Source organism: Pseudophryne corroboree, chromosome 6 (assembly GCF_028390025.1).
Source record: "Pseudophryne corroboree isolate aPseCor3 chromosome 6, aPseCor3.hap2, whole genome shotgun sequence".
Lineage (NCBI taxonomy): Eukaryota > Metazoa > Chordata > Amphibia > Anura > Myobatrachidae > Pseudophryne > Pseudophryne corroboree.
Genome location: NC_086449.1, coordinates 701,582,524 through 701,654,612, shown reverse-complemented (window position 1 = coordinate 701,654,612; position 72,089 = coordinate 701,582,524). Strand labels below are relative to the sequence as shown.

The window sequence follows — 72,089 nt, the reverse complement described above, 5'->3', positions numbered from 1 at the left end:
ATGGATGTATGAGAGCGGCAGTGTACAGGTATATGGATGTATGAGAGCGGCAGTGTAGGGATGTACAGTATGAGAGACAGAATGAAATAGCGTGTGTGTGGCAGAAATAAAACAAGATAGTATGTGTGTAAAAGAGAGCAAGAATTAGAGAGAAAAAGGAGAGATGTGAGATAATATGAGAGAGACCAGAGAATGTATGAGTGAGAGGTGGCAGTCGGGATGAGAAGGCAGCGGCAGAACCCTACAACCTGGCACCGCACTGCTGCTGCTGTCAGTCGTGAAGAGCCTTCCCGAAACCAGAGAGCCAGCCAGTAGGGGTAAACTATGTAAGAACCAGAGTGTGTGTGTTTAGCTGTGTACGTATTTTGCTATATATATGTGTGTGTGTGTGTGTGTGTGTGTGTGTGTGTGTGTGTGTGTGTGTGTGTGTGTGTGTGTACAATTGTTTTGCTATGTGTGTTTAGCTGTTTGTGTGTTTTGTCATACGTGTGTATGTGTGTTTTGCTATGTGTGTGTCTTTTACTATGTGTGTGTATATACTAGAGATGTGCACCGGACATTTTTCGGGTTTTGTGTTTTGGTTTTGGATTCGGTTCCGCGGCCGTGTTTTGGATTCGGACACGTTTTGGCAAAACCTCCCTGAAAATTTTTTGTCGGATTCGGGTGTGTTTTGGATTCGGGTGTTTTTTTTTCAAAAACCCCTCAACAGCTTAAATCATAGAATTTGGGGGTCATTTTGATCCCATAGTATTACTAACCTCAATAACCATAATTTCCACTCATTTCCAGTCTATTCTGAACACCTCACACCTCACAATATTATTTTTTGTCCTAAAATTTGCACCGAGGTCGCCGGATGACTAAGCTAAATGACCCAAGTGGCCGGCACAAACACATGGCCCATCTAGGAGTGGCACTGCAGTGTCAGACAGGATGGCACTTCAAAAAAATTGTCAGTAATCGTTGGCAGGTCCTTCAGTCCGGACCAGTTGTCAGCACTCGCTCCAGACTGCCCTGCATCACTGCCAGCGGGTGGGCTCGGAATTTTTAGCCTTTTCCTCGCAGCCCCAGTTGCCGGAGAATGTGAAGGAGGAGCTGTTGACGGGTCACGTTCCACTTGACTTGACAAGTGTCTCACCAGCAGGTTTTTGCACCTCTGCAGACTTGTGTCTGCCGGAAAGAGAGATACAACGTAGGCTTTAAACCTAGGATCGAGCACGGTGGATAAAATGTAGTGCTCTGATTTCAACAGATTGACCACCCGTGAATCCTGGTTAAGCGAATTAAGTGCTCCATCCACAAGTCCCATATGCCTAGCGGAATCGCTCCGTTTTAGCTCCTCCTTCAATCTCTCCAGCTTCTTCTGCAAAAGCCTGATAAGGGGAATGACCTGACTCAGGCTGGCAGTGTCTGAACTGACTTCACGTGTGGCAAGATGTATAGGCTTGAATGGCCTTTTGCTGCTCCTCCATCCTCTGAAGCATATAGAGGGTTGAATTCCACCTCGTTACCACCTCTTGCTTCAGATGATGGCGGGGCAGGTTCAGGAGTGTTTGCTGGTGCTCCAGTCTTCGGCACGCAGTGGCTGAATGCCGAAAGTGGCCCGCAATTCTTCGGGCCACCGACAGCATCTCTCGCCCCTGTCGTTTTTTTTTTAATTCTGCACCACCAAATTCAATGTATGTGCAAAACATGGGACGTGATGGAATTTGCCCAGTTGTGATGCACGCACAATATCGGTGGCGTTGTCCGATATCACAAATCCCCAGGAGAGTTTAAGTGGGGTAAGCCAATGCGAGATGATGTCCCTTAGTTTCCGTAAGAGTTTGTCAGCTGTGTGCCTCTTATGGAAAGCGGTGATACAAAGCGTAGCCTGCCTAGGAATGAGTTGGCGTTTGCGAGATGCTGCTACTGGTGCCGCCGCTGCTGTTTTTGCTGCGGGAGGCAATACATCTACCCAGTGGGCTGTCACAGTCATATAGTCCTGAGTCTACCCTGCTCCACTTGTCCATATGTCCGTGGTTAAGTGGACATTGGGTACAACTGCATTTTTTAGGACACTGGTGACTCTTTTTCTGACGTCTGTGTACATTCTCGGTATCGCCTGCCTAGAGAAATGGAACCTAGATGGTATTTGGGAAGGTCAGGCATCGCAACCGACACAATTGGACTCTCCTTGGGGATCTGTGATTTAGAATTTACAGTTCTTTGCTGTGCTTTTGCCAGCTTAAGTCTTTTCATTTTTCTAGTGGGAGGATGAGTGCTTCCATCCTCATGTGAAGCTGAACCACTAGCCATGAACATAGGCCAGGGCCTCAGCCGTTCCTTGCCACTCCGTGTTGTAAATGGCATATTGGCAAGTTTACGCTTCTCATCAGACGCTTTTAATTTTGATTTTTGGGTCATTTTACTGAACTTTTGTTTTTTGGAGTTTACATGCCCTCTACTATGACATTGGGCATCAGCCTTGTCAGACGACGTTGATGGCATTTCATCGTCTCGGCCATGACTAGTGGCAGCAGCTTCAGCATGAGGTGGAAGTGGATCTTGATCTTTCCCTATTTTAGCCTCCACATTTTTGTTCTCCATTTTTTAATGTGTGGAATTATATGCCAGTAATATATCAATAGCAATGGCCTACTGTACCGTACTGCTATATAAATATATATATATATATATATATATATATATATATATATATACTGGTGGTTAGCAAAATTCTGCACTGTCCTCCTACTATATACTGCGCACAACTACAATGCAGCACAGATATGGATAGTATACTTGACGACACAGAGGTAGAGCAATGGACTACTGTACCGTACTGCTATATATATACTGGTGGTCAGCAAAATTCTGCACTGTCCTCCTACTATATACTGCGCACAACTACAATGCAGCACAGATATGGATAGTATACTTGACAACACAGAGGTAGAGCAATGGACTACTGTACCGTACTGCTATATATATACTGGTGGTCAGCAAAATTCTGCACTTTCCTCCTACTATATACTGCGCACAAATACAATGCGGCACAGATATGGATGGTATACTTCACGACATAGAGGTAGAGCAATGGACTACTGTACCGTACTGCTATATATATATATATATATATATATATATATACCGATGGTCAGCAAAATTCTGCACTGTCCTCCTACTATATACTGCGCACATCTACAATGCAGTACAGATATGGATAGTATACTTGACGACACAGAGGTAGAGCAATGGACTACTGTACCATACTGCTATATATATACTGGTGGTCAGCAAAATTCTGCACTGTCCTCCTACTATATACTGCGCACAACTACAATGCAGCACAGATATGGATAGTATACTTGACGACGAATAGGTAGAGCAATGGACTACTGTACCGTACTGCTTTATATATATATATATATATATACTGGTGGTCAGCAAAATTCTGCACTGTCCTCCTACTATATACTGCGCACAACTACAATGCAGCACAGATATGGATCGTATACTTGACGACACAGAGGTAGAGCAATGGACTACTGTACCGTACTGCTATATATATACTGGTGGTCAGCAAAATTCTGCACTGTCTTCCTACTATATACTGCGCATAACTACAATGCAGCACAGATATGGATAGTATACTTGACAACACAGAGGTAGAACAATGGACTACTGTACCGTACTGCTATATATATACTGGTGGTCAGCAAAATTCTGCACTGTCCTCCTACTATATACTGCGCACAACTACAATGCAGCACAGATATGGATAGTATACTTGACGACACAGAGGTAGAGCAATGGACTACTGTACCATACTGCTATATATATATATATATATATATATAGTGGTGGTCAGCAAAATTCTGCACTGTCCTACTATATACTGCGCACAACTACAATGCAGCACAGGTATGGACAGTATACTTGACGACACAAAGGTAGAGCAATGGACTACTGTACCGTACTGCTATATTTATACTGGTGGTCAGCAAAATTCTGCACTGTCTTCCTACTATATACTGTGCACCACTACAATGCAGCACAGATATGGATGGATAGTATACTTGATGACACAGAGGTAGATCAATGGACTACTGTACCATACTGCTATATATATACTGGTGGTCAGCAAAATTCTGCACTTTCCTCCTACTATATACTGCGCACAACTACAATGCGGCACAGATATGGATGGTATACTTCACGACATAGAGGTAGAGCAATGGACTACTGTACCGTACTGCTATATATATATATATATACTGATGGTCAGCAAAATTCTGCACTGTCCTCCTACTATATACTGCGCACATCTACAATGCAGTACAGATATGGATAGTATACTTGACGACACAGAGGTAGAGCAATGGACTACTGTACCGTACTGCTATATATATACTGGTGGTCAGCAAAATTCTGCACTGTCCTCCTACTATATACTGCGCACAACTACAATGCAGCACAGATATGGAGCGTTTTCAGGCAGAGAATGTAGATATTTGCAGCACACTGAGCACAGATATTTGCAGCACACTGAGCACAGATATTTGCAGCACACTGAACACAGAAACTGAGAGACTGCAGCCACGTCCTCTCGCTATCATCTCTAATGCACGAGTGAAAATGGCGGCAACGCGCGGCTCTTTATATGCAATACGAATCTCGCGAGAATCCGACAGCGTGAGGATGACGTTCGGGCGCATTCGTGTTAACCGAGCAAGGCGGGAAGATCCGAGGCTGCCTCGGACCCGTGTAAAATAGGTGAAGTTCGAGGGGGTTCGGATCTCGAGGAACCGAACCCGCTCATCTCTAGTAAATACAGGGCCGGCCCGACCGTTACGTCGCGGAGAGTACCATATGTGGAGGGTGCTGCCTGCTGCCTTCTCATCTCCTCCCGAGGTGTGCTCGCACCCCTGCTGCACTGCCCCAAGCGAGAGCCTGGATCACAGGGTGAGGTGAGTGGGGAGCCAGGAAGGGAAACCACTGGCACAGGGTCGCACACTGCGGCCGCCATATTTCTGCAAGCACACTTTCTCTCTGTCACCTCTGCCTCAGTCACCCACTCTATACCTGTTACCCACTATCTCCATCTCACCCCTGTCTCAGTCACTCACTATCTCCCTGTCACCTCTACCTCACCAGTCACCCACTATCTCCCTGTCACTCCTACTTCACCAGTCACCCACTATCTCCCTGTCACCCCTGCCTCACCAGTCACCCACTATCTCCCTGTCACCCCTGCCTCACAGTCACCCACTATCTCCCTGTCACCCCTGCCTCACAGTCACCCACTATCTCCCTGTCACCCCTGCCTCAGTCACTCACTATCTCCCAGTCACCCCTGCCTCAGTCAACCACTATCTCCCAGTCACCCCTGCCTCAGTCAACCACTATCTCCCTGTCACCTCTGCCTCAGTCACCCACTATCGCCCTGTCACCCCTGCCTCAGTCACCCACTATATCCCTATTACTCCTGCCTCAGTCACCCACTATCTCCCTGTCACCCCTGCCTCAGTCACCCACTATCTCCCTGTCACCCCTGTCTCATCACTCACCCACTATCTCCCTGTCACCCCTGCCTCAGTCACCCACTTTCAACCGGTCACTCCTGCCTTACTCGCCCACTATCTCCACGTCACCCCTGCTTCAGTCACCCACTTTATCCCTGTCACCCATGCTTCAGTCACCCACTATCTCCCTGTCACCCCTGCTTCAGTCACCCACTCTCTCCCTGTCACCGCTGCCTCAGTCACCCACTCTCTCACCCCTGCTTCAGTCACCAACTCTACCTGTCACCCTGCCTCAGTCACCAACTCTACCTGTCACCCCTGCCTCAGTCATCTACTCTCTACTTGTCACCCCTGCCTCAGTCACCCACTATCTCCCTATTACTCCTGCCTCAGTCACCCACTATCTCACTGTCACCCGTGCTTCAGGACACCCACTATCTCCCTGTCACCCCTGCCTCACAGTCACCCACTATCTCCCTGTCACCCCTGCTTCAGTCGGGATCCGGTCTGAAGATCGACAGTGTCTAGGTCGACAATGTTTAGGTCGACCACTATAGGTCGAGTCACTAGGTTGACAGGGTCTCTAGGTTGACATGTTCTAGATCGACAGATCAAAAGGTCGACCTGAGTTTTTCACTTTTTTTTTCTCTTTTGGAACTTTTTCATTCTTGATGATCCACACGGACTACGATTGGGAATAGAAACCTGTGCCGAGTGCAGCGAGGCACCTTGCCCGAAGCATGACGAGCGAAGCGGTACATTAATTGGGCTTCCCGGTCACTGTACGGAGAAAACGACACCAAAAAAACATGAAAAACTCATGTCGACCTAGAAACCCTGTTGACCTTCAAACCCTGTCGACCTAGTGACTGTCGACCTATAGTGGTCGACCTAAACATTGTCGACCTATACACTGTCGATCTAATGATCCACACCCCTGCTGACATCCACTATCTCCCTCTCACCCCTGCTTCAGTCACCCACTATCTCCCTGTCACCCTGCCTCAGTCACCAACTCTACCTGTCACCCTGCCTCAGTCATCTACTCTCTACTTGTCACCCATGCCTCAGTCACCCACTATGTCCATGTCACCCCTTGCCTCAGTCACCCACTATATCCCTGTCACTCCTGCCTCACCAGTCACCCACTATCTCCCTGTCACCCCTACTTCGGTCGCCCACTATCTACCTGTCATTCCTGCCTTACTCACCCACTATTTCCCTGTCACCCCTACTTCAGTCACCCACTATCTCCCTGTAACCCCTGCTTCAGTCACCCACTATCTCCCTGTCATCCCTGCTTCAGTCACCCACTATTTCCCTGTCACCCATGCTTCAGTCACCCACTATCTCCCTGTTACCCCTGCCTCATTCACCCACTCTCTGTCACCCTGCCTCAGTCACCAACTCTACCTGTCACCCTGCCTCAGTCACCAACTCTACCTGTCACCCTGTCATCTACTCTCTACTTGTCACCTATGTCTCAGTCACCCACTATGTCCATGTCACCCCTGCCTCAGTCACCCACTATCTCCCTGTCACTCCTGCCTCACCAGTCACCCACTATCTCCCTCTCACCCCTACTTCGGTCGCCCACTATCTACCTGTCATCCCTGCCTCAATCACCCACTTACAGGTTTTTTTTGTGGCGCGTGCTATCCCTATTTTTAATAAGGGAGAGGGGCCCAATGCAAATTGTTGCACCTGGGCCCACCATTCTCTAGTTCCGCCACTGCCCTTGTCTGTCTCTGTCTCTCTCACTGCCCCTGGTACCTTTGTCTCTCTCGCTGCCCCTGGTATCTCTGTCTCTCTCGCTGCTCCTGGTCTGTCTGTCTGTCTGTCTGTCTCTCTCTTGCTGCCCCTGGTCTGTCTGTCTCTCTCTCTCTTGCTGCCCCTGGTCTCTCTCTCTCGCGCGCTGCCCCCGGTCTCTCTCTCACGCTGCCCCTGATCTTTCTCTCTCGCGCTGCCCCTGGTCTCTCTCTCTCTCGTGCGCTGCCCCTGGTCTCTCTCTCTCTCGCTGCCCCTGGTCTCTCTCTCTCGCGCTGCCCCTGGTCTCTCTCTCTCGCTGCCCCTGGTCTCTCTCTCTCTCTCTTTTGCGCTGCCCCTGGTCTCTCCCTCTCTCGCTGCCCCTGGTATCTCTCTCTCGCGCTGCCCCTGGTCTCTCTCTCTCTTGAGCGTTTGCCTGGTCTCTCTCTCTCGCGCGTTGCCCCTGGTCTCTCTCTCTCGCGCTGCCCCTGGTCTGTCATTCTCTCTCTCTCACGCGCTGCCCCTGGTCTGTCTCTCTTACTGCACCTGGTCTGTGTGTGTGTGTGTGTGTGTGTGTGTCTCTCTGTCCCTGGTCTTTCTGTCTTCTCTCTCTCTTCCCCCATGTCTCCCAGTATCTCTCTGGCCCTGGTCTCTCTCTGTCTCCCCATCTCTTTGTCTCCTATGTCTCCCAGTCTCTGTCTGGCCCTAGTCTGTCTCCCTCTCTCTACCTCTAGTCTGTCTCTGTCTCCTCCACCTCTCTCTCTCCCATGTCTTCCAGTGGCCTTCTCTCTGGCCCTCTTTCTGCCCATTATCTCTCACTGTCTCTGCCCCTTGTCTCTCCCCCATGTCTCCCTCTCGCTGTCTGGCCCAGGGCTCTGTCTCTCTCTCATGTCTCCTCTCACTGCCCCTGGTCTCTCTCTCTCTGCTCCTGATCTCTCTATCTCATGTCTCCATCTCTCTCTGCCCCTGGTCTGTCTCTTGCTGCCCCTGGTGTCTCTCTCTGTCTCTCTCTTTGTAACGGCCCCTGGTCTCTCTCTGTTTCCCCATCTCTCTCCCCATCTATCTCTGGCTCTAGTCTCTCTCTCTCTCTCTCTGCCCCTGGCCTCTGTCTGTCTCTCCTCCCCTGGTCTCTATCTGTCTCTCCCCATGTCTCCTGGTCTCTTTGCCCCTGGTCTCTCTCTGTCTCCCCGTCTCTCTCTACCCCCAGGTCTCCCAGTGTCTCCCTGGCCCTGGTCTCTCTCTGTCTCCTCCACCTCTCTCTCTCTCTTCCATGACTTCCAGTCTGTCTCTGCCCGTGGTCTCTCTCTCTCTGTCTCTGCCCCTGGTCTCTCTCTGTCTCTGCCCCTGGTCTCTCTCTGTCTCTGCCCCTGGTCTCTCTCTGTCTCTGCCCCTGGTCCCTCTCTGTCTCTCTCTTCCCCATATCTCCCTCTCTCTGTCTGGCCCTGGTCTCTATTTCCCTCTCTCCCATGTGTCCCTCTCACTGCCCCTGGTCTCTCTCTCTCTCTCTCTGCTCCTGATCCCTCCCTCTCTCTCTCTCTCTCTCTCTCTCTCTCTCTCTCTCTTTCTCTCTATCGCTCTCTGCCCCTGGTTTCTCATTCTCTTTCCAGTGTCTCCCTCTATCTCTCTGCCCCATGTGTCTCCCTCTCTCTGCCCCATGTGTCTCTTTCAGTTACTCACCAAAACAGTGATAATGCCCATCCCCAGCTGACCATGTCCGTTTTTCGGAAGTGCGCAATTTTATTTATTTTTGGGTGGGGGGGAGGGGGGCATTCTTCAACTTGCCCTGGGCACCAAAGACCCTAGTTACTCCCTTGTCTTGGCGTATATATATGATGGATGCACATGTCCGATTTCAGAAAACTACCGAATATCACTTAAATCAGTACACTGTACTGCTGCTGGAAGTCAATCTTCCAGCTTCCGCCCACCTTAGAGGAACCTCCTGGTCCCTCTGCACCCATGGCTTCTCTCCCAGTGTGTCCCTGATCTCAGTAATCGGGTAGCCCAGTGGAGCTGGAGACACCCCCTCCACCCTCCACCCAGCACTCTGCTGCTGTTGAAAAGAGAAGCAGCCACCTGGGAAATGGAAATACACAATGAGCTGCCCCCAGTGTATTCCCATCGGCTGTTCCTCTTAGCAGCCATTGGGGAAATGTAAAAGCTGCAGAATGCTCTGCCCCAGGCAAGGGGCGTGGTCTCGTTAAAATGAGCGTGGCCTCGCCGGAAAAGACTACCTTACACCCCAGTTTTTGGCCCTGCACCAACAGACCTTGGCCACCACAGGGGGAAAAAAATGTCACCATATTAAGCCCCATACAGTAATGTCCCCTGCACAATATGCCCCACACTGCAATGCCCGTGATACATTATGTCCTACAGTAAAGCTTCTACATGCTGGGTGTCATGCTCGTTACCAGGGGTGTCATGGGCTGGGTGTCTTGCTCGTTGCCAGGGGTTTAATGCTCTGGGACGGGTGTCATACTCGTTGCCAGGTGTTTGCAATGCTTGTGGCCAGGGGTGTGTTATCGTTAAACATTTTAAAAAATCAAATGTTTATTCTTACAGTGAAATTTTACATTTCTGAATTAAAAAAAATAAATTGAAAAAAAGCTATGAAATTCCATAGACAAAAAACCTTACGGTTTCACATGTCCCATTAAGGCTGCTTACACATGATCTGGCATTTCAGAAACCTGTTGTAACTCTTCCACTCAAACTACAAAAAGCAATGAAATTCCGATCATTAAGGCTGACGCCTTAATGGACGTGTTCCTTGCACAATACAGATATGGTATGCCATCACAGCCTGTGGGTAAGTGCAGATTCAGCACTCTCACAGAGTGAGATTGCTGTCACTCACACAATGGTGGAGCTGCTAATTCACAGACTTGTGTGCTCATTGGAATACACACATGCAGTCTATGCAACTGAAGGTCTGAGCGGAAGACAAAGCTGCTCAGATGAGGTAAGAGTGTTGATTGGAGGGAGGAGACAGAGCGGTGTGGATGAGGGAACAGAAGTGTGTGGATAGAGGGAACACTAAGCAGCACTGTTGGGGGGGACAAAGAAACACAGGGGGTAATTCAGACAGCAGCAGCAGCGATTGCAGTCTGAATTAGTTTGTGGGGTGCGCACGCGCAATGGCCGCACTGCGCATGCGTACCCCGGGAGACCAAAGAGATGCTATCAGCATCTCACTGGCTGCGATCGCGCTGCCTGATTGACAGGCAGAGGCGGTTGCGGGGAAGGAGGGGGGCATGCCAACGGCATTAGAACGCCATTGGCGGGGCATGGTCAGCACAACGGAGGCATTTCCAGACCATTGGGGGGGCGGGCTGCGGCGGTTATCCCCCTGCTAAAAGCACAGGAGCTGCGCTGCCAGGGAGCTACTTTTCAGGTACAAAAGCATCGCCGCCGTGCAATGCTTTTATACCTGTGGAGGGGGGGGTAGGGCCTGACATGCGGAGTGGACTATCCCTGTGCGTCCCCCCCACGTGTCAGAGTAAATGATCGTAGATGTGCTAAATTTACCACATCTACGATCAACTCTGAATTACCCCCACAGTTGGGGGGACGTAAGACAGAGTGCAACAGATGGGGAAAGACAGTGGCACAGATGGTGGGGAGACAGAGCTGTGTGGATGGGTGGACACTGCCGTGTGGATGAGGGGGAAAGAGCAGCACAGATGTGGGAGGGGTAAGAGCAGTACAGATGGAAAGAAACGGCGCGGATGAGGAAGGCAGAGCAGCATGGATGAGGGGAATACAGTCCCAACATCGGAGGGGATAAGTATTTTTACCTTTCCTTGGGTGGCAGCTAGGCCTAATCCTTGGGTGGGTTAGATAGGGCAAACCCTCCCCCCCCCCCCAATAGTGGCCCACGAAACTTACCTTCAGGATGTCAGCTACATGAATAGGGTAAGAGTGGTGGGAATAGGGGGTAGATTAAGCAGCAAGTATGTGAAGGGAGATAGAGTGGTGCGGATGGGGGCAAAGATGCAGATGGGTTGAAAACACTTGCACGGATGGGTAGAAAACTGGTGCAGATGGGAGAGAAGACAGTGTGCCATGTATTGGAGGAGGCAGAATGACGCTGAAGAGGGAAACACTGAGCAGCACAAAGAGAAGGAAACGGTACAGACAAGGCACAGGTGCGGAAAGACAGATGGTGCAGATAAATTAGTACAGACTAGCACAGATGGGAGAACACAGCAGTAGGGATTGGGGAAAACAGAGCAGCATGGGGGTGTATAGGGGAAGTAAGTGTAGATGCATAGACCGTAGATGGGGTATTAAAGTTTTAGCAATTAACCAAGATGTTTGAGGGAGCTAAATGTGTATACTAAGTGAGATGGATGTATGGAGTGAGAAGGCTGTTGTCACAAGGTGGGATTGTTGTGGTGACCGAATGGGATGGTTGTGGGCACTGTGTGGGATAAGGGCACCACAAAACTGCTCAGACCTACAGTATGTACATACCGCCAGATGTGTATACCAATGAACACACAAATCTGTGAATTAGCAGCTCCACCATTGTGTGAGTGACAGCAATCTCACTGTGTGAGAGTGCTGAATCTGCACTTACCCACAGGCTGTGATGGCATACCATATCTGTATTGCGCAAGGAACACGTCCATTAAGGCGTCAGCCTTAATGATCGGAATTTCATTGCTTTTTGTAGTTTGAGTGGAAGAGTTACAACAGGTTTCTGAAATGCCAGATCATGTGTAAGAAGCCTTAATGGGACATGTGAAACCGTAAGGTTTTTTGTCTATGGATATATATATGGGTGTGGTTCATCAAATCGACAGTATCTAGGTCGACAATGTTTAGGTCGACCACTATAGGTCGACAGTCACTAGGTCGACAAGGATGGAAGGTCGACAGGGTTTCTAGGTCGACATGTGCTAGGTCGACAGGTCTAAAGGTCGACATGATGATTTTTTTTTGTGTGTCATTTTCTTCATAGAGTGACCGGGATCCCAAATTAGTGCACCGCTTCGCTCGCCATGCTTCGGGCATGGTGCCTTCGCCCTGCTACAGCTTCGCTCGGCACAGATTACCGTTCCAATCGTAGTCCACGTGGATCGTTAAGTATGAAAAAATAAAAAAAAAAAAAAAAAATTGAAAAACTCATGTCGACCTTTAGACCTGTCGACCTAGCACATGTCGACCTAGAAACCCTGTCAACCTTCCATCCATGTCGACCTAGTGACTGTCAACCTATAGTGGTCGACCTAAACATTGTCGACCTAGATACTGTCGATCTTCAGACCGGATCCCATATATATATATATATATATATATATATATATACAGTATATATATATATATATATACATACATACAAAAAGTGAAGAAAAAATGTGCCAAGGTGTTATCGTAACCAAAAACAAAATGTAAGACTAGAAAAAAATATGCAATAGTGATCGATTAAAAGGCACTCCTCATCTATTTCATGAGTGGCAGCCTGGAACAAAATAGCAATGTGGCTGGCTGTGAGCTACATACAAAGTGAGATTATGATCAAAGTGAATACTCCCATGCGCCTAGACAGTGCAGTATTTCAAGTGATGATTTCAGAGTAAAAGAAATAGTTATATAGTGAGGCAATAATGGTGACTTAGACTTAACTTCAGTAAGTTGTCTTCGGTCATAGGACAATCATGAATTGCATGATACATGAAAAATAAAAGCAAGGCACTTTGTCTTTGCCATGATATATTTATTCACTTTGATTTTACATATATATATATATATATATATATATATATATACAGGTTGAGTATCCCTTATCCAAAATGCTTGGGACCAGAGGTATTTTGGATATGGGATTTTTCCGTATTTTGGAATAATTGCATACTATAATGAGATATCATGGTGATGGGACCTAAATCTAAGCACAGAATACATTTATGTTACATATACACATTATACACACAACTTGAAGGTCATTTTAGCCAATATTTTTTATAACTTTGTGTATTAAACAAAGTGTGTGTACATTCACAGAATTCACTTATGTTTCATATACACCTTATACACACAGCCTGAAGGTCATTTAATACAATATTTTTAATAACTTTGTGTATTAAACAAAGTTTGTGTACATTGAGCCATCAGAAAACAAAGGTTTCACTATCTCACTCTGACTCAAAAAAGTCCGTATTTCGGAATATTCCATATTTCGGAATATTTGGATATGGGATACTCAACCTGTATATGCAAAAGCCCTCACTCATTGACTCATCACTAATACTCTTACTTTCCTATATGTTAGGAAGCTGAATTTTAACAAAGGTATTCTGCAGGTAGGAAATAGAGCAAACTACATAATTAGAATTTTAATAAACCTCCCCTAAGGGGATGAAAAGGGGGTTGACATAATGACATCATTACTGATGTGTGACGCTCAAACAGACAATCGGTCAAAGTCCACACTCTCGTCCAGGGTCCCGGTGTCCAATCTTGCTGGTGTGACTACTCAAGGGAGCATATTCACTGCAAATGTATACAGTCAAAGACCCAACATGTACTTAGGAAAGGTCCATCTTGTGACTGAAACGTTGATGTAATATCAAAAGTCTGGTAAGTTCTCCCCGTGTACAGTATATACATATAAATGTACCTATATACCTCAGGAGAAACCAACAACAGAGACTGAGCTCATTCATCCTGGGAAGAGAGAATGCCAGATGCAGGTGCTGCTCAAAGACAGTGGGAGGGTAAGCATGGAGCAGTAAAAGGCAAATCACATATTGAACCAGCTATACAGGAAGATCCCCAATCCAGCGGTCCCTGTGGCCAGGCACCAGAATATGCCTTTAACAACCTCATGAGTTTGGCCTAGGGGTGTTCTTTTTTTGCTCCAGGGGTGTTCTTATATTTGTTCAAAATACTAAATTTTTGGTTTTAACAACTTGTTCAATGTCTCCGATATATGTCCATGCTCCCTGCCGCTGCATCCATCTAGGCCTAGGGGTGTTCTTTTTTTTGTTAATCAAAATACTATATTCTTGTTTTTAATAACTTGTCTCCAATTTATGTCATCTTGCACTTGCACATTATCGATGCGACCCAGGACCCGTTTACTGGTTAGGGAGAGGCGGCACGGAGATGAGCTCATCTCCCAGTGCCACCTCCACCTCTGCTCCTGCGGCTGGCTCCACCGCCCGCCGCTATGGCAACCGACCCGGCATATTGCCGGGTCTGGAAGCTAGCGAGAGGGGTAGGAGAGTCTCCAATGCCGGATCCCACCCGGGAAGGACCCGTTTCCAATTTCCAGGTGGGATCCGGCATTGGAGATGTGAAAGGGGTATAAATCTTATAGCTTGTTGTGTGCAGTAGTGAAGTTATCAATGTGAGAATAATGATACTATCTATTGACGTAGTCTACAGTTGTAAAGGACCCTTGATGTTTCTTATTTTGGTGGTCATTCCGAGTTGATCGCTTGCTAGCTACTTTTAGCAGCAATGCAAACGCAAAGCCGCCGCCCTCTGGGAGTGTATCTTAGCATAGCAGAATTGCTAACGAAAGATTAGCAATTCTGCTATTAAGTATTTCCTTGCAGTTTCTGAGTAGCTCCAGACCTACTCCTAGATTGCGATCACCTCAGTCCGTTTAGTTCCTGGTTTGACGTCACAAACACGCCCTGCGTTCGGCCAGCCACTCCTGCATTTTCTGCTGGCACGCATGCGTTTTTTAGCACACTCCCGGAAAACGCTCAGTTACCACCCAGAAACATCCACTTCCTGTCAATCATTCTCCGATCAACAGAGCGACTGAAAAGCTTTGTTCGCCCGTGAGTAAAATAGCAAAGTTTTGTGTAAAATTGCTTAGCGCGTGCGCCCTGCGGTGCATACGCATGCACAGAACTGCCGGATTTTAGCCTATTAGCAATTCTGCTAAAATTAGCAGCGAGCGAACAACCCAGAATTAGAGATGAGCGCCTGAAATTTTTCGGGTTTTGTGTTTTGGTTTTGGGTTCGGTTCCGCGGCCGTGTTTTGGGTTCGAACGCGTTTTGGCAAAACCTCTCCGAATTTTTTTTGTCGGATTCGGGTGTGTTTTGGATTCGGGTGTTTTTTTCAAAAAACACTAAAAAACAGCTTAAATCATAGAATTTGGGGGTCATTTTGATCCCAAAGTATTATTAACCTCAAAAACCATAATTTACACTCATTTTCAGTCTATTCTGAATACCTCACACCTCACAATATTATTTTTAGTCCTAAAATTTGCACCGAGGTCGCTGTGTGAGTAAGATAAGCGACCCTAGTGGCCGACACAAACACCGGGCCCATCTAGGAGTGGCACTGCAGTGTCACGCAGGATGTCCCTTCCAAAAAACCCTCCCCAAACAGCACATGACGCAAAGAAAAAAAGAGGCGCAATGAGGTAGCTGTGTGAGTAAGATTAGCGACCCTAGTGGCCGACACAAACACCGGGCCCATCTAGGAGTGGCACTGCAGTGTCACGCAGGATGGCCCTTCCAAAAAACCCTCCCCAAACAGCACATGACGCAAAGAAAAAAAGAGGCGCAATGAGGTAGCTGTGTGAGTAAGATTAGCGACCCTAGTGGCCGACACAAACACCGGGCCCATCTAGGAGTGGCACTGCAGTGTCACGCAGGATGTCCCTTCCAAAAAACCCTCCCCAAACAGCACATGACGCAAAGAAAAAAAGAGGCGCAATGAGGTAGCTGACTGTGTGAGTAAGATTAGCGACCCTAGTGGCCGACACAAACACCGGGCCCATCTAGGAGTGGCACTGCAGTGTCGCGCAGGATGTCCCTTCCAAAAAACCCTCCCCAATCAGCACATGATGCAAAGAAAAAGAAAAGAAAAAAGAGGTGCAAGATGGAATTGTCCTTGGGCCCTCCCACCCACCCTTATGTTGTATAAACAAAACAGGACATGCACACTTTAACCAACCCATCATTTCAGTGACAGGGTCTGCCACACGACTGTGACTGATATGACGGGTTGGTTTGGACCCCCCCCAAAAAAGAAGCAATTAATCTCTCCTTGCACAAACTGGCTCTACAGAGGCAAGATGTCCACCTCATCTTCACCCTCCGATATATCACCGTGTACATCCCCCTCCTCACAGATTATCAATTCGTCCCCACTGGAATCCACCATCTCAGCTCCCTGTGTACTTTGTGGAGGCAATTGCTGCTGGTCAATGTCTCCGCGGAGGAATTGATTATAATTCATTTTAATGAACATCATCTTCTCCACATTTTCTGGATGTAACCTCGTACGCCGATTGCTGACAAGGTGAGCGGCGGCACTAAACACTCTTTCGGAGTACACACTTGTGGGAGGGCAACTTAGGTAGAATAAAGCCAGTTTGTGCAAGGGCCTCCAAATTGCCTCTTTTTCCTGCCAGTATAAGTACGGACTGTGTGACGTGCCTACTTGGATGCGGTCACTCATATAATCCTCCACCATTCTATCAATGTTGAGAGAATCATATGCAGTGACAGTAGACGACATGTCCGTAATCGTTGTCAGGTCCTTCAGTCCGGACCAGATGTCAGCATCAGCAGTCGCTCCAGACTGCCCTGCATCACCGCCAGCGGGTGGGCTCGGAATTCTGAGCCTTTTCCTCGCACCCCCAGTTGCGGGAGAATGTGAAGGAGGAGATGTTGACAGGTCGCGTTCCGCTTGACTTGACAATTTTGTCACCAGCAGGTCTTTCAACCCCAGCAGACTTGTGTCTGCCGGAAAGAGAGATCCAAGGTAGGCTTTAAATCTAGGATCGAGCACGGTGGCCAAAATGTAGTGCTCTGATTTCAACAGATTGACCACCCGTGAATCCTTGTTAAGCGAATTAAGGGCTCCATCCACAAGTCCCACATGCCTAGCGGAATCGCTCCGTGTTAGCTCCTCCTTCAATGTCTCCAGCTTCTTCTGCAAAAGCCTGATGAGGGGAATGACCTGACTCAGGCTGGCAGTGTCTGAACTGACTTCACGTGTGGCAAGTTCAAAGGGCATCAGAACCTTGCACAACGTTGAAATCATTCTCCACTGCGCTTGAGACAGGTGCATTCCACCTACTATATCGTGCTCAATTGTATAGGCTTGAATGGCCTTTTGCTGCTCCTCCAACCTCTGAAGCATATAGAGGGTTGAATTCCACCTCGTTACCACTTCTTGCTTCAGATGATGGCAGGGCAGGTTCAGTAGTTTTTGGTGGTGCTCCAGTCTTCTGTACGTGGTGCCTGTACGCCGAAAGTGTCCCGCAATTCTTCTGGCCACCGACAGCATCTCTTGCACGCCCCTGTCGTTTTTTTAAAAATTCTGCACCACCAAATTCAAGGTATGTGCAAAACATGGGACGTGCTGGAATTTGCCCATATTTAATGCACACACAATATTGCTGGTGTTGTCCGATGCCACAAATCCACAGGAGAGTCCAATTGGGGTAAGCCATTCCGCGATGATCTTCCTCAGTGGCCGTAAGAGGTTTTCAGCTGTGTGCGTATTCTGGAAAGCGGTGATACAAAGCGTAGCCTGCCTAGGAAAGAGTTGGCGTTTGCGAGATGCTGCTACTGGTGCCGCCGCTGCTGTTCTTGCGGCGGGAGTCCATACATCTACCCAGTGGGCTGTCACAGTCATATAGTCCTGACCCTGCCCTGCTCCACTTGTCCACATGTCCGTGGTTAAGTGGACATTGGGTACAACTGCATTTTTTAGGACACTGGTGAGTCTTTTTCTGACGTCCGTGTACATTCTCGGTATCGCCTGCCTAGAGAAGTGGAACCTAGATGGTATTTGGTAACGGGGGCACACTGCCTCAATAAATTGTCTAGTTCCCTGTGAACTAACGGCGGATACCGGACGCACGTCTAACACCAACATAGTTGTCAAGGCCTCAGTTATCCGCTTTGCAGTAGGATGACTGCTGTGATATTTCATCTTCCTCGCAAAGGACTGTTGAACAGTCAATTGCTTACTGGAAGTAGTACAAGTGGGCTTACGACTTCCCCTCTGGGATGACCATCGACTCCCAGCGGCAACAACAGCAGCGCCAGCAGCAGTAGGCGTTACACGCAAGGATGCATCGGAGGAATCCCAGGCAGGAGAGGACTCGTCAGAATTGCCAGTGACATGGCCTGCAGGACTATTGGCATTCCTGGGGAAGGAGGAAATTGACACTGAGGGAGTTGGTGGGGTGGTTTGCGTGAGCTTGGTTACAAGAGGAAGGGATTTACTGGTCAGTGGACTGCTTCCGCTGTCACCCAAAGTTTTTGAACTTGTCACTGACTTATTATGAATGCGCTGCAGGTGACGTATAAGGGAGGATGTTCCGAGGTGGTTAACGTCCTTACCCCTACTTATTACAGCTTGACAAAGGGAACACACGGCTTGACACCTGTTGTCCGCATTTCTGGTGAAATACCTCCACACCGAAGAGCTGATTTTTTTGGTATTTTCACCTGGCATGTCAACAGCCATATTCCTCCCACGGACAACAGGTGTCTCCCCGGGTGCCTGACTTAAACAAACCACCTCACCATCAGAATCCTCCTGGTCAATTTCCTCCCCAGCGCCAGCAACACCCATATCCTCCTCATCCTGGTGTACTTCAACACTGACATCTTCAATCTGACTATCAGGAACTGGACTGCGGGTGCTCCTTCCAGCACTTGCAGGGGGCGTGCAAATGGTGGAAGGCGCATGCTCTTCACGTCCAGTGTTGGGAAGGTCAGGCATCGCAACCGACACAATTGGACTCTCCTTGTGGATTTGGGATTTCGAAGAATGCACAGTTCTTTGCTGTGCTGCTTTTGCCAGCTTGAGTCTTTTAATTTTTCTAGCGAGAGGCTGAGTGCTTCCATCCTCATGTGAAGCTGAACCACTAGCCATGAACATAGGCCAGGGCCTCAGCCGTTCCTTGCCACTCCGTGTGGTAAATGGCATATTGGCAAGTTTACGCTTCTCCTCCGACAATTTTATTTTAGGTTTTGGAGTCCTTTTTTTTCTGATATTTGGTGTTTTGGATTTGACATGCTCTGTACTATGACATTGGGCATCGGCCTTGGCAGACGACGTTGCTGGCATTTCATCGTCTCGGCCATGACTAGTGGCAGCAGCTTCAGCACGAGGTGGAAGTGGATCTTGATCTTTCCCTAATTTTGGAACCTCAACATTTTTGTTCTCCATATTTTAATAGGCACAACTAAAAGGCACCTCAGGTAAACAATGGAGATGGATACTAGTATACAATTATGGACTGCCTGCCGACTGCAGACACAGAGGTAGCCACAGCCGTGAACTACCGTACTGTACTGTGTCTGCAGCTAATATAGACTGGTTGATAAAGAGAAGATGTCTATGTAACTATGTATGTATAAAGAAGACTGAAAAAAATCCACGGTTAGGTGGTATACAATTATGGATGGACTGCCTGCCGAGTGCAGACACAGAGGTAGCCACAGCCGTGAACTACCGTACTGTACTGTGTCTGCAGCTAATATAGACTGGTTGATAAAGAGAAGATGTCTATGTAACTATGTATGTATAAAGAAGAATGAAAAAAAACCACGGTTAGGTGGTATACAATTATGGACGGACTGCCTGCCGAGTGCAGACACAGAGGTAGCCACAGCCGTGAACTACCGTACTGTACTGTGTCTGCAGCTAATATAGACTGGTTGATAAAGAGAAGATGTCTATGTAACTATGTATGTATAAAGAAGAATGAAAAAAATCCACGGTTAGGTGGTATTACAATTATGGACGGACTGCCTGCCGAGTGCAGAGACACAGAGGTAGCCACAGCCGTGAACTACCGTACTGTGTCTGCTGCGACTGGATGATAAATGATATAAAAAATATATATATATCACTACTGCAGCCGGACAGGTATATATTATATATTATATAATGACGGACCTGCTGGACACTGTCTGTCAGCAGAATGAGTTTTATTTTTATAGAATAAAAAAAACAAAAACACACAAGTGAAGTCACACGACGAGTGTTTAACTTTTTCAGGCAATCACAATATAAGTATACTACTAACTATACTGGTGGTCAGTGTGGTCAGGTCACTGGTCAGTCACACTGGCAGTGGCACTCCTGCAGCAAAAGTGTGCACTGTTTAATTTTAATATAATATGTACTCCTGGCTCCTGCTATAACCTATAACTGGCACTGCAGTAGTGCTCCCCAGTCTCCCCCACAATTATAAGCTGTGTGAGCTGAGCAGTCAGACAGATATATAATATATATAGATGATGCAGCACACTGGCCTGAGCCTGAGCAGTGCACACAGATATGGTATGTGACTGACTGAGTCACTGTGTGTATCGCTTTTTTCAGGCAGAGAACGGATATATTAAATAAACTGCACTGTGTGTCTGGTGGTCACTCACTATATAATATATTATGTACTCCTGGCTCCTGCTATAACCTATAACTGGCACTGCAGTAGTGCTCCCCAGTCTCCCCCACAATTATAAGCTGTGTGAGCTGAGCAGTCAGACAGATATATATAATATTATATATAGATAATAGATGATGCAGCACACTGGCCTGAGCCTGAGCAGTGCACACAGATATGGTATGTGACTGACTGAGTCACTGTGTGTATCGCTTTTTTCAGGCAGAGAACGGATATATTAAATAAACTGCACTGTGTGTCTGGTGGTCACTCACTATATAATATATTATGTACTCCTGGCTCCTGCTATAACCTATAACTGGCACTGCAGTAGTGCTCCCCAGTCTCCCCCACAATTATAAGCTGTGTGAGCTGAGCAGTCAGACAGATATATATAATATTATATATAGATAATAGATGATGCAGCACACTGGCCTGAGCCTGAGCAGTGCACACAGATATGGTATGTGACTGACTGAGTCACTGTGTGTATCGCTTTTTTCAGGCAGAGAACGGATATATTAAATAAACTGCACTGTGTGTCTGGTGGTCACTCACTATATAATATATTATGTACTCCTGGCTCCTGCTATAACCTATAACTGGCACTGCAGTAGTGCTCCCCAGTCTCCCCCACAATTATAAGCTGTGTGAGCTGAGCAGTCAGACAGATATATATAATATTATATATAGATAATAGATGATGCAGCACACTGGCCTGAGCCTGAGCAGTGCACACAGATATGGTATGTGACTGACTGAGTCACTGTGTGTATCGCTTTTTTCAGGCAGAGAACGGATATATTAAATAAACTGCACTGTGTGTCTGGTGGTCACTCACTATATAATATATTATGTACTCCTGGCTCCTGCTATAACCTATAACTGGCACTGCAGTAGTGCTCCCCAGTCTCCCCCACAATTATAAGCTGTGTGAGCTGAGCAGTCAGACAGATATATATAATATTATATATAGATAATAGATGATGCAGCACACTGGCCTGAGCCTGAGCAGTGCACACAGATATGGTATGTGACTTAGTCACTGTGTGCTGTGTATCGCTTTTTTCAGGCAGAGAACGGATTATAAAGTAAACTGCACTGTCCTCACTAGTAAACTCTCTCCACTCAGTCTCTACACTTCTACAGTAACAGTACTCCTCCTAGTCAGCTCCAGTAAATCTCTCTCAGTCTCTTATAATCTAAATGGAGAGGACGCCAGCCACGTCCTCTCCCTATCAATCTCAATGCACGTGTGAAAATGGCGGCGACGCGCGGCTCCTTATATAGAATCCGAGTCTCGCGATAGAATCCGAGCCTCGCGAGAATCCGACAGCGTCATGATGACGTTCGGGCGCGCTCGGGTTAACCGAGCAAGGCGGGAAGATCCGAGTCTGCTCGGACCCGTGAAAAAAACCATGAAGTTCTGGCGGGTTCGGATTCAGAGAAACCGAACCCGCTCATCTCTACCCAGAATGACCACCTTTGTTCTTTCCTTTCTTGTCCTTTCCTTGAGACGATATATAATGGGAAAATATATGTACCGTTTTTGTAAGCTTTCTGCATGCTGAAGCATTAATATATTTTGTATGGTTCTCTATTATTGCCTCTCTAGTGTGTTATGCTCCTGACACAGTCTTGCTATGTTAAGCAATCCAATTAGTATTATGGGGAACATTTCATTCCCATTCATTAAAATCAAGTAGTAATGTGCAGAGCTGTGATCATGCTCCTCTGAATACTAAAGAGCAGCGATGTCTCTTCAAAGAATCTCAGTGATTGCATGGAATGTTGTAGATACCATACTGAGCTGACAAGGCATTTTCACTGGATCAAGTTAGTGTGTGATGGATTAATTCAAGGTCAATTGAATCATTTAAATATTCTGGTATACCCACAATTTGTCATAATGTTTGAGTAGTCTAAAGGGGGTACACACGGAGCGATAATCTAAGCAATCTGACTAGATTGCTTAGATTTTCAGCAAGATTGCTCCGTGTGTAGCCCTAACAGCGATAGTTCATCGCTATCGCTGGTGCTAGATTGGCCTGCATGCAGGCCGATCTAGCGTGTTGCTCACTTCACCCGCTGGGTGAAGTGAGCAGGCCCACCCCCAGTCTCCCCCCCGCACAGATCACGCTGTGCTGAGCGGCGGGAGAGATGTTTGGTGAGCGGTTCGCTCAGCACACATCTCTCCTGCATCGGCCCGTCTATATGGGCCTTTCTTCATTTCTGCATCACCTGGACAATCGAGGACAGCCATCAACAATGGGGTATATCAAATAAGCTTACAGAAGTCATGTGCTGAGAGTTCTTAATTGTAATTGTATTGACATGCACCTAACATGGTCACCAAGCATCAGTGTATATACTGGCAGGCAGAAAATGGTATCCGGTCTTTAGGTCGACAGTCATTAGGTTGACCACACATGAGTTTTTCACATTTCTCTTTTTATTTTTTTGAACTTTTTCATACTTTACGATCCACGTGCACTACGATTGGGAATAGTAACCTTGCCCGAATGCGAGGGGATATGGTGCACTAATTGGGGTTCCTGGCCACTTTACGAAGAAAACGACATAAAAAATATTAAAAACTCATGTCGACCTTTTTCAAAGTTGACATTTTTTATGTCGACCTAATGACCGTGTTGACCTATTTCAGGTGTCGACCTAGTCACTGTCAACCAGTAGTGGTCGACCTAATTACTGTTGACCTAGTTATATTTGACCCTATGATCCACACACGCAGAAAAATATAAGTAAAGTTTTCAATTTCCATCATTGTAAAAAATCTGAAAAACTGATTGTGCTATAACACTTATACCCACAATACTTGTACAATTTTATTGACGCATACTGTGCATACATACATACATACATACATACATACATACATACATACTTACATACATAGGTGAAGAAATACATTGAGAAATTGAATGGGTTTTCTGGCATGGCAATTTGCAAATATTTTATTTGAAATAACCAGAAATAGCAAATGATAAAAACTTCACCTTTAAAATACTGTCATATTAAAAAACTAGAGTAGTACAATTTATATAACATTCCCACACCAATTGTTGCCTCTTTGCTTTGTCTTTGTGCTCCCTTTCCTCTAGTTGGGTGGGCAATACAGAATGAATTTATTATATCTGATGCTGGGCGTACATTATGCTGTGTATGTGTGCGACAGATCCGAAAATATTGATATCTTGGATATTTTGCATCAACAAGCAAGTATGCCCAACCCGATATTTTCAAAGTTGGTCAGCATGGTGCACTAATTGGGGTTCCCAGTCACTTTACGAAGAAAACGACACCCCAAAAAATAAAAAACTCACATCAACATTTTTTCCATGCCAACCTTATCCGTGTTGACCTCATGACCATGTCGACCTATTTCAGGTGTCAACTTACTCACTGTCGACCAATATTGGTCGATCTAATGACTGTTGACCTAGTTAGGGTCGACCCAGTGAACCACACCCCATAAAAACTATGAACACTATATGAAGCTACTGGTAATTTGTAAAACAATAATCAGCATTGGTATTGAGCAGATCTATGTAGCGTGCAGCCACCCATCCAATCTCTTGCGGCCACACACTACTTAGATCTACTCAGCCGCAATGCTGATAATTTTTTTCACAAAGTACAATCTAAACTTCAAATCGTTAGAATGATCTACCTTTCTATGCAAGGGCAGATAGGTCAATGAATAGATTGTCTGACCGCAATACCACAGGCAATGGTTTTAAATCCCGGATATGTCAGCATCTTGAAATGTAATAAAGGACAGTGTGACGGAATAACAAAGAAATCTCATGCTGAGTTCATGAATGTTGTATAGGTATTAGTGACAGAAGGGGTCAGGGTAGGAGATAGGGGCGGTCAGGTGATGCTGGGCTTCAAAAATGGGGGAAGCTGCAAAGTAATTAAAACAGATAACTGACAAGTGCCACCAACAGCTCCTCATACCCTGCAGCCCTATGTGCTGTGTCTTCTCCGCACACACCCTGTTACGGCCCTGCTCTGTTCTGATGCTGTCCTAGCCACCAGGGCACATTCTCTGCTCTACACACCCCCATTAAGCCACTGTGAAGGACATACTGTTTTTAAGGACTTGCACATTTAAGAGACAGTGCAAATATTCCACATTTAATAAATTATAATGTCCTCCCAGGATTGTGCTCTACACCAAAATAATATATTCTTTTTTATTCCGCAAAAATATCCCATCTACTTTGCATCTCTATGCATTGTCTGCAAAACATTGGTACAATGCCACAGCTGTTGATTCATGGCTTTATGTCCTGTGCTGCTGTTTCATAAATCATCCTCAGTGAACACTACCTTTTATACCACCACATCTGTTTCATTTATTCTTAGAAAACTTTATAAGACTTTACTAAATATTTGCAAGCGGAAGTAACCTTAATATTTATAATTGTACAATAGTGATAAGGAAAGAAATAGAATTTATGAATATTGGCCCTCATTCTGAGTTGTTAGCTCAGTAAATTTCATCGCATCGCAGCGTTTTTCTGCTTAGTACGCATGCGCAATGTTCGCACTGCGACTGCGCCAAGTAATTTTGCTATGAAGATAGTTTTTTTACTCACGGCTTTTTCTTCGCTCCGGCGAACGTAATGTGATTGACAGGAAATGGGTGTTACTGGGCGGAAACACGGCGTTTTATGGGCGTGTGGATGAAAACGCTACCGTTTCCGGAAAAAACGCAGGAGTGGCTGGAGAAACGGGGGAGTGTCTGGGCGAACGCTGGGTGTGTTTGTGACGTCAAACCAGGAACGACAAGCACTGAACTGATCGCAGATGCCGAGTAAGTCTGAAGCTACTCTGAAACTGCTAAGTAGTTTGTAATCGCAATATTGCGAATACATCGTTCGCAATTTTAAGAAGCTAAGATTCACTCCCAGTAGGCGGCGGCTTAGCGGCCCTCATTCCGAGTTGTTCGCTCGCAAGGCGATTTTAGCAGAGTTACACACGCTAAGCCTCCGCCTACTGGGAGTGAATCTTAGCTTCTTAAAATTGCGAACGATGTATCCGCAATATTGCGATTACAAACTACTTAGCAGTTTCAGAGTAGCTTCAGACTTACTCAGCATCTGCGATCAGTTCAGTGCTTGTCGTTCCTGGTTTGACGTCATAAACACACCCAGCGTTCGCCCAGATACTCCCCCATTTCTCCAGCCACTCCCGCGTTTTTTCCGGAAACGGTAGCGTTTTTATCCACACGCCCATAAAACGCCGTGTTTCCGCCCAGTAACACCCATTTCCTGTCAATCACATTACGATCGCCGGAGCGAAGAAAAAGCCGTGAGTAAAAAAACTATCTTCATAGCAAAATTACTTGGCGCAGTCGCAGTGCGAACATTGCGCATGCGTACTAAGCAGAAAAACGCTGCGATGCGAAGAAAATTACCGAGCGAACGACTCGGAATGAGGGCCAGCGTGTGTAACTCTGCTAAAATCGCCTTGCGAGCGATCAACTCGGAATGAGGGCCATTGTGTAACAAATAAAAGAGGAGTAAATTAGCATTTGGCTAGGTAATAGTAGCATAATGAGTTTATAGTTATACCATCTTTCAAGACGGTAAAGGGTCTGAGAAGTGATGTAATTGCTGATTAAGACAATAGGAACTACCTATCCAACACTTCTCTGAATGTACTGTGCAGTGTTGTTTGTACATGTTATACGACTATTAATAGTGCTCTAGTCTTATTAATTCTATATACACTGGGGAGCAGGAAACACTAGAGAATTTTCTGTACCTTATAAAATAGCAGAAGAGAATGGAATTCTTACAAAATATATTTGACAAAGAATATTTGATTTACTTTAAATTGGCCTACACAAGCTTAACTAATCTACAGGTAATATATATATATATATATATATATATATATATATATATATAATCAAATATTAAAAAAATCATGTTAAGATGTAACATGGACATAAAATGTAACAGAAATTATACATATAACTCTCCTGTCAGAAATATTGCAGCTTCTTATATTTTGGATAAAACTATGTTTAATTGAGGTGCAAATGTCTGCCAAAGATACTAGGTGGGTAATGTTATAGGCACTCAAGCATGCAAGATATAAAGTATTGTACAAATGGTAAGTCTTGATTAATCTAAAAAATGAGAAAAATAAAATGTTTTTTTCATAGTATAACCCATCCTATTATCTCATGAGATGAATGAATAATGAATGAATATATTAAAAAATATATATCTGTGGTCGGACAGGCGACATACGGCAATTAAATGGTTTTCTTTACCCACTCAACTGAGCAATTTGTCAGGCTGAATCAGCGGAGGAGGAAAGGTGTGACTGGATTATAATTCAGGCCGCTCTTTAAACCAATGTGTTCTCAGCAGCACTGAGTAGTTTAAAGTACTAGCAGCAAATGCTGAGTTTAGTGAGACAATGATACAGAGGGGTATATTTACTAAGGTTCGTATTTGTTTGGTTTTGGTGGGAGATTAAATTTGAATGACATCGGTTGTGTTCTTTTGCAACTTTTTGTTTTTTTACATGGCATTTACTATGCTGTCGTATTTTGGTTTTTCGTATTCTCCGATGTCGATGTTATTCATATTTTTGTCCATCATAATGTGGTCGATTTGGCGTTTTGCGGCCGTATTTTTGTGTTTTAGTTATTACGGATTCGTAGTTTACAATTGCGGCCGTGTTTTCTTTCACTTCCCGGCCGCATTTACTCTGAGTTTCATTTTTGTCACTCAAACGTGATTGGTTGTGTTTGGGATGGAGGAGTGTCTCTGCTCATTAGCATAAAAACTAGAGATGAGCGGGTTCGGTTTCTCTGAATCCGAACCCGCCCGAACTTCATGGTTTTTTTCACGGGTCCGAGCAGACTCGGATCCTCCCGCCTTGCTCGGTTAACCCGAGCGCGCCCGAACGTCATCATGACGCTGTCGGATTCTCGCGAGACTCGGATTCTATATAAGGAGCCGCGCGTCGCCGCCATTTTCACACGTGCATTGAGATTGATAGGGAGAGGACGTGGCTGGCGTCCTCTCCATTTAGATTAGAAGAGAGAGAGAGAGAGAGAGATTGACCTGATTTACTGGAGCTTAGGAGTACTGTAGAAGTGTAGAGAGTGCAGAGTTTACTAGTGACTGACCACAGTGACCACCAGACAGTGCAGTTTTATTTAATATATCCGTTCTCTGCCTGAAAAAAACGATACACACAGTGACTCAGTCACATACCATATCTGTGTGCACTGCTCAGCCCAGTGTGCTGCATCATCTATGTATATATATCTGACTGTGCTCAGCTCACACAGCTTATAATTGTGGGGGAGACTGGGGAGCACTGCAGTGCCAGTTATAGGTTATAGCAGGAGCCAGGAGTACATATTATATTAAAATTAAACAGTGCACACTTTTGCTGCAGGAGTGCCACTGCCAGTGTGACTGACCAGTGACCTGACCACACTGACCACCAGTATAGTTAGTAGTATACTATATTGTGATTGCCTGAAAAAGTTAAACACTCGTCGTGTGACTTCACTTGTGTGGTGTTTTTTTTTTTATTCTATAAAAAACTCATTCTGCTGACAGACAGTGTCCAGCAGGTCCGTCATTATATAATATATACCTGTCCGGCTGCAGTAGTGATATATATATATTTTTTATATCATTATTTATCATCCAGTCGCAGCAGACACAGTACGGTAGTTCACGGCTGTAGCTACCTCTGTGTCGGCACTCGGCAGTCCATCCATAATTGTATACCACCTACCCGTGGTTTTTTTTTCTTTCTTCTTTATACATACATACTACTACATCTCTTTATCAACCAGTCTATATTAGCAGCAGACACAGTACAGTACGGTAGTCCACGGCTGCAGCTACCTCTGTGTCGGCACTCGGCAGTCCGTCCATAATTGTATACCACCTACCCGTGGTTTTTTTTTTCTTTCTTCTTTATACATACATACTACTACATCTCTTTATCAACCAGTCTATATTAGCAGCAGACACAGTACAGTACGGTAGTTCACGGCTGTAGCTACCTCTGTGTCGGCACTCGGCAGTCCGTCCATAATTGTATACCACCTACCCGAGGTTTTTTTTTCATTCTTCTTTATACATACATACTACTACATCTCTTTATCAACCAGTCTATATTAGCAGCAGACACAGTACAGTACGGTAGTTCACGGCTGTAGCTACCTCTGTGTCGGCACTCGGCAGTCCGTCCATAATTGTATACCACCTACCCGAGGTTTTTTTTTCTTTCTTCTTTATACATACATACTACTACATCTCTTTATCAACCAGTCTATATTAGCAGCAGACACAGTACAGTACGGTAGTTCACGGCTGTAGCTACCTCTGTGTCGGCACTCGGCAGTCCGTCCATAATTGTATACCACCTACCCGAGGTTTTTTTTTCTTTCTTCTTTATACATACATACTACTACATCTCTTTATCAACCAGTCTATATTAGCAGCAGACACAGTACAGTACGGTAGTTCATGGCTGTAGCTACCTCTGTGTCGGCACTCGGCAGTCCGTCCATAATTGTATACCACCTACCCGTGGTTTTTTTTTCTTTCTTCTTTATACTTATACATACTACTACATCTCTTTATCAACCAGTCTATATTAGCAGCAGACACAGTACAGTATGGTAGTCCACGGCTGTAGCTACCTCTGTGTCGGCACTCGGCAGTCCGTCCATAATTGTATACCACCTACCCGTGGTTTTTTTTTTCTTTCTTCTTTATACTTATACATACTACTACATCTCTTTATCAACCAGTCTATATTAGCAGCAGACACAGTACAGTACGGTAGTCCACGGCTGTAGCTACCTCTGTGTCGGCACTCGGCAGTCCGTCCATAATTGTATACCACCTACCCGTGGTTTTTTTTTCTTTCTTCTTTATACTTATACATACTACTACATCTCTTTATCAACCAGTCTATATTAGCAGCAGACACAGTACAGTACGGTAGTCCACGGCTGTAGCTACCTCTGTGTCGGCACTCGGCAGTCCGTCCATAATTGTATACCACCTACCCGTGGTTTTTTTTTCTTTCTTCTTTATACTTATACATACTACTACATCTCTTTATCAACCAGTCTATATTAGCAGCAGACACAGTACAGTACGGTAGTCCACGGCTGTAGCTACCTCTGTGTCGGCACTCGGCAGTCCGTCCATATTTGTATACCACCTACCCGTGGTTTTTTTTTCTTTCTTCTTTATACTTATACATACTACTACATCTCTTTATCAACCAGTCTATATTAGCAGCAGACACAGTACAGTACGGTAGTCCACGGCTGTAGCTACCTCTGTGTCGGCACTCGGCAGTCCGTCCATAATTGTATACCACCTACCCGTGTTTTTTTTTTCTTTCTTCTTTATACTTATACATACTACTACATCTCTTTATCAACCAGTCTATATTAGCAGCAGACACAGTACAGTACGGTAGTCCACGGCTGTAGCTACCTCTGTGTCGGCACTCGGCAGTCCGTCCATAATTGTATACCACCTACCCGTGGTTTTTTTTTCTTTCTTCTTTATACTTATACATACCACTACATCTCTTTATCAACCAGTCTATATTAGCAGCAGACACAGTACAGTACGGTAGTCCACGGCTGTAGCTACCTCTGTGTCGGCACTCGGCAGTCCGTCCATAATTGTATACCACCTACCCGTGTTTTTTTTTTCTTTCTTCTTTATACTTATACATACTACTACATCTCTTTATCAACCAGTCTATATTAGCAGCAGACACAGTACAGTACGGTAGTCCACGGCTGTAGCTACCTCTGTGTCGGCACTCGGCAGTCCGTCCATAATTGTATACCACCTACCCGTGGTTTTTTTTTTCTTTCTTCTTTATACTTATACATACTACTACATCTCTTTATCAACCAGTCTATATTAGCAGCAGACACAGTACAGTACGGTAGTTCACGGCTGTAGCTACCTCTGTGTCGGCACTCGGCAGTCCGTCCATAATTGTATACTAGTATCCATCCATCTCCATTGTTTACCTGAGGTGCCTTTTAGTTGTGCCTATTAAAATATGGAGAACAAAAATGTTGAGGTTCCAAAATTAGGGAAAGATCAAGATCCACTTCCACCTCGTGCTGAAGCTGCTGCCACTAGTCATGGCAGAGACGATGAAATGCCAGCAACGTCGTCTGCCAAGGCCGATGCCCAGTGTCATAGTACAGAGCATGTCAAATCCAAAACACCAAATATCAGTAAAAAAAGGACTCCAAAACCTAAAATAAAATTGTCGGAGGAGAAGCGTAAACTTGCCAATATGCCATTTACCACACGGAGTGGCAAGGAACGGCTGAGGCCCTGGCCTATGTTCATGGCTAGTGGTTCAGCTTCACATGAGGATGGAGGCACTCAGCCTCTCGCTAGAAAAATGAAAAGACTCAAGCTGGCAAAAGCAGTAGCACCGCAAAGAACTGTGCGTTCTTCGAAATCCCAAATCCACAAGGAGAGTCCAATTGTGTCGGTTGCGATGCCTGACCTTCCCAACACTGGACGTGAAGAGCATGCGCCTTCCACCATTTGCACGCCCCCTGCAAGTGCTGGAAGGAGCACCCGCAGTCCAGTTCCTGATAGTCAGATTGAAGATGTCAGTGTTGAAGTACACCAGGATGAGGAGGATATGGGTGTTGCTGGCGCTGGGGAGGAAATTGACCAGGAGGATTCTGATGGTGAGGTGGTTTGTTTAAGTCAGGCACCCGGGGAGACACCTGTTGTCCGTGGGAGGAATATGGCCGTTGACATGCCTGGTGAAAATACCAAAAAAATCAGCTCTTCGGTGTGGAGGTATTTCAACAGAAATGCGGACAACAGGTGTCAAGCCGTGTGTTCCCTTTGTCAAGCTGTAATAAGTAGGGGTAAGGACGTTAACCACCTCGGAACATCCTCCCTTATACGTCACCTGCAGCGCATTCATAATAAGTCAGTGACAAGTTCAAAAACTTTGGGTGACAGCGGAAGCAGTCCACTGACCAGTAAATCCCTTCCTCTTGTAACCAAGCTCACGCAAACCACCCCACCAACTCCCTCAGTGTCAATTTCCTCCTTCCCCAGGAATGCCAATAGTCCTGCAGGCCATGTCACTGGCAATTCTGACGAGTCCTCTCCTGCCTGGGATTCCTCCGATGCATCCTTGCGTGTAACGCCTACTGCTGCTGGCGCTGCTGTTGTTGCTGCTGGGAGTCGATGGTCATCCCAGAGGGGAAGTCGTAAGACCACTTTTACTACTTCCACCAAGCAATTGACTGTCCAACAGTCCTTTGCGAGGAAGATGAAATATCACAGCAGTCATCCTACTGCAAAGCGGATAACTGAGGCCTTGGCATCCTGGGTGGTGAGAAACGTGGTTCCGGTATCCATCATTACTGCAGAGCCAACTAGAGACTTGTTGGAGGTACTGTGTCCCCGGTACCAAATACCATCTAGGTTCCATTTCTCTAGGCAGGCGATACCGAAAATTTACACAGACCTCAGAAAAAGAGTCACCAGTGTCCTAAAAAATGCAGCTGTACCCAATGTCCACTTAACCACGGACATGTGGACAAGTGGAGCAGGGCAGGGTCAGGACTATATGACTGTGACAGCCCACTGGGTAGATGTATGGACTCCCGCCGCAAGAACAGCAGCGGCGGCACCAGTAGCAGCATCTCGCAAACGCCAACTCTTTCCTAGGCAGGCTACGCTTTGTATCACCGCCTTCCAGAATACGCACACAGCTGAAAACCTCTTACGGCAACTGAGGAAGATCATCGCGGAATGGCTTACCCCAATTGGACTCTCCTGTGGATTTGTGGCATCGGACAACGCCAGCAATATTGTGTGTGCATTAAATATGGGCAAATTCCAGCACGTCCCATGTTTTGCACATACCTTGAATTTGGTGGTGCAGAATTATTTAAAAAACGACAGGGGCGTGCAAGAGATGCTGTCGGTGGCCAGAAGAATTGTGGGACACTTTCGGCGTACAGGCACCACGTACAGAAGACTGGAGCACCACCAAAAACTACTGAACCTGCCCTGCCATCATCTGAAGCAAGAAGTGGTAACGAGGTGGAATTCAACCCTCTATATGCTTCAGAGGTTGGAGGAGCAGCAAAAGGCCATTCAAGCCTATACAATTGAGCACGATATAGTAGGTGGAATGCACCTGTCTCAAGCGCAGTGGAGAATGATTTCAACGTTGTGCAAGGTTCTGCTGCCCTTTGAACTTGCCACACGTGAAGTCAGTTCAGACACTGCCAGCCTGAGTCAGGTCATTCCCCTCATCAGGCTTTTGCAGAAGAAGCTGGAGACATTGAAGGAGGAGCTAACACGGAGCGATTCCGCTAGGCATGTGGGACTTGTGGATGGAGCCCTTAATTCGCTTAACAAGGATTCACGGGTGGTCAATCTGTTGAAATCAGAGCACTACATTTTGGCCACCATGCTTGATCCTAGATTTAAAGCCTACCTTGGATCTCTCTTTCCGGCAGACACAAGTCTGCTGGGGTTGAAAGACCTGCTGGTGAGAAAATTGTCAAGTCAAGCGGAACGCGACCTGTCAACATCTCCTCCTTCACATTCTCCCGCAACTGGGGGTGCGAGGAAAAGGCTCAGAATTCCGAGCCCACCCGCTGGCGGTGATGCAGGGCAGTCTGGAGCGACTGCTGATGCTGACATCTGGTCCGGACTGAAGGACCTGACAACGATTACGGACATGTCGTCTACTGTCACTGCATATGATTCTCTCACCATTGAAAGAGTGGGTGGGAGGGCCCAAGGACAATTCCATCTTGCACCTCTTTTTCTTTTATTTTTCTTTGCGTCATGTGCTGTTTGGGGAGGGTTTTTTGGAAGGGACATCCTGCGTGACACTGCAGTGCCACTCCTAAATGGGCCCGGTGTTTGTGTCGGCCACTAGGGTCGCTAATCTTACTCACACAGCTACCTCATTGCGCCTCTTTTTTTCTTTGCGTCATGTGCTGTTTGGGGAGGGTTTTTTGGAAGGGACATCCTGCGTGACACTGCAGTGCCACTCCTAAATGGGCCCGGTGTTTGTGTCGGCCACTACGGTCGCTAATCTTACTCACACAGCTACCTCATTGCGCCTCTTTTTTTCTTTGCGTCATGTGCTGTTTGGGGAGGGTTTTTTGGAAGGGACATCCTGCGTGACACTGCAGTGCCACTCCTAAATGGGCCCGGTGTTTGTGTCGGCCACTAGGGTCGCTTATCTTACTCACACAGTCAGCTACCTCATTGCGCCTCTTTTTTTCTTTGCGTCATGTGCTGTTTGGGGAGTGTTTTTTGGAAGGGCCATCCTGCGTGACACTGCAGTGCCACTCCTAGATGGGCCCGGTGTTTGTGTCGGCCACTAGGGTCGCTAATCTTACTCACACAGCTACCTCATTGCGCCTCTTTTTTTCTTTGCGTCATGTGCTGTTTGGGGAGGGTTTTTTGGAAGGGACATCCTGCGTGACACTGCAGTGCCACTCCTAAATGGGCCCGGTGTTTGTGTCGGCCACTACGGTCGCTAATCTTACTCACACAGCTACCTCATTGCGCCTCTTTTTTTCTTTGCGTCATGTGCTGTTTGGGGAGGGTTTTTTGGAAGGGACATCCTGCGTGACACTGCAGTGCCACTCCTAAATGGGCCCGGTGTTTGTGTCGGCCACTAGGGTCGCTTATCTTACTCACACAGTCAGCTACCTCATTGCGCCTCTTTTTTTCTTTGCGTCATGTGCTGTTTGGGGAGTGTTTTTTGGAAGGGCCATCCTGCGTGACACTGCAGTGCCACTCCTAGATGGGCCCGGTGTTTGTGTCGGCCACTAGGGTCGCTAATCTTACTCACACAGCTACCTCATTGCGCCTCTTTTTTTCTTTGCGTCATGTGCTGTTTGGGGAGGGTTTTTTGGAAGGGACATCCTGCGTGACACTGCAGTGCCACTCCTAAATGGGCCCGGTGTTTGTGTCGGCCACTACGGTCGCTAATCTTACTCACACAGCTACCTCATTGCGCCTCTTTTTTTCTTTGCGTCATGTGCTGTTTGGGGAGGGTTTTTTGGAAGGGACATCCTGCGTGACACTGCAGTGCCACTCCTAAATGGGCCCGGTGTTTGTGTCGGCCACTAGGGTCGCTTATCTTACTCACACAGTCAGCTACCTCATTGCGCCTCTTTTTTTCTTTGCGTCATGTGCTGTTTGGGGAGTGTTTTTTGGAAGGGCCATCCTGCGTGACACTGCAGTGCCACTCCTAGATGGGCCCGGTGTTTGTGTCGGCCACTAGGGTCGCTAATCTTACTCACACAGCTACCTCATTGCGCCTCTTTTTTTCTTTGCGTCATGTGCTGTTTGGGGAGGGTTTTTTGGAAGGGACATCCTGCGTGACACTGCAGTGCCACTCCTAAATGGGCCCGGTGTTTGTGTCGGCCACTACGGTCGCTAATCTTACTCACACAGCTACCTCATTGCGCCTCTTTTTTTCTTTGCGTCATGTGCTGTTTGGGGAGGGTTTTTTGGAAGGGACATCCTGCGTGACACTGCAGTGCCACTCCTAAATGGGCCCGGTGTTTGTGTCGGCCACTAGGGTCGCTTATCTTACTCACACAGTCAGCTACCTCATTGCGCCTCTTTTTTTCTTTGCGTCATGTGCTGTTTGGGGAGTGTTTTTTGGAAGGGCCATCCTGCGTGACACTGCAGTGCCACTCCTAGATGGGCCTGGTGTTTGTGTCGGCCACTAGGGTCGCTAATCTTACTCACACAGCTACCTCATTGCGCCTCTTTTTTTCTTTGCGTCATGTGCTGTTTGGGGAGGGTTTTTTGGAAGGGACATCCTGCGTGACACTGCAGTGCCACTCCTAAATGGGCCCGGTGTTTGTGTCGGCCACTACGGTCGCTAATCTTACTCACACAGCTACCTCATTGCGCCTCTTTTTTTCTTTGCGTCATGTGCTGTTTGGGGAGGGTTTTTTGGAAGGGACATCCTGCGTGACACTGCAGTGCCACTCCTAAATGGGCCCGGTGTTTGTGTCGGCCACTAGGGTCGCTTATCTTACTCACACAGTCAGCTACCTCATTGCGCCTCTTTTTTTCTTTGCGTCATGTGCTGTTTGGGGAGTGTTTTTTGGAAGGGCCATCCTGCGTGACACTGCAGTGCCACTCCTAGATGGGCCCGGTGTTTGTGTCGGCCACTAGGGTCGCTAATCTTACTCACACAGCTACCTCATTGCGCCTCTTTTTTTCTTTGCGTCATGTGCTGTTTGGGGAGGGTTTTTTGGAAGGGACATCCTGCGTGACACTGCAGTGCCACTCCTAAATGGGCCCGGTGTTTGTGTCGGCCACTAGGGTCGCTAATCTTACTCACACAGCTACCTCATTGCGCCTCTTTTTTTCTTTGCGTCATGTGCTGTTTGGGGAGGGTTTTTTGGAAGGGACATCCTGCGTGACACTGCAGTGCCACTCCTAGATGGGCCAGGTGTTTGTGTCGGCCACTAGGGTCGCTTAGCTTAGTCATCCAGTGACCTCGGTGCAAATTTTAGGACTAAAAATAATATTGTGAGGTGTGAGGTATTCAGAATAGACTGAAAATGAGTGGAAATTATGGTTTTTGAGGTTAATAATAATATGGGATCAAAATGACCCCCAAATTCTATGATTTAAGCTGTTTTTTAGGGTTTTTTGAAAAAAACACCCGAATCCAAAACACACCCGAATCCGACAAAAAAAATTCGGTGAGGTTTTGCCAAAACGCGGTCGAACCCAAAACACGGCCGCGGAACCGAACCCAAAACACAAAACCCGAAAAATTTCAGGCGCTCATAACTAATAAAAACGCCCAAAAGCGGCCGCACCTCGTGGGTTTGGCTAGTGGAGAGGTGAGAGTTAGTGGTCTGTGGTGTTGGAGAGTTGTTTGGTGTTTTTGGAGTGTTTAATCGATTGCTGAGTGCTGTATTGTGTGTGTAATGTGTAAGTAGTCTTGTGATACTTGGTGTGTAGTTTGTTTAAAGTTTGTTAACTTTATAGTGTTTGTCTTTTTTTTTAAAGTCTATTGTCATTGTTTGTGTGTGTGTGTGTGTGTGTGTGTGTGTGTGTGTGTGTGTGTGTGTGTGTGTGTGGTTGGTGAGTGGTGTGTAGTGGTAGTGGAGGAGTGTGTTTTGTGTTATATTCTTTCTCAGTGTTCTTTGTTGTTTGTCAGTAATATGTCCCAGTCAGAGGTAAGTGAGGTGGAGGAGGTGAGTGAGGTGGAGGAGGTGAGTGCGAGGGAGGAGGTTAGTGAGGTGGAGGAGGAGGGTGTGGTTGCTGCTGCGGCCTTGAGTGATAGTGACAGTGATGGTACTGCTGCTACCACTACAAAGACGGGCCGCAATGTCAAATTCATTTATGCAGAGAATGTGGCTTTGGTGTGTGAGCTCATGCGCCCTCATCGCCAGCTGTTTGGGCGTGATGCAGCCAAGGTCCCATCTTGCAGGAAAAGTGTACTGTGGGGGAAAGTTGTAGCGGCAGTGAACAGTGAGAGTGTGGTGAAGAAGACCGAGGACACGTGTCGCAAGAGGTTCTACGACATCAAACGCTGTGTCAAGGCTAAGATGGCGAAGCAGGCAAAGTCTGCCAGACAAACCGGGGGAGGACATCACTTTATTGCGTCCTATCGGGAGTGGGAGGAGCCTGTGCGGAGCCTTATTCCACCAGAAGTTGTTGGGGCAACTAATGTCCGGGATTCAGATCAGCCTAGGCAGGATGGTGAGTTAATATTTGTAATTGTATTTTGCCTTTACATATGTACTTTTGCCTTAGTATCCTCAAAAAGGTTATTAAGAATTTTTTTGATGTGTCCTGGATTTCCACAGATGTTTGCGTGGTAATTATTTTGTATTGTTGTACCTACCCCTATAGTTGTTTTTAAAGTATTGGTGTGTTTTGGAAGTGGGAATAACATTACTGCCTTTGCTTGTTTATGTTGAATGTTATTTTTTCTCTCTCTTACGTCCTAGAGGATACTGGGGTCCACATTAGTACCATGGGGTATAGACGGGTCCACCAGGAGCCATTGGCACTTTAAGAGTTTGAGAGTGTGGGCTGGCTCCTCCCTCTATGCCCCTCCCACCAGATTCAGTTTAGAAAATGTGCCCGGAGGAGCCGGTCACAGCTAGGGGAGCTCTACAGAGCTTTTCTAGTTAAAGTTATTTTTAGAGTTTATTTTTTTACAGGAGGCTGTTGGCAACAGCATGCCTGCAACGAGGGACTAAGGGTGGGAGCAGTGTCCGCCCTGCGGGGTCTGAGCCACTGTCTCCACTGACTGGACACTGAGCTCTAGAGGGGTCTGATCGTTCTCCGCCACAGGGGACCGCTCGCCCCAGCAGCATGCCGCCAACCCCTTACAGTGCTGAAGAGTGGTGAGTGAGACACCGACCCCCCTAGCAAGCGGAGGGCTGGTGTGAAAATGGCAGCAATGGGGAGGGAGAGCAGTATTAACTGCGCTCCTGTGAAGGTTCAGAGGCACATGGTGCGGCGCTGTGAGGGGCGCCCTTAGCCAGCGCTTACCCCCACACTGGTCCACAAGTTTGTCGGGGTCCGCGGATCTCAGCCAGCAAGTTTTACCTCAGGCCAGTGTAATCTATGAAGAGCGGGAAGACAGCACCATTAAGGGGGCGGAGCTTCTCCTCAGAGCGGACCCAGCAGCGTTCCAGCGCCATTTTCCTGCCTGCACAGCGCTGGATGGAAGAACAGGTCCCTCCACAGCAGCTCCAACTGTCAGTTCCAACTGTCAGTACATGGTACCAGGGGGCTGTAGAAGGGGGAGGGGTGGCTGTAAACTGACTGTCTCTCCTATTAAGGGACACAGTCTGCCTTGACAAGGGGTCTCCCTTTGCTGAAAGCGCTGTGTGTGGTTTGGCTGCGATCTCTGTGTCTCTCTTGCCGTTCTTGGGAAACTCTGCCCCCACCTGTGTGTGTGTGTGGAGTGTTTGATGGTCTCCTTTAGATATGTCCAGGGACACTGTCATATGCTGCAGAGGATTTATCCTCCCAGGATGATCCCATTCCATGTAATCAGGATAGCACTGGTTTAGCACAGATACCAGCAAGTGGTTTTCCTCTATCAAATCTTGGATTTATCAGATTTCTGACAGGGTTGCAAGTAATGAATCTGCAACCCAGGTATTTCAGAGCTCTATGGCAGTATGGCCTGGTTCTGGTACCTCAGGACGCCCTGTTATATACCCCCACAAACAGATGGTGATGGGGATGTATTGCGGGGATCCGCATCTCTTGCAAAGGGGGTGCAAAGGGGGTGCAATTGTTGATAGAGGCTTTCAGGGATGTGTTAAATGTTAATGATACCACACCTGAGCAGGTTGAGGAGGCTTTTTTCACTGAAAATACAGCATTCAATTCTTTTGACGCAGGGAAAATTCTTCTTTAGGGGAGGTCAGGTTAAGTCCAAGAAACCTGTCGCTGCAGGTTCCCAGGAACAAAAGCCTGCTTCGGGTACGCCAAAGTCCTCCGCATGATGGTGGACTGCACGCCCCGGTGGTGGGGCCAGTGGGAGCGAGACTCAGACACTTCAGTCATGTCTGGGTATCGTCCGGCCTGGATCCCTGGGTGGTAGATGTTGTGTCTCAGGGATACAGGCTGGAATTTCAAAGTCTCCCTCCTCATCGCTTTTTCAAGTCAGGCTTGCCAACTCTGTTGGAGGACAGCACTGTACTACAAGACGCTGTCCAAAAGCTGGTAGAGGCACAGGTCATTGTGCCAGTACCACCTCACATGCTGAACAATGGTTACAAACCTTTTCGTGGTACCAAAACCGGATGGTTCGGTCAGGTCCATTCTGAACCTAAAATCATTTAACCCCTTTCTAAAGGAGTTCAAGTTCAAGATGGAGTCTCTCAGGGCGGTGATATCAGGTCTGGAAGAGGGGGAATTCCTGGTATCCCTGGATATCAAGGATGCGTACCTCCACATTCCGATCTGGCTGCCGCATCAGACTTATCTCGGCTTTGCATTGCTGGACTGTCATTTCCAGTTACAGGCCCTGCCATTTAGCCTCTCCACAGCACTGAGGGTGTTTACCAAGGTGATGGCGGAAATGATGATTCTCCTCCGCAAGCAGGGTGTGAACATCATTCTATATCTGGACGACCTGCTGATAAAGGCATCGTCCAAGGAGAGGCTGCGGCAGTCCATTGTTCTTACAACGCGACTGCTCCAGAGTCACGGTTGGATTCTGAACCTTCCAAAGTCACATTTGGAACCAACCCAGAGGTTGTCATTTCTGGGAATGATCCTGGATACGGAAGTGCAGAGGGTGTTTCTTCTGCAGGAAAAGGCGTTGGTGATACAAGCCATGGTCCGGGATGTCCTGAAGCCACACCAGGTGTCGGTTCATCAATGCATTCACCTATTGGGAAAGATGGTGGCCTCTTATGAGGTTCTCCAGTACGGGAGGTTCCATTCTCGGACCTTCCAAATGGATCTCCTGGACAAGTGGTCGGGACCTCACCTCCACATGCACCAGAGAATTCATCTGTCGCCAAAGGCCAGGATTTCACTCCTCTGGTGGCTCCAATTGCCTCACCTTCTGGAGGAATGCAGGTTCGGGATTCAGGGCTGGGTCCTTCTAACCACGGATGCGAGCCTTCAGGGCTGGGGAGCAGTCACTCAAGGAGTAACCTTCCAAGTATGGTGGTCAAGCCAGGAAGCCGGCCTGCCCATCAACATCCTGGAACTAAGAGCCGTCTACAACAGTCTTCTTCAGGCGGCCCCTCTTCTGAGAAATCGAGCCATTCAAGTGCAGTCGGACAACGTAACAACAGTGGCTTACATAAACCGACAAGGCGGAACGAAGAGCAGAGCAGCAATGTCAGAGGTGACAAGAATACTCCTCTGTACAGAAAAGCACGCGTTAGCGCTGTCAGCCATCTTCATTCTGGGAGTAGACAACTAGGAAGCAGACTTCCTCAGCAGACACGATCTCCATCCAGGAGAGTGGGGACTCCATCCGGAGGTGTTCAAGGAAATAACAAATCTTTGGGGTTTACCCCAAATAGACATGATGGCCTCTCGTCTCAACAAGAAGCTTCAACGTTTTTGTTCCAGGTTGAGGGACCCATAGGCAGTGGCAGTGAACGCCCTGATGTCTCCGTGGGTGTTCCAGTCAGTGTACGTGTTTCCACCACTCCCACTCATCCCAAGAATCCTAAAGCTCATAAGGAGAACAAGGGTTCAAGTGATCCTCATTGCCCCAGACTGGCCAAGAAGGGCTTGGTATGCGGACCTTCTGAATCTACTGCAAGAAGAGCCGAGGCCTCTTCCTCTTCGGGAGGACCTGCTGCAGCAGGGGCCGTTCGCCTATCAAGACTTACTGCGGCTACGTTTGACGGCATGGAAGTTGAGCGCCTGATTCTTGCTCGGAAGGGCATTCCGAAGAAGGATATTCCTATCCTCATACAGGCTAGGAAAGGGGTAACGTCTAAACAGTACCATCGTATTTGGAAGAAATACGTCTCTTGGTGTGAGTCCAAGATGTTTCCTACGGTGGAGTTTCAACTGGGACGTTTCCTCCTCTTCCTGCAAGCAGGAGTGGATATGGGCCTGAGTTTGGGTTCTGTGAAGGTCCAGATTTCAGCCCTATCCATTTTCTTTCAGAAACAATTGGCTGCCCTCCCTGAGGTTCAGACCTTTTTGAAGGGAGTTCTGCATATCCAACCTCCCTTTGTACAGCCTATGGCGCCTTGGGACCTTAACGTGGTGTTGCAGTTCCTCCAGTCAGATTGGTTTGAACCTCTACAGGAGGTAGAGATCAAATTTCTTACATGGAAGGCGGTCACTTTGTTGGCCTTGGCTTCTGCTAGACGTGTGTCCGAGCTGGGGGCTTTATCCTGTAAAAGCCCTTACTTGATCTTCCACGAAGCTAGAGCTGAGCTCCGGACTCGTCAGCATTTTTTTTCCGAAGGTTGTGTCGGCATTTCATATCAACCAACCTATTGTGGTGCCAGTGGCTACTGACTCCTCAGTTACATCAAAGTCCTTGGATGTCGTAAGGGCTCTGAAGATATATGTGAAGAGAACTTCTCATCACAGAAAGTCGGACTCTCTGTTTGCCCTCTATGATCCCAAGAAAATTTGGTGTCCTGCTTCTAAGTAGACTATTTCTCGCTGGATTAGGTTCACTATCCAGCACGCTTATTCTACGGCAGGGCTGCCATGTCCAAAATCTGTTAAGGCCCACTCTACTCGTAAGGTGGGGTCTTCCTGGGTGGCTGCCCGGGGTGTCTCGGCAGTGCAACTTTGCCGAGCTGCAACTTGGTCTGGGTCGAACACGTTTGCAAAGTTTTAAAAGTTTGATACTTTGGCCTCTGATGATCTGAAGTTCAGTCAATCAGTTCTGCAGGAGCCTCAGCGTTCTCCCTCCCGTTCTGGGAGCTTTGGTACATCCCCATGGTACTAATGTGGACCCCAGCATCCTCTAGGATGTAAGAGAAAATAGGATTTTGGTTACCTACCAGTAAATCCTTTTCTCGTAGTCCATAGAGGATGCTGGGCGCCCGCCCAGCGCTTCGTTCTCCTGCAAATGTTATTTGGTTCCATACAACTTCATTTTAGTTGAGTACTGCATTGTTACTTGGTAAGTAATGTTTCAGCTGTTGCTGAGTAGTTCAAGCTAGTTGACTTGACGTGCCTTTTATGTGTGAGCAGGTATGAATCTCACCACTATCTGTGTATAATTCTTCTCTCGAAGTATGTCGTCTCCTCGGGCACAGTTTCTAGACTGAGTCTGGTGGGAGGGGCATAGAGGGAGGAGCCAGCCCACACTCTCAAACTCTTAAAGTGCCAATGGCTCCTCTGCGGACTACGAGAAAAGGATTTACCGGTAGGTAACCAAAATCCTATTTTTTTTTTCTTGGAGTGGTTTATGCTACCCAGGCCCTTTAGCGTACCATATTTTATTGCTTTGTGAATGTGCAATATATATATATCCTTTATGGTATTTGTTTGTGTTCTGTGGTTTTTTGGTTGGCTTTGGTTTGTATTTTTATGGGTTGTAAATTAATTATGAGTCACGTGTTTATAAAGACGGAAACGCCCTTTATTTGCTAGATTTTTAAGTCCAATGTATTTTGTGTTTTTTACTCCTTTGTGGTCAAGATGTTGTTTTCCAAGCTGCTTATGTATTGTTTTTCGCTTGTTTGTGCTGTGAAAACGTCTATTCTAAAATTATTATTACATTTTATTTATAAGGCGCCACATGTGTTTCGCAGCGCCGTACAAAGGACAGTACAGGGAGACAAACATAGCATTACAGTAAATAAATAACAGGAAGAGAGTACAGGTAAAATAGAGCACCACACGTTCTCAAGACATAATACAGCTAAGATGTAAGTATTGATGGAGTGCTCATCGTACTACTAGAGGCTGATGGCCATAGATAGAGATGAGCCCACTTTAATAAGACCACGCCCATTTTATTCAGGCCACACCCCCATGTCGGGAGCGCGCACACCTTCGGCGCGCGCATGCTTTTTCTTTTTATAGGTATGTGGGGGGGGGCAACGCAATTTTTTTTATAGCAATGGGGGGGGGGGGCATTTTTAAATCTCGCACTGGGAGCCAAATTGGCTAGAAGCGGCCCTGGTGGGGGTGATAGTCTGCTGCCGTATCTCCGTATATCTCAAAAAATTATATCACACTTTGCACAAACATACTTAGCAACAAAGATGCTTGCAGCCTAAGAGGCTTGCAGCCTTGATCTATACTAGTTAAATAAACATGCAGACATGGCTACAGAGTTAATTGATAGCAGCACCCACCCTCTGAAAACTCCACCCACAACAAAAGGTGGCCTCAAGGTGTGAACAAACCACTATGCCCCCACTAATACACAGTGAGAACAGACTATAGTCTGGCCTAGAAATCACTAATTAAAGTTAAATTTGTCAATACCTAGCATAGTTCAAAAAGCATGTAATGGATGGATGTTAAAGTTGCAGCAGTGAGAGATTATCAATACCTAGCATAGTTCAAAAAGCATGTAATGGATGGATGTTAAAGTTGCAGCAGTGAGAGATTGTCAATACCTAGCATTGGGGGTAATTCCAAGTTGATCGCAGCAGGACATTTTTTAGCAGTTGGGCAAAACCATGGGGGTCATTCCGAGTTGTTCGCTCGCAAGCTGCTTTTAGCAGCTTTGCACACGCTAAGCCACCGCCTACTGGGAGTGAATCTTAGCATATTAAAATTGCGAACGAAATATTAGCAGAATTGCGAATAGACACTTCTTAGCAGTTTCTGAGTAGCTCCAGACTTACTCGGCATCTGCGATCAGTTCAGTGCTTGTCGTTCCTGGTTTGACGTCACAAACACACCCAGCGTTCGGCCAGACACTCCTCCGTTTCTCCAGCCACTCCCGCGTTTTTCCCAGAAACTGTAGCGTTTTTTCACACACACCCATAAAACGGCCAGTTTCCGCCCAGAAACACCCACTTCCTGTCATTCACATTACGATCACCAGAACGTAGAAAAAACCTCGTAATGCCGTGAGTAAAAATCCTAACTGCATAGCAAATTTACTTGGCGCAGTCGCACTGCGGACATTGCGCATGCGCATTAGCGACTATTCGCTCCGTTGCGAGAAAAAAATAATGAGCGAACAACTCGGAATGACCCCCTATGTGGACTGCAGGGGGGGTGGGCATATATAACATTTGCAGGGAGAGTTAGATACTGGCTGCTTTATTTTTACACTGCAATTTAGACTGCAGATTGAACTCACCACACCCAAATCTAACTCTCTCTGCACATGTTAAATCTGCCTCCCCTGCAGTGCACATGGTTTTGCCCAACTGCTAACAAAATTCCTGCTGCGATCAACTTGGAATTACCCCCATAGTTCAAAAAGCATGTAATAGATGGATGTTAAAGTTGCAGCAGTGAGAGATTGTCAATACCTAGCATAGTTCAAAAAGCATGTAATGGATGGATGTTAAAGTTGCAGCAGTGAGAGATTGTCAATACCTGAGGAAGACAAAGAGAGGGTAGAGGTCACATCAGCTGAGGCATCTCCGTATTAGAGATGAGCGGGTTCGGTTTCTCTGAATCCGAACCCGCCAGAACTTCATGTTTTTTTTCACGGGTCCGAGCGACTCGGATCTTCCCGCCTTGCTCGGTTAACCCGAGCGCGCCCGAACGTCATCATGACGCTGTCGGATTCTCGCGAGGCTCGGATTCTATCGCGAGACTCGGATTCTATATAAGGAGCCGCGCGTCGCCGCCATTTTCACACGTGCATTGAGATTGATAGGGAGAGGACGTGGCTGGCGTCCTCTCCGTTTAGAATAGATTAGAGAGACACTTGATTTACTAATTTTGGGGAGCATTAGGAGTACTCAGTACAGTGCAGAGTTTTGCTGATAGTGACCAGTGACCACCAGTTTTATTTATAATCCGTTCTCTGCCTGAAAAAAGCGATACACAGCACACAGTGACTCAGTCACATACCATATCTGTGTGCACTGCTCAGGCTCAGGCCAGTGTGCTGCATCATCTATTATCTATATATAAATAATATTATATATATCTGTCTGACTGCTCAGCTCACACAGCTTATAATTGTGGGGGAGACTGGGGAGCACTACTGCAGTGCCAGTTATAGGTTATAGCAGGAGCCAGGAGTACATAATATATTATATAGTGAGTGACCACCAGACACACAGTGCAGTTTATTTAATATATCCGTTCTCTGCCTGAAAAAAGCGATACACACAGTGACTCAGTCAGTCACATACCATATCTGTGTGCACTGCTCAGGCTCAGGCCAGTGTGCTGCATCATCTATATATATTATATATCTGTCTGACTGCTCAGCTCACACAGCTTATAATTGTGGGGGAGACTGGGGAGCACTACTGCAGTGCCAGTTATAGGTTATAGCAGGAGCCAGGAGTACATAATATTATATTAAAATTAAACAGTGCACACTTTTGCTGCAGGAGTGCCACTGCCAGTGTGACTAGTGACCAGTGACCTGACCACCAGTATATATAATATTAGTAGTATACTATCTCTTTATCAACCAGTCTATATTAGCAGCAGACACAGTACAGTGCGGTAGTTCACGGCTGTGGCTACCTCTGTGTCGGCACTCGGCAGCCCGTCCATAATTGTATATACCACCTAACCGTGGTTTTTTTTTCTTTCTTTATACATACATACTAGTTACGAGTATACTATCTCTTTATCAACCAGTCTATATATTAGCAGCAGACACAGTACAGTGCGGTAGTTCACGGCTGTGGCTACCTCTGTGTCGGCACTCGGCAGCCCGTCCATAATTGTATATACCACCTAACCGTGGTTTTTTTTTCTTTCTTTATACATACATACTAGTTACGAGTATACTATCTCTTTATCAACCAGTCTATATATTAGCAGCAGACACAGTACAGTGCGGTAGTTCACGGCTGTGGCTACCTCTGTGTCGGCACTCGGCAGCCCGTCCATAATTGTATATACCACCTAACCGTGGTTTTTTTTTCTTTCTTTATACATACATACTAGTTACGAGTATACTATCTCTTTATCAACCAGTCTATATATTAGCAGCAGACACAGTACAGTGCGGTAGTTCACGGCTGTGGCTACCTCTGTGTCGGCACTCGGCAGCCCGTCCATAATTGTATATACCACCTAACCGTGGTTTTTTTTTCTTTCTTTATACATACATACTAGTTACGAGTATACTATCTCTTTATCAACCAGTCTATATATTAGCAGCAGACACAGTACAGTGCGGTAGTTCACGGCTGTGGCTACCTCTGTGTCGGCACTCGGCAGCCCGTCCATAATTGTATATACCACCTAACCGTGGTTTTTTTTTCTTTCTTTATACATACATACTAGTTACGAGTATACTATCTCTTTATCAACCAGTCTATATATTAGCAGCAGACACAGTACAGTGCGGTAGTTCACGGCTGTGGCTACCTCTGTGTCGGCACTCGGCAGCCCGTCCATAATTGTATATACCACCTAACCGTGGTTTTTTTTTCTTTCTTTATACATACATACTAGTTACGAGTATACTATCTCTTTATCAACCAGTCTATATATTAGCAGCAGACACAGTACAGTGCGGTAGTTCACGGCTGTGGCTACCTCTGTGTCGGCACTCGGCAGCCCGTCCATAATTGTATATACCACCTAACCGTGGTTTTTTTTTCTTTCTTTATACATACATACTAGTTACGAGTATACTATCTCTTTATCAACCAGTCTATATTAGCAGCAGACACAGTACAGTGCGGTAGTTCACGGCTGTGGCTACCTCTGTGTCGGCACTCGGCAGCCCGTCCATAATTGTATATACCACCTAACCGTGGTTTTTTTTTCTTTCTTTATACATACATACTAGTTACGAGTATACTATCTCTTTATCAACCAGTCTATATATTAGCAGCAGACACAGTACAGTGCGGTAGTTCACGGCTGTGGCTACCTCTGTGTCGGCACTCGGCAGCCCGTCCATAATTGCATATACCACCTAACCGTGGTTTTTTTTTTCTTTCTTTATACATACATACTAGTTACGAGTATACTATCTCTTTATCAACCAGTCTATATTAGCAGCAGACACAGTACAGTGCGGTAGTTCACGGCTGTGGCTACCTCTGTGTCGGCACTCGGCAGCCCGTCCATAATTGTATATACCACCTAACCGTGGTTTTTTTTTCTTTCTTTATACATACATACTAGTTACGAGTATACTATCTCTTTATCAACCAGTCTATATATTAGCAGCAGACACAGTACAGTGCGGTAGTTCACGGCTGTGGCTACCTCTGTGTCGGCACTCGGCAGCCCGTCCATAATTGTATATACCACCTAACCGTGGTTTTTTTTTCTTTCTTTATACATACATACTAGTTACGAGTATACTATCTCTTTATCAACCAGTCTATATATTAGCAGCAGACACAGTACAGTGCGGTAGTTCACGGCTGTGGCTACCTCTGTGTCGGCACTCGGCAGCCCGTCCATAATTGTATATACCACCTAACCGTGGTTTTTTTTTCTTTCTTTATACATACATACTAGTTACGAGTATACTATCTCTTTATCAACCAGTCTATATATTAGCAGCAGACACAGTACAGTGCGGTAGTTCACGGCTGTGGCTACCTCTGTGTCGGCACTCGGCAGCCCGTCCATAATTGTATATACCACCTAACCGTGGTTTTTTTTTCTTTCTTTATACATACATACTAGTTACGAGTATACTATCTCTTTATCAACCAGTCTATATATTAGCAGCAGACACAGTACAGTGCGGTAGTTCACGGCTGTGGCTACCTCTGTGTCGGCACTCGGCAGCCCGTCCATAATTGTATATACCACCTAACCGTGGTTTTTTTTTCTTTCTTTATACATACATACTAGTTACGAGTATACTATCTCTTTATCAACCAGTCTATATATTAGCAGCAGACACAGTACAGTGCGGTAGTTCACGGCTGTGGCTACCTCTGTGTCGGCACTCGGCAGCCCGTCCATAATTGTATATACCACCTAACCGTGGTTTTTTTTTCTTTCTTTATACATACATACTAGTTACGAGTATACTATCTCTTTATCAACCAGTCTATATATTAGCAGCAGACACAGTACAGTGCGGTAGTTCACGGCTGTGGCTACCTCTGTGTCGGCACTCGGCAGCCCGTCCATAATTGTATACTAGTATCCAATCCATCCATCTCCATTGTTTACCTGAGGTGCCTTTTAGTTGTGCCTATTAAAATATGGAGAACAAAAATGTTGAGGTTCCAAAATTAGGGAAAGATCAAGATCCACTTCCACCTCGTGCTGAAGCTGCTGCCACTAGTCATGGCCGAGACGATGAAATGCCAGCAACGTCGTCTGCCAAGGCCGATGCCCAATGTCATAGTACAGAGCATGTCAAATCCAAAACACCAAATATCAGTAAAAAAAGGACTCCAAAACCTAAAATAAAATTGTCGGAGGAGAAGCGTAAACTTGCCAATATGCCATTTACCACACGGAGTGGCAAGGAACGGCTGAGGCCCTGGCCTATGTTCATGGCTAGTGGTTCAGCTTCACATGAGGATGGAAGCACTCAGCCTCTCGCTAGAAAAATGAAAAGACTCAAGCTGGCAAAAGCAGCACAGCAAAGAACTGTGCATTCTTCGAAATCCCAAATCCACAAGGAGAGTCCAATTGTGTCGGTTGCGATGCCTGACCTTCCCAACACTGGACGTGAAGAGCATGCGCCTTCCACCATTTGCACGCCCCCTGCAAGTGCTGGAAGGAGCACCCGCAGTCCAGTTCCTGATAGTCAGATTGAAGATGTCAGTGTTGAAGTACACCAGGATGAGGAGGATATGGGTGTTGCTGGCGCTGGGGAGGAAATTGACCAGGAGGATTCTGATGGTGAGGTGGTTTGTTTAAGTCAGGCACCCGGGGAGACACCTGTTGTCCGTGGGAGGAATATGGCCGTTGACATGCCAGGTGAAAATACCAAAAAAATCAGCTCTTCGGTGTGGAGGTATTTCACCAGAAATGCGGACAACAGGTGTCAAGCCGTGTGTTCCCTTTGTCAAGCTGTAATAAGTAGGGGTAAGGACGTTAACCACCTCGGAACATCCTCCCTTATACGTCACCTGCAGCGCATTCATAATAAGTCAGTGACAAGTTCAAAAACTTTGGGTGACAGCGGAAGCAGTCCACTGACCAGTAAATCCCTTCCTCTTGTAACCAAGCTCACGCAAACCACCCCACCAACTCCCTCAGTGTCAATTTCCTCCTTCCCCAGGAATGCCAATAGTCCTGCAGGCCATGTCACTGGCAATTCTGACGAGTCCTCTCCTGCCTGGGATTCCTCCGATGCATCCTTGCGTGTAACGCCTACTGCTGCTGGCGCTGCTGTTGTTGCCGCTGGGAGTCGATGGTCATCCCAGAGGGGAAGTCGTAAGCCCACTTGTACTACTTCCAGTAAGCAATTGACTGTTCAACAGTCCTTTGCGAGGAAGATGAAATATCACAGCAGTCATCCTACTGCAAAGCGGATAACTGAGTCCTTGACAACTATGTTGGTGTTAGACGTGCGTCCGGTATCCGCCGTTAGTTCACAGGGAACTAGACAATTTATTGAGGCAGTGTGCCCCCGTTACCAAATACCATCTAGGTTCCACTTCTCTAGGCAGGCGATACCGAGAATGTACACGGACGTCAGAAAAAGACTCACCAGTGTCCTAAAAAATGCAGTTGTACCCAATGTCCACTTAACCACGGACATGTGGACAAGTGGAGCAGGGCAGGGTCAGGACTATATGACTGTGACAGCCCACTGGGTAGATGTATGGACTCCCGCCGCAAGAACAGCAGCGGCGGCACCAGTAGCAGCATCTCGCAAACGCCAACTCTTTCCTAGGCAGGCTACGCTTTGTATCCCCGCTTTCCAGAATACGCACACAGCTGAAAACCTCTTACGGCAACTGAGGAAGATCATCGCGGAATGGCTTACCCCAATTGGACTCTCCTGTGGATTTGTGGCATCGGACAACGCCAGCAATATTGTGTGTGCATTAAATATGGGCAAATTCCAGCACGTCCCATGTTTTGCACATACCTTGAATTTGGTGGTGCAGAATTTTTTAAAAAACGACAGGGGCGTGCAAGAGATGCTGTCGGTGGCCAGAAAAATTGCGGGACACTTTCGGCGTACAGGCACCACGTACAGAAGACTGGAGCACCACCAAAAACTACTGAACCTGCCCTGCCATCATCTGAAGCAAGAAGTGGTAACGAGGTGGAATTCAACCCTCTATATGCTTCAGAGGTTGGAGGAGCAGCAAAAGGCCATTCAAGCCTATACAATTGAGCACGATATAGTAGGTGGAATGCACCTGTCTCAAGTGCAGTGGAGAATGATTTCAACGTTGTGCAAGGTTCTGATGCCCTTTGAACTTGCCACACGTGAAGTCAGTTCAGACACTGCCAGCCTGAGTCAGGTCATTCCCCTCATCAGGCTTTTGCAGAAGAAGCTGGAGGCATTGAAGAAGGAGCTAAAAGGGAGCGATTCCGCTAGGCATGTGGGACTTGTGGATGCAGCCCTTAATTCGCTTAACAAGGATTCACGGGTGGTCAATCTGTTGAAATCAGAGCACTACATTTTGGCCACCGTGCTCGATCCTAGATTTAAAGCCTACCTTGGATCTCTCTTTCCGGCAGACACAGGTCTGCTGGGGTTGAAAGACCTGCTGGTGACAAAATTGTCAAGTCAAGCGGAACGCGACCTGTCAACATCTCCTCCTTCACATTCTCCCGCAACTGGGGGTGCGAGGAAAAGGCTCAGAATTCCGAGCCCACCCGCTGGCGGTGATGCAGGGCAGTCTGGAGCGACTGCTGATGCTGACATCTGGTCCGGACTGAAGGACCTGACAACGATTACGGACATGTCGTCTACTGTCACTGCATATGATTCTCTCAACATTGATAGAATGGTGGAGGATTATATGAGTGACCGCATCCAAGTAGGCACGTCACACAGTCCGTACTTATACTGGCAGGAAAAAGAGGCAATTTGGAGGCCCTTGCACAAACTGGCTTTATTCTACCTAAGTTGCCCTCCCACAAGTGTGTACTCCGAAAGAGTGTTTAGTGCCGCCGCTCACCTTGTCAGCAATCGGCGTACGAGGTTACATCCAGAAAATGTGGAGAAGATGATGTTCATTAAAATGAATTATAATCAATTCCTCTGCGGAGACATTGACCAGCAGCAATTGCCTCCACAAAGTACACAGGGAGCTGAGATGGTGGATTCCAGTGGGGACGAATTGATAATCTGTGAGGAGGGGGATGTACACGGTGATATATCGGAGGGTGAAGATGAGGTGGACATCTTGCCTCTGTAGAGCCAGTTTGTGCAAGGAGAGATTAATTGCTTCTTTTTTGGGGGGGGTCCAAACCAACCCGTCATATCAGTCACAGTCGTGTGGCAGACCCTGTCACTGAAATGATGGGTTGGTTAAAGTGTGCATGTCCTGTTTTGTTTATACAACATAAGGGTGGGTGGGAGGGCCCAAGGACAATTCCATCTTGCACCTCTTTTTTCTTTTCTTTTTCTTTGCATCATGTGCTGATTGGGGAGGGTTTTTTGGAAGGGACATCCTGCGTGACACTGCAGTGCCACTCCTAGATGGGCCCGGTGTTTGTGTCGGCCACTAGGGTCGCTAATCTTACTCACACAGTCAGCTACCTCATTGCGCCTCTTTTTTTCTTTGCGTCATGTGCTGTTTGGGGAGGGTTTTTTGGAAGGGACATCCTGCGTGACACTGCAGTGCCACTCCTAGATGGGCCCGGTGTTTGTGTCGGCCACTAGGGTCGCTAATCTTACTCACACAGCTACCTCATTGCGCCTCTTTTTTTCTTTGCGTCATGTGCTGTTTGGGGAGGGTTTTTTGGAAGGGACATCCTGCGTGACACTGCAGTGCCACTCCTAGATGGGCCCGGTGTTTGTGTCGGCCACTAGGGTCGCTAATCTTACTCACACAGCTACCTCATTGCGCCTCTTTTTTTCTTTGCGTCATGTGCTGTTTGGGGAGGGTTTTTTGGAAGGGCCATCCTGCGTGACACTGCAGTGCCACTCCTAGATGGGCCCGGTGTTTGTGTCGGCCACTAGGGTCGCTAATCTTACTCACACAGCTACCTCATTGCGCCTCTTTTTTTCTTTGCGTCATGTGCTGTTTGGGGAGGGTTTTTTGGAAGGGCCATCCTGCGTGACACTGCAGTGCCACTCCTAGATGGGCCCGGTGTTTGTGTCGGCCACTAGGGTCGCTAATCTTACTCACACAGCTACCTCATTGCGCCTCTTTTTTTCTTTGCGTCATGTGCTGTTTGGGGAGGGTTTTTTGGAAGGGACATCCTGCGTGACACTGCAGTGCCACTCCTAGATGGGCCCGGTGTTTGTGTCGGCCACTAGGGTCGCTTATCTTACTCACACAGCGACCTCGGTGCAAATTTTAGGACTAAAAATAATATTGTGAGGTGTGAGGTATTCAGAATAGACTGAAAATGAGTGTAAATTATGGTTTTTGAGGTTAATAATACTTTGGGATCAAAATGACCCCCAAATTCTATGATTTAAGCTGTTTTTTAGTGTTTTTTGAAAAAAACACCCGAATCCAAAACACACCCGAATCCGACAAAAAAAATTCGGTGAGGTTTTGCCAAAACGCGTTCGAACCCAAAACACGGCCGCGGAACCGAACCCAAAACCAAAACACAAAACCCGAAAAATTTCAGGCGCTCATCTCTACTCCGTATCTCTCCAAAAATTATATCACACTTTGCACTAACAAAGATGCTTGCAGCCTAAGAGGCTTGCAGCCTTGATCTATACTAGTTAAATAAACGGGTGTAGTACGGGTGACCGGCGGTCTCCTGAACGCCGGTCACCTTACCGACGCCGGGATCCCGGCGGGGAGGGGCGAGTGCAGCAAGCCCCTTGCGGGCTCTCTGCGCTCGCCACGCTGCGGGCTCGGTGGCGACCTGCGGGGGTTCTATTCCCACTCTATGGGTGTCGTGGACACCCACGAGTGGAAATAGTCCCTGTTGGTCGGCATGCCGACCATCGGGATAGTGAGCCATCGCGCTCACGGAGGAGGTCATGTGACTGTCGGTCAGCCGACCGGCGGTCACATGACTACCACCCAAATAAACACGCTGACATGGCTACGGAGTTAATTGATGTATGTTGGTTTTGGAATGTATTCTGTTAGTGTTGATTATTATTAGCTGTAAATATTCCATGGTTGTATATTGAGCTGTTTGACAGTGTAAACTAAACACCTTGGCCTATGGTTTTTGAGTTTAGATTTTATACAAAAGATACTATCCCCACACAATAAAGTCACCAATAAAAGCAGCATATTTGTGTTTTATATTTCTGATAATGGTCTTCAGATGCTCATAAAAAAAAACAATTGTACAATGTTTACAAACAGAATCTAATGTAACTAAATTCAATCGTCATTTTTTCGCAGTACAAAAGAAAACTACCACAGCCAGAACCACAACCACACAAGCTGCGGATGCTGGTGATGCAGGTAAAGTATAATTTGTGGCACATAATCTTGAGTCCACAATGTAAAACAAAACATTAATGTTTGTTTAAACCCATAGGAACATCCTCATCGCACACAATTCAGCAAAGGCGCCCTCCCCAGGGGTCTGCCACTCAAAAAATCATGCCAAGAAAGAGACAGCGTCCTGATGTCCTTCCGACTCAATCATTAACTCCGCCACAACGCCGCATCTCGACTGTGTTGGGCCAGCCACCGGTTGACATTTTTGCCAGTCCGCCATCACAGGACCCACATTCCCCTCAGCTGTCTGGTGAGTAAAAACAAAATAACATTACAATACGTATTTACACAGTGTTTTTTTACAGACATTAACCTGCACCAATACCACACAATAATCCTTGCACGGATCAACACCAGCAAGCACATGGCTCCACTTTAAAATATGCACAAAATAAGTGTGTACACTTGAGCCATACAGTAATATTGTGTTAAAAAAATAAGGGCCAAAAGCATACTTGTTTTGTACGCAAGATTAGCATCCTTTACCAATGGTGAGTGTATGCATCTTTACATTTAATGTGTAGATATTTTTTTAAACTGCTATATGTTGCTGAACAAAGTACACTTGTGTGTGTATAGTTTTTTGGAGTTATCTGTGTTTGAACAGTAAGTTGGGTCTTAGTCTTCCTAGTTTTTAGTATTTGGTTTCCAAAAAACATTGTATAAAAAACTACATCTTTGCCCTTGCGTAAAATCAAATTGAGTATTGTTGTCCATCCTTTATTTTTATGGGCAAAATTTACACTAAAATAACATGCCTGTTTCTGAAATGTCCACAATAAACCAGAAGTAAATCAAATTCTAAAATGTTGTCCCCTTAAACCCCATACAGATGCTGAGATCATGCCCCAGGATACCCAGCAGGGCACAGATTTGTCGGAAACATTCATCCTCCAACTGCAGCCAATTGACCCAACCCAACCAACCATGCCGCCTATAAGTACACCTCCACCACAAAGATCCCCGACACCACAATTGACTCCAACTACACCCCAGCCACAACCACTTGATCAGGCATTTTGGGACAGTTGGACAACACAACAGGGACATAATCTAGATTGTCTATGCACCCACAGCCAATATCTTGCCAGTCTGCCCCATCACCTTCCTAGACTAAGTAGGAACACCAGCAGACTCAATGTTCAAATAAGCAGAATGGCAAACACAATGGAACAAATGCGAGCACACAACAGCCAACTAATTTTAAGTTACCAACGCATCATGGATGAACAACATCGTCATCAGCAAGCCCTCATCCAAATAATTCAAAATAACCAACTTATTAACGAAAGTCTTTCCCGCATCATTGAAAATAATACATCAGCCACAACACAACTGAATGCTACTCTGTCAAACTTGAGCCAAAACATAAATTTGCTGGCAACACAACAACAAGGCTCCAGCTCAGGAACCACAACACCAATCCAGACCCCCAATTAGCTCCCCAGTCAGGAGATCGAGCAGAACACGCTCAAATCTGCCACGCCAAGGCTCTGCTGGATCCAAACTTCCCCCCAAAAAATAAGCAACACCTCTGCTGAAGCCATATTTTTCTGTGCACAAAAAAATGAATATTGCAGTGTGTGAGACACACTGAAATTGTGTAGTGTAATAAAGTGAAATTTGCTTTATGTGCAAAGTTTAATTTCATATTGACTGTCAGTGTTACAGGAACATTCAGTAATTTATCACACACATGTACTGACAAACATTTTCCATCATGACAAACATGATGAATTCCAGCATCACATACAGCATACATTTCTAAATATTGGTTAATATTGCAGTTGGACAATGTGGGGAAGACAAAATGCCTGACATTACTCAATTCCCATTATGTCTTGGTCAGTAGCAAACAAATTTGCATCACACCTCACACTGAACCACAACACAAAACAGACACAACCAATAACAAATACAATTGATAGTTTAGGACGGATTACTTCCTAAATATATCTAAGCTTGTAAATATATAAAGTCTTAAAATAAATTATTTAAACAATATAGATAGATTGATAGATTGATAGATAGATAGATAGATAGATAGATAGATAGATAGATATAGAGATATACATATAGCAAAACAGTCCTCAAGCATGAGAATCCCTCCTCAGCCAAAAGAAACAAACCAGCACACCACCACTAGCCAGTCCATAAAGTGCTCTATTTCAGCATGGCAACAGTCAGAATTATAATCACATTATCTTCCAGTTAGGATAAACATGATACATCACATGTCCCTCTGGTAAAAGGAGAGTCCAAATCCCCTCTGCCCAACAGCTGTTTCAATGTCACCACCTTCCTCAAGGGCATCCACAATAACACAGAGCCAAACACTGCTATTTATCCACAGCCTGACGCCTGTCAACAACCTCATCATCCCACTCACCTGTTCACATAAGGCACCATCACCTGTGACTAGTCACGTCCACACCGCTCGAGGCCGGAAGTTTTCATCGTGGAACGCATTCAGCCCACGGTGGAACGCACTTCTGGTCCCGGCATCCGTCACGGGAGCATAGTACTTCCGCATGATGCTGCCGGGCCGCGTTCGTGAGCCAATCCAGTGCATGCATAGAGATATACAAATAGATATCTAACTGCAACACAATAGATAGACAGAAACAAATATATTACACATCAACTACAATCTGATAACTATATCTATAGTGAGCTAGAGACACATTTATATAGGAAAGACATTTGTGGTGCTTAAGTTGATTAAAAAAGAAACAACAAAAATACTTAGCCACAAAATGGCGCAGGATCAGTTCTTGCCTTACCTGCCTCCCTACATCTGAACTCACAGTGTCACCATATGCTTCTAACTCCCCTACTTTCTGACTGTTTTCTTCATCCTCAACCTCATCCTCCTCCTCAACATGTGGCAGATGTTGCAAACACATGTTATGAAGAAAACAGCAGCAGAACACAATCCTAGTCACCTTTAAGGGACTATACAACAAAAGTCCAGCAGACTTATCCAGACACCGAAACCTAGATTTCAGTACCCCAAAACATCTTTCTATCACATTCCGCGCAGACTTATGTGCATGATTGTAATTGTTTTCAGCAGGGAAATCAGGACGGGACAATGGAGTCAGAAGCCAAGAGAAGCAGCTATATCCCCCATCACCTGAAATACATATATAGGCGACATTGTGAAATAGGTTTTTTACAACACAGTGCAAACTTAATGACCATGTTGATGTTATCCCAAAAAACATATCTAGTTACATACCCAGCAGCCATCCATCGGGCATTTGTCCGGCCTCAAATTTATCAAAGAGGGATGACTGACTGAGGATGAAGGAGTCATGGCAGGGTAACCCGCAACAACACTCATAATTTTAAGATTTGCATCACAAACCACCTGGACATTAGTGGAGTGGGCCAGATGTCTATTTGTATAAATATATTGCCTGCCCCTAGGTGGTCTCAGCTCAATGTGTGTGCAATCTATGGCACCAAGCACATTGGGCATGCCAGCAAGGCCATAGAAAGCTACCCTGACTGCATGCCACTGAGACTCCTGGGTAGGGAAGCAGATAGAGGCATCTATGTGGGGTTCCAATGCATCCAAAACCTGAGTGTACATTCGAAAATATAAGGTGAGTGTCAGAAGCACTAAGAACAACAAGACTGTCTAATGTAACATTACAGAAAAATAACTTGGACATAGAGGAGTATGTATGGTATATCTCACCTGATTTAAGTACTTGGAAAAGGTGGGCGGTGAGATTCCAATCACATCGCCACACACAGCCTGAAAGCTGCCAGTAGCCAGAAAGTGCAGCACAGCCAGGAGTTTGTGCAGGCCTGAGACAGAGCGAGAGCGTGCTGTCTCAGGATCTAGGTCCAGTTCGACAAGGTCATATGTAATAAGACCCCTGTGTGAGTGTGGAATTGTAGTGTCGTACCTGCGCTTCCAGACGATGCCGGCGGATTCAGGACCTCTCGCGACTTCTTCCTCAGGAGCCTGTGGCAGAAGAATGATCACCCCAAGAAGGACCCCACGAGTAAAAGAAATGCAATTGGATGGTGACCATTAATTTATTAAATCTTAAGGGAAAGAAAGTCACCGTTCAACATATTCAAATGCTGGCTAATAAGTCGACCCTACTTCCAAAGGCACATGGTGGAATATCACATATTATTTGCTTAATAAGTATATGTCATCACACATCCGTTGCATAATCAGCATAAATGTTATCACATATCATTTGCGTAATAAGCATGAATATTATCACATATCATTTGCATAACTGGCATAAGTGTGGTCACAACCTCAATATAGGTGCACGGTAGAACAGTAATACAGAAAATGCAGTTGGAATCAAACTTGGTTCGGGAACAATCCAGCAGTGCGCCAATACACCACTAGATGGCGCTATGGGCACAGTAAAGGCAGTCTCTGGCCCTGTAAGCAATCCGGAGAAGTTCAAATATCAGTGGGGCACCTAATAGTCACAAAAATATGTTAAGGTTATTTTCCCCGGTTTGAGTTGGCAAGCTCTGCCTGTGGCAGACAACAGGAACAGCACTGACTGAAGAGCCTAATGACAGCCACAAGTGGTAGCTCTGGGCTATATCGAAACAGTTCTTGCAGCTTGGCATTTAACTCAGTTCCTAGTGTAGCTGCGTAAGGCTACTGAGGTATAATCAGCATACTGAGGCTAGGGATTACCAGATCGGGTTATTAGGGCACGTACAAACACCACATCTATTGCCAAGTGTCTGTGGGTTAAAAGAGGGGATGTCTGTTCAGTGGACTATCTCTTTGGTGGCCCCTAGGGAGGCAGAGGTTGCCTAAATTAATTGTGTGGGTACGCCCCTCACTAAAGGACTGGTCTCTTAGGCACAATGTCTCTCTTTAGGTATAGTTTTGGGGACCCGGGCACATGGAGGGCACCTGGCTCCTTTGATGAATGGTGGTGGTGGTAGCGCAGCTGCGGCTGCTGTGAGACTCTGATGCTGCTGCGGCTGTTATGAACCCCTTTGCCAAAGTAGACGTGGGGAGGGCTATTAAATTAATGTTAAAAGTACCTTCCTTTTAGCGCGTAATAGCGCTGCTGCGGCTGCTGGGCTCCCTGTAGCGCTGGATCCCGGCTCTCTGGAGTGCTGCGGCTGGCGGTTCTGCTCTCGGCGGCTGCGGCTGGTGGGTCCCTTCTCCCGGCGATGCCTAGCTGCCTCCGGCGCGGCCACGGCTCTCCTCAGTATGGCGGGCAGGAGGGTGGTAGCGGTAGTGCTGCAGCTGGCGGCTCTCACTCCGATTGGCTGCGTCTCCCTGTCTGTGTGGGCTACACGTGGTGGCTTCACTCTCCTCCGCTCCCCGCAGCACTCACTCCGCTCACTGGGGTCAGTTCAGCGCACGCACTGCTCCTCTGCTCATTTTTAAAAGGCCCCTCCTCCTTCATTTTGCCGCGTCCCATGTAGAGATGAGAGGGTTCGGTTCCTCGGAATCCGAACCCCCCTCAACTTCACCCATTTTATACGGGTCCAAGGCATACTCGGATTCTCCCGTATGGCTCGGTTAATCTGAGCGCGCCCGAACGTCATCATCCCGCTGTCGGATTCTCGCGATATTCGGATTCTATATAAGGAGCCGCGCGTCGCCACCATTTTTCACTCGTGCATTAGAAATGATAGTGAGAGGACGTGGCTGGCGTCCTCTCACTTTGTTTCAGGGGGCTGCATATCTTTATTCTGGGGACCAGCAGTATTATAGGAGGAGTACAGTGCAGAGTTTTGCTGACCAGTGACCACCAGTATTATACGTTGTCTGCCTAAAAAACGCTCCATATCTGTGCTCAGTGTGCTGCATATATCTGTGCTCACACTGCTTTATTGTGGGGACTGGGGACCACCAGTATATTATATAGGAGGAGTACAGTGCAGAGTTTTGCTGACCAGTGACCACCAGTATTATACGTTCTCTGCCTGAAAAACGCTCCATATCTGTGCTGCATTGTAGTATATAGTAGGAGTACAGTGCATAATTTTGCTGACCACCAGTATATAATATATAGGAGTACAGTACAGAAGGCCACTGCTCTACCTACCTCTGTGTCATCAAGTATACTATCCATCCATACCTGTGGTGCATTTCAGTTTTGCACAGTTTGCTGACCACCAGTATATAATATATAGGAGTACAGTACAGTAGGCCACTGCTCTACCTACCTCTGTGTCGTCAAGTACACTATCCATCCATACCTGTGGTGCATTTCAGTTTTGCACAGTTTGCTGACCACCAGTATATAATATATAGCAGTACGGTACAGTAGGCCACTGCTCTACCTACCTCTGTGTCGTCAAGTATACTATCCATCCATACCTGTGGTGCATTTCAGTTTTGCACAGTATATATAGTAATAGGCCATTGCTATTGATACTGGCATATAATTCCACACATTAAAAAATGGAGAACAAAAATGTGGAGGGTAAAATAGGGAAAGAACAAGATCCACTTCCACCTCGTGCTGAAGCTGCTGCCACTAGTCATGGCCGAGACGATGAAATGCCATCAACGTCGTCTGCCAGGGCCGATGCCCAATGTCATAGTAGAGAGCATGTAAAATCCAAAACACTAAAGTTCTGTAAAATGACCCAAAAATCTAAATTAAAAGCGTCTGAGGAGAAGCGTAAACTTGCCAATATGTCATTTACGACACGGAGTGGCAAGGAACGGCTGAGGCCCTGGCCTATGTTCATGGCTAGTGGTTCAGCTTCACATGAGGATGGAAGCACTCATCCTCTCGCTAGAAAACTGCAGTGCCACTCCTAGATGGGCCAGGTGTTTGTGTCGGCCACTTGGGTCGCTTAGCTTAGTCACACAGCTACCTCATTGCGCCTCTTTTTTTCTTTGCATCATGTGCGGTTTGGGGACAATTTTTTTAATCTGCCATCCTGTCTGACACTGCAGTGCCACTCCTAGATGGGCCAGGTGTTTGTGTCGGCCACTTGGGTCGCTTAGCATAGTCACACAGCTACCTCATTGCGCCTCTTTTTTTCTTTGCATCATGTGCTGTTTGGGGACAATTTTTTTAATCTGCCATCCTGTCTGACACTGCAGTGCCACTCCTAGATGGGCCAGGTGTTTGTGTTGGCCACTTGGGTCGCTTAGCTTAGTCACACAGCTACCTCATTGCGCCTCTTTTTTTCTTTGCATCATGTGCTGTTTGGGGACAATTTTTTTAATCTGCCATCCTGTCTGACACTGCAGTGCCACTCCTAGATGGGCCAGGTGTTTGTGTCGGCCACTTGGGTCGCTTAGCTTAGTCACACAGCTACCTCATTGCGCCTCTTTTTTTCTTTGCATCATGTGCTGTTTGGGGACAATTTTTTTAATCTGCCATCCTGTCTGACACTGCAGTGCCACTCCTAGATGGGCCAGGTGTTTGTGTCGGCCACTTGGGTCGCCTAGCTTAGTCACACAGCTAACTCATTGCGCCTCTTTTTTTCTTTGCATCATGTGCTGTTTGGGGACAATTTTTTTTAATCTGCCATCCTGTCTGACACTGCAGTGCCACTCCTAGATGGGCCAGGTGTTTGTGTCGGCCACTTGGGTCGCTTAGCATAGTCACACAGCTACCTCATTGCGCCTCTTTTTTTCTTTGCATCATGTGCTGTTTGGGGACAATTTTTTTAATCTGCCATCCTGTCTGACACTGCAGTGCCACTCCTAGATGGGCCAGGTGTTTGTGTCGGCCACTTGGGTCGCTTAGCTTAGTCACACAGCTACCTCATTGCGCCTCTTTTTTTCTTTGCATCATGTGCTGTTTGGGGACTATTTTTTTAATCTGCCATCCTGTCTGACACTGCAGTGCCACTCCTAGATGGGCCAGTTGTTTGTGTCGGCCACTTGGGTCGCTTAGCTTAGTCACACAGCTACCTCATTGCGCCTCTTTTTTTCTTTGCATCATGTGCTGTTTGGGGCCAATTTTTTTAATCTGCCATCCTGTCTGACACTGCAGTGCCACTCCTAGATGGGCCAGGTGTTTGTGTCGGCCACTTGGGTTGCTTAGCTTAGTCACACAGCTACCTCATTGCGCCTTTTTTTTTCTTTGCATCATGTGCTGTTTGGGGACTATTTTTTTAATCTGCCATCCTGTCTGACACTGCAGTGCCACTCCTAGATGGGCCAGGTGTTTGTGTCGGCCACTTGGGTCGCCTAGCTTAGTCACACAGCTACCTTATTGCGCCTCTTTTTTTCTTTGCATCATGTGCTGTTTGGGGACAATTTTTTTTAATCTGCCATCCTGTCTGACACTGCAGTGCCACTCCTAGATGGGCCAGGTGTTTGTGTCGGCCACTTGGGTCGCTTAGCATAGTCACACAGCTACCTCATTGCGCCTCTTTTTTTCTTTGCATCATGTGCTGTTTGGGGACAATTTTTTTAATCTGCCATCCTGTCTGACACTGCAGTGCCACTCCTAGTTGGGCCAGGTGTTTGTGTCGGCCACTTGGGTCGCTTAGCTTAGTCACACAGCTACCTCATTGCGCCTCTTTTTTTCTTTGCATCATGTGCTGTTTGGGGACTATTTTTTTAATCTGCCATCCTGTCTGACACTGCAGTGCCACTCCTAGATGGGCCAGTTGTTTGTGTCGGCCACTTGGGTCGCTTAGCTTAGTCACACAGCTACCTCATTGCGCCTCTTTTTTTCTTTGCATCATGTGCTGTTTGGGGACAATTTTTTTAATCTGCCATCCTGTCTGACACTGCAGTGCCACTCCTAGATGGGCCAGGTGTTTGTGTCGGCCACTTGGGTGCTTAGCTTAGTCACACAGCTACCTCATTGCGCCTCTTTTTTTCTTTGCATCATGTGCTGTTTGGGGCCAATTTTTTTAATCTGCCATCCTGTCTGACACTGCAGTGCCACTCCTAGATGGGCCAGGTGTTTGTGTCGGCCACTTGGGTTGCTTAGCTTAGTCACACAGCTACCTCATTGCGCCTTTTTTTTTCTTTGCATCATGTGCTGTTTGGGGACTATTTTTTTAATCTGCCATCCTGTCTGACACTGCAGTGCCACTCCTAGATGGGCCAGGTGTTTGTGTCGGCCACTTGGGTCGCTTAGCTTAGTCACACAGCTACCTCATTGCGCCTCTTTTTTTCTTTGCATCATGTGCTGTTTGGGGACTATTTTTTTGAAGTGCAATCCTGTCTGACACTGCAGTGCCACTCCTAGTTGGGCCAAGTGTTTGTGTCGGCCACTTGGGTCGCTTAGCTAAGTCATCCAGCGACCTTGGTGCAAATTTTAGGACTAAAAATAATATTGTGAGGTGTGAGGTGTTCAGAATAGACTGGAAATGAGTGGAAATTATGGTTATTGAGGTTAATAATACTGTGGGATCAAAATGACCCCCACATTTTATGATTTAAGCTGTTTTTGAGGGTTTTTTGTAAAAAACACCCAAATCCAAAACACACCCAAATCCGACAAAAAATTTTCAGGGAGGTTTTGCCAAAACGCGTCTGAATCTAAAACACGGCCGCGGAACCGAATCCAAAACCAAAACACAAAACCTGAAAAATGTCCGGTGCACATCACTAGTCCCATGCAGCCAATCACCGGCGCCCCAGGGATCCCGCTCTCAGGACTCTGGCCGGATAGGCCTGGGTCTCTGTGCCCCATAGCCCAATTCTATCCCCGGCCCGTTGCTAGCTAACCAGATAAGGGTCTTAACCCTTAATGTCTTTCAGGCTGCGCTGGCTGCTATTTAGGGCTGCAATGGTATGCAGCAGGGGTGCCCCAATCGTGGGTGTCACACATACAGACGGAAAATGTTGTTTCTATGGAGCTGGAACATCTGTATGACCTGGTCATCGGCCAATGCGGTTAAGTGTAAACGCCCCCTAAAAAATCGAGGCCTGCGCAGCCTCCGCGACACCTGCACAACCTGCTGACCATGTTCAGTTTCATGCCCCTGGTTTATTCTAGACTAATGGAGCAGTCTCAGGAAGCCCACAGCAAATAATAAATCACTGCTACACACGCAGCAGCCATTTCAGAGTGAGGGATTTGAATAATGTGCTTTGGCCCCTTTTAAAGGGTAAAAAATGCAGGTGTGATTAATGTTGAAGTTGAAACACATGTTAACATTTTTTTACAAATCACATTTTTTTCACAGTCGCAATTGCTCTTTCACGGTGGAGATTACAAATACGATTTATTCGTAAATTACCGTGTTGTATACCTAAACAGCCGTGTTTGACCGATGGTGTATTCAATTGTATTTGTGAACTCTGACCGCAAAAAGAATACGAATGCCCTCATTATGGCCGAGATTTGGGTTTAGTAAATTCCCGAGATGACACTTTGATTAAAAAACTCAAAATCGGTCAAAATCGGGAGCTTAGTAAATATACCCCAGGGAGTTCATAAAGTCCCTCCGCAGTTATAGTGTGCTAAGCAAGTCTTCCCACAGAGAATAATGTATGTGCCAAGTAATGTGACAACATAATTGTTTTTAATCACTTTATTTACATGAAATAAAAGGGAATTTATGATGTACTTATCTTCATTACGTGTTCAATGTGTTGTCCCTCTCTGGCTTCCCACAGCTGTAGAGGAGAGCGGCTCACTGCGCGGAAAGACTGTTCAACTCCCTGGGTGGGATGCATCATCATAAAAAGTGCAGCCAAACCTCGAAAAATGGCTTTCCTGAGGTTTGTCCGCTTACCTCATATGCAGGGACCTTTGAACTCCCTGAGTGGGATGCATCATCATGAAAAATGCAGCCATGTGGTAAGTGGGGAGATGCATCACATGCAAAATGCATCGCACCCCCAGTATGTTCTATTACACTAACTAGAAGGAGCTTCGTCAAAATGTAAAGGGCTTGTGCAGCCTAAGTGGGCCTGATTCTTAGTTACACAGTTGTTGAGGTTGAAAAAAAACAAATGTCCATCGAGTTCAACCTGTATAATATTTTTTTTTATTTTTTTATCTTAATTAAATGCTGTATCCTTGGATATTTTTTTTCCTCTAGGAATTTATCTAATCCATTTTTAAACTTATTGATTGAGTTCACCATTACTACCTTCTCTGGCAAAGAATTCCAAATCTTTACAGTTCTCACTACGAAGAACCCTTTTCTCCATTGTATATGGAATTTTTTTTCTTCTAACCTCAGGGGGTGTCCTCGTGTCCTATGTAGTGTTTTCTTGATAAACAAATCATTTGATAAATCCTTGTATTGTCCCTTAATGTATTTAAAAATATTAATAATGTCTCCTCTCAGTCGCCTCTTTTCCAGATGAGTTGCTATCACTGCTGTTTCCTTGGAAGCAGCAGTGATAGCGCTGTATGGTGAGGCAGCAGAAGGCATCTATGACAAGTAGATGCAAGGCCAAACTGCGAAAGAATGGAGCAAAAATTTTGATCGCTAGGTGTACGCAAGGTGATTGACAGGAAGCGGATGTTTGGGTGTGGTAACTGCCCGTTTTCTGGGAGTGTCAGGAAAAACGCAGGCGTGCCCGAGTGTTTTCTAGGAGGGTGTGTGACGTCAGCTCCGGCCCCGATCAGCATGATTCTATTGCTCTGTAGGAGTAAGTCCTGGACTATGCACAGACTGCCCAGACTGGAAAAATAATCAGATGGTAAGTGAGTTGCGAACAGATTTGCAGATGTCTGCTGAAAGGTGAAGTTTTCACATGGCATACACATGAATTCGCACTAGAGATGTGCACCGGAAATTTTTTGGGTTTTGTGTTTTGGTTTTGGATTCGGTTCCGTGGCCGTGTTTTGGATTCGGACGCGTTTTGGCAAAACCTCCCTGAAAATTTTTTGTCGGATTCGGGTGTGTTTTAGATTCGGGTGTTTTTTTTTTCAAAAAACCCTCAAAAACAGCTTAAATCATAGAATTTGGGGGCCATTTTGATCCCATAGTATTATTAACCTCAATAACCATACTTTCCACTCATTTCCGGTCTATTCTGAACACCTCACACCTCACAATATTATTTTTAGTCCTAAAATTTGCACCAAGGTCACTAGATGACTAAGCTAAGTGACCCAAGTGGCCGGCACAAACACCTGGCCCATCTAGGGGTGGCACTGCAGTGTCAGACAGGATTGCACTTAAAAAAATTGGCCCCAAACAGCACATGATGCAAAGATAAATTAAAAAAAAGAGGTGCAAGATGGAATTGTCCTTGGGCCCTCCCACCCACCCTTATGTTGTATAAACAGAACATGCACACTTTAACAAACCCATAATTTCAGCGACAGGGTCTGCCACATGACTGTGGCTGAAATGACTGGTTGGTTTGGGCCCCCACCAAAAAAGAAGCAATCAATTTGTCCTTGCACAAACTGGCTCTACGGAGGCAAGATGTCCACCTCATCTTCCGATTCCTCACCCCTTTCACTGTGTACATCCCCCTCCTCACAGATTATTAATTCGTCCCCACTGGTATCCACCATCAAAGGTCCCTGTGTACTTTCTGGAGGCAAATGCTGGTAAATGTCTCCACGGAGGAATTGATTATAATTCATTTTGATGAACATCATCTTCTCCACATTTTGTGGACGTAACCTCGTACACCGATCGCTGACAAGGTGACCGGCTGCACTAAACACTCTTTCAGAGTACACACTGGAGGGGGGAGCAACTTAGGTAAAATAATGCCAGTTTGTGCAAGGGCCTCCAAATTGCCTCTTTTTCCTGCCAGTATACGTACGTCTGACGTGCCTACTTGGATGCTGTCACTCATATAATCCTCCACAATTCTTTCAATGGTGACAGAATCATATGCAGTGACAGTAGACGACATGTCAGTAATTGTTGGCAGGTCCTTCAGTCCGGAACAGATGTCAGTTTTCGCTCCTGACTGCCCTGCGGGTGGTTTTGGAAATCTGATCCTTTTCCTGGCAGCTCCAGTGGCAGGAGAACATGAAGGAGGAGCTGTTGGCGGGTCACGTTCTGCTTGACTTGACAAGTGTCTCACCAGTAGGTCTTTGAACATCTGCAGACTTGTGTCTGCCGGAAAGAGAGATACAACGTAGGCTTTAAACCTAGGATCGAGCACGGTGGCCAAAATTTAGAACTCTGATTTCAACAGATTGACCACCCGTGAATCCTGGTTAAGCGATTTAAGGGCTCCATCCACAAGTCCCACATGCCTAGCGGAATCGCTTCGTTTTAGCTCCTCCTTCAATCTCCCCAGCTTCTTCTGCAAAAGCCTGATGAGGGGAATGACCTGACTCAGGCTGGCAGTGTCTGAACTGATTTCACGTGTGGCAAGTTCAAAGGGTTGCAGAACCTTGCACAACGTTGAAATCATTCTCCACTGCGCTTGAGTCAGGTGCATTCCCCCTCCTTTGCCTATATCGTAGGCAGATGTATAGGCTTGAATGGCCTTTTGCTGCTCCTCCATCCTCTGAAGCATATAGCGGGTTAAATTCCACCTCGTTACCACCTCTTGCTTCAGATGATGGCGGAGCAGGTTCAGGAGTGTTTGCTGGTGCTCCAGTCTTCGGCACACGGTGGCTGAATGCCGAAAGTGGCCCGCAATTCTTCCGGCCACCGACAGCATCTCTTGCATGCCCCTGTCAGTTTTTAAAAAATTCTGCACCACCAAATTCATTGTATGTGCAAAACATGGGACGTGCTGGAATTTGCCCACATGTAATGCACGCACAATATTGGTGGCGTTGTCCGATGTCACAAATCCCCAGGAGAGTCCAATTGGGGTAAGCCAATCTGCGATGATGTTCCTCAGTTTCCGTAAGAGGTTGTCAGCTGTGTGCCTCTTATGGAAAGCGGTGATACAAAGCGTAGCCTGCCTAGGAACGAGTTGGCGTTTGCGAGATGCTGCTACTGGTGGTGCCGCCGCTGCTGTTGAAGCTGCGGGATGCAATACATCTACCCAGTGGGCTGTCACATTCATATAGTCCTTAGTCTGCCCTGCTCCACTTGTCCACATGTCCGTGGTTAAGTGGACATTGGGTACAACTGCATTTTTTAGGACACTGGTGACTGTTTTTCTGACGTCTGTGTACATTCTCGGTATCGCCTGCCTAGAGAAATGGAACCTAGATGGCATTTGGTACCGGGGACACACTACCTCAAGAAAGTCTCTATCTCCCTGTAAACTAACGGCAGATACCGGACGCACGTCTAACACCAACACAGCTGCCAAGGCCTGAGGTATCCGCTTTGCAACAGGATGACTGCTGTGATATTTAATCTTCCTCGCAAAGGACTGTTGGACAGTCAATTGCTTCCTGAAAGTAGTACAAGTTGTCTTCTGACTTCCCCTCTGGGATGACGATCGACTCCCAGCAGCAACAACAGCAGCGACAGCAGCAGTAGGCGTCACACTCAAGGATCCATCGGACGAATCCCAGGCAGGAGGTGACTCGTCAGACTTGCCAGTGACATGGCCTGCAGGACTATTGGCATTCCTGTCTAAGGAGGAAATTGACACTGAGGGAGTTGGTGGTGTGGTTTGCACTGGGAGCTTGGGTACAAGAGGAAGAAGGGATTTAGTTGTCAGTGGACTGCTTCCGCTGTCACCCAAAGTTTTTGAACTTGTCAATGACTTCTGATGAATGCGCTCCAGGTGACGTATAAGGGAGGATGTTCCTAGGTGGTTAATGTCCTTACCCCTACTTATTACAGCTTGACAAAGGCAACACACGGCTTGACACCTGTTGTCCGCATTTCTGTTAACATAATTCCACACCAAAAAGGTGATTTTTTTTTAGTATTTTGACCAGGCATGTCAATGGCCATATTCATCCCACAGACAACAGGTGTCTCCCCAGGTGCCTGACTTAAACAAACCACCTCACCATCAGAATCCTCCTTGTCAATTTCCTCCTCAGCGCCAGCAACACCCATATCCTCATCCTGGTGTACTTCAACAGTGACATCTTCAATTTGACCAGGAACTGGACTGTGGGTGCTCCTTCCAGCACTTGCAGGGGGCGTGCAAATGGTGGAAGGTGCCACCTCTTCCCGTCCTGTGTTGGGAAGGTCAGGCATCGCAACTGACACAATTCGACTCTCCTTGGGGATTTGTGATTTAGAAGAACACACAGTTCTTTGCTGTGCTCTTGCCAACTTAACTATTTTTATTTCTCTAGCGGGAGGATGAGTGCTTCCATCCTCATGTGATGCTGAACCACTAGCCATGAACATAGGCCAGGGCCTCAGCAATTCCTTGCCACTCCGTGTCGGAAATGGCATATTGGCAAGTTTATGCTTCTCCTCAGATGCTTTTAATTTAGATATTTGGGTCATTTTACTGAACTTTTGTTGTTTGGATTTTACATGCTCTCTGCTATGACATTGGGCATCGGCCTTGGTGGCACTAGGTAGAAGTGGATCTTGATCTTTCCCTATTTTACCCTCCAAATTTTTGTTCTCCATTTTTTAATGTGTGGAATTATATGCCCGTAATATATCAATAGCAAGGGCCTACTGTACTGTACTACTATATATTAGAGATGAGCGGGTTCGGTTCCTCGGAAACCGAACCCCCCCGAACTTCACCCATTTTACACGGGTCCGAGGCATACTCGGATTCTCCCGTATGGCTCGGTTAACCCCAGCGCGCCCGAACGTCATCATCCCGCTGTCGGATTCTCGCGAGATTCGGATTCTACATAAGGACGTGGCTGGCGTCCTCTCACTTTGTTTCAGGGGGCTGCATATCTTTTTTCTGGGGACCAGCAGTATTATAGGAAGAGTACAGTGCAGAGTTTTGCTGACCAGTGACCACCAGTATTATACGTTGTCTGCCTGAAAAACGCTCCCTATCTGTGCTCAGTGTGCTGCATATATCTGTGCTCACACTGCTTTATTGTGGGGCTGGGGACCAGCAGTATTATATAGGAGGAGTACAGTGCAGAGTTTTGCTGACCAGTGACCACCAGTATACGTTGTCTGCCTGAAAAACGCTCCATATCTGTGCTCAGTGTGCTGCATATATCTGTGCTCACACTGCTTTATTGTGGGTACTGGGGACCACCAGTATATTATATAGGAGGAGTACAGTGCAGAGTTTTGCTGACCAGTGACCACCAGTATTATACGTTCTCTGCCTGAAAAACGCTCCATATCTGTGCTCAGTGTGCTGCTTATATCTGTGCTCACACTGCTTTATTGTGGGGACTGGGGACCACCAGTATATTATATAGGAGGAGTACAGTGCAGAGTTTTGCTGACCAGTGACCACCAGTGTTATACGTTGTCTGCCTGAAAAAAGCTCCATATCTGTGCTCAGTGTGCTACATATATCTGTGCTCACACTGCTTTATTGTGGGTACTGGGGACCACCAGTATATTATATAGGAGGAGTACAGTGCAGAGTTTTGCTGACCAGTGACCACCAGTATACGTTGTCTGCCTGAAAAACGCTCCATATCTGTGCTCAGTGTGCTGCATATATCTGTGCTCACACTGCTTTATTGTGGGTACTGGGGACCACCAGCAGTATTATATAGGAGGAGTACAGTGCAGAGTTTTGCTGACCAGTGACCACCAGTATACGTTGTCTGCCTGAAAAACGCTCCATATCTGTGCTCAGTGTGCTGCATATATCTGTGCTCACACTGCTTTATTGTGGGTACTGGGGACCACCAGTATATTATATAGGAGGAGTACAGTGCAGAGTTTTGCTGACCAGTGACCACCAGTATTATACGTTGTCTGCCTGAAAAACGCTCCATATCTGTGCTCAGTGTGCTGCTTATATCTGTGCTCACACTGCTTTATTGTGGGGACTGGGGACCACCAGTATATTATATAGGAGGAGTACAGTGCAGAGTTTTGCTGACCAGTGACCACCAGTATTATACGTTGTCTGCCTGAAAAACGCTCCATATCTGTGCTCAGTGTGCTGCATATATCTGTGCTCACACTGCTTTATTGTGGGTACTGGGGACCACCAGTATATTATATAGGAGGAGTACAGTGCAGAGTTTTGCTGACCAGTGACCATATACGTTGTCTGCCTGAAAAACGCTCCATATATCTGTGCTCAGTGTGCTGCATATATCTGTGCTCACACTGCTTTATTGTGGGTACTGGGGACCACCAGTATATTATATAGGAGGAGTACAGTGCAGAGTTTTGCTGACCAGTGACCACCAGTATTATACGTTGTCTGCCTGAAAAACGCTCCATATCTGTGCTCAGTGTGCTGCATATATCTGTGCTCACACTGCTTTATTGTGGGGACTGGGGACCACCAATATATTATATAGGAGGAGTACAGTGCAGAGTTTTGCTGACCAGTGACCACCAGTATTATACGTTGTCTGCCTGAAAAACGCTCCATATCTGTGCTCAGTGTGCTTCATATATCTGTGCTCACACTGCTTTATTGTGGATACTGGGGACCACCAGTATATTATATAGTGCAGAGTTTTGCTGACCAGTGACCACCAGTATTATATGTTCTCTGCCTGAAAAACGCTCCATATCTGTGCTGCATTGTAGTATATAGTAGGAGTACAGTGCATCATTTTGCTGACCACCAGTATATAATATATAGGAGTACGGTACAGAAGGCCACTGCTCTACCTACCTCTGTGTCGTCAAGTATACTATCCATCCATACCTGTGGTGCATTTAAGTTTTGCACAGTTTGCTGACCACCAGTATATAATATATAGCAGTACGGTACAGTAGGCCACTGCTCTACCTACTTCTGTGTCGTCAAGTATACTATCCATCCATACCTGTGGTGCATTTAAGTTTTGCACAGTTTGCTGACCACCAGTATATAATATATAGCAGTACGGTACAGTAGGCCACTGCTCTACCTACCTCTGTGTCGTCAAGTATACTATCCATCCATACCTGTGGTGCATTTAAGTTTTGCACAGTTTGCTGACCACTAGTATATAATATATAGCAGTACGGTACAGTAGGCCACTGCTCTACCTACCTCTGTGTCGTCAAGTATACTATCCATCCATACCTGTTGTGCATTTCAGTTTTACACAATTTGTTGACCACCAGTATATAATATATAGCAGTACGGTACAGTAGGCCACTGCTCTACCTACCTCTGTGTCGTCAAGTATACTATCCATCCATACCTGTGGTAGAGATGAGCGCCGGAAATTTTTCGGGTTTTGTGTTTTGGTTTTGGGTTCGGTTCCGCGGCCGTGTTTTGGGTTCGACCGCGTTTTGGCAAAACCTCACCGAATTTTTTTTGTCGGATTCGGGTGTGTTTTGGATTCGGGTGTTTTTTTA

The 72,089-nt window shown here is 46.4% G+C and overlaps 1 protein-coding gene across 1 annotated transcript; it reads left to right on the top strand.

The window, feature by feature from the left end:
- The first annotated feature begins 37,130 nt into the window (after positions 1-37,130).
- Positions 37,131-55,504, top strand: LOC134934667 (uncharacterized). Its single transcript, XM_063930048.1, has 4 exons — positions 37,131-37,458; positions 53,772-53,834; positions 53,911-54,123; positions 54,706-55,504. Exons 1-4 carry the CDS (start codon positions 37,131-37,133, stop codon positions 55,311-55,313), a joined length of 1,212 nt encoding a protein of 403 aa, XP_063786118.1. The 3' UTR covers positions 55,314-55,504.
- The last annotated feature ends 16,585 nt before the right edge of the window (positions 55,505-72,089 follow it).

Bases quoted from the DNA above. Each gene is read 5' to 3' on its own strand.
- LOC134934667 (XM_063930048.1), top strand. From the start codon at position 37,131: ATGCGCCCTCATCGCCAGCTGTTTGGGCGTGATGCAGCCAAGGTCCCA. The intron at 53,835-53,910 runs GTAAAGTATAAT...TTAAACCCATAG, and splicing joins TGCGGATGCTGGTGATGCAG to GAACATCCTCATCGCACACA. The intron at 54,124-54,705 runs GTGAGTAAAAAC...AACCCCATACAG, and splicing joins ACATTCCCCTCAGCTGTCTG to ATGCTGAGATCATGCCCCAG.